The sequence below is a fragment of the Cyprinus carpio genome, chromosome A14, assembly GCF_018340385.1.
Source record: "Cyprinus carpio isolate SPL01 chromosome A14, ASM1834038v1, whole genome shotgun sequence".
NCBI classification, from domain to species: Eukaryota; Metazoa; Chordata; class Actinopteri; order Cypriniformes; family Cyprinidae; genus Cyprinus; species Cyprinus carpio.
In genome coordinates this window covers 28,573,667-28,645,755 of record NC_056585.1, presented here as the reverse complement: position 1 = coordinate 28,645,755, position 72,089 = coordinate 28,573,667, and the positions used below count along the sequence as shown (strand labels likewise).

Sequence of the window (72,089 nt, the reverse complement as noted above, 5' to 3'; positions counted from 1 at the left end):
TTTGCAACACTGTGTTGGAAGTGTGTGTCATTGGTTAAAAGTACTTCACATACAAACACTTGTGGTTTTCACACCAACTTGAACACTTCGGCCAAATACAGGAAATACGTCACGCAAGTAGACAAGAGGTAAAGTGCAAAGACTGCATGTATGGGTATTGTGACTGACCATATGCATATTTATATATGGCTTAAATGGTGACAGGATGCATGTAACTAACTCAACACAGTGTCTGTTTAAGATGCATTTGTGATGAACTTGTTGTCCCAAACCTTGTCTACTATTTATATTACACACTCTAAATTATGTTGATACTTTTTTCATCACAAAATGTGCACATACTTTAGGTCGTAGTTAAGTAGACTTGGGATGCAGCATCTTTGAGAAGCGCAGATTGCTTTACATCAGCAACAAAATGCACATGTACAACTATCCACTGAAACTGGACTAAAGAGACTACATAAAGATTATAGAAACTATCATTTTGATTTCATGGGGTCTCTGTTTTACTGTGACTTAAACACTGAAATATTATAATAATCCACTAACACACACATTCAAGAAGATCTCTTGCTAGATCACTGCAGACTCTTAATGTAATATTACGTTCATCAGAGTGCTAGTTCATTAAAGTATAAAGACAAATTAATAAAACTGATGCAAAAACAAATGTACAACAAATAATTTTAAAAAGTCCTTCATAACTCGAACTGTAGTCAATCTAGTTTAAGTCATTCATCACAAGTCTGTAATTCTGCATCTAAATGAGTTTAACTAGTGATTTCATGAGTAGTCGGTTCAGACCTGACATAAATAATGCTTAAATAACAAAGTCCAGAAATACATCAACATACTCTACAAGAAATAAACACATGTAAAGATCAATGTCTATCATGAAAGCTTCTTCTGTCTCCTGGTTTTATTCAGCAGGTGAAAGATGGACTGATGTGAGATTCTGAAGTCATTTCTCACAGATGTGAAGATCTGCTGCTGCTCTCATGAATCTTCTGCTGTGTGTTCATGTCACTCTCTAAATCTTCTCATTTTCTGATCTTCCTGTTTCTTTCCCTAAAAGCATCACATCATCATCTTAATATTTGCATGTCAAATCCATAATGATGATGATAATGTCTCTCACCTGACGTGTGTGTCTCATGTAGATGTGAAAGCTCCTAACAGACCGAACAGAACCATCATCTGGGAGACACCAGACCAGAACAAACACCACAGACACTGAACACACTGAACAACACAAACACATCAATCAATCAATCAATCAATCAATCAATCAATCAATCAATCAATCAATCAATCAATACCACAGATACTGAACACACTGAAACAAATCCATTCTTCATGTTTCCAGTAGTGTGTTTGTTAAACTCGTACCACATTCTGATGTCTGTGTGATGCAGAGAGAGGTCAAACTAGAGGTCAAACTAGAGGTCACAGCTGCAGTAGTTTGTTCTGAAATAAAACATCAGAACAGAATCAGTTGCTTTCTCTCTGAACCACATCAACACCATTCACTGCTGAGATCAAGCTGAAACAAACTCATGACACTTTTCAAGAATCAAGAGAACTGACTGTTTTACATGATCAGTGTTGCTTTAGTTCTTATACATATATGCAGTGATGGGCAGTAGTGCGTGTTCCAGATGTATAGTTGTATTGTGTTATTGGTTACTAATGGTTGTGATGTTGTGATGTTAACTGCTTTTCTAAAATTCTAGATGTATAGTCGCTAAGCTCTTTTTTGATCAAGTAGCGCGGTAGCAAAAGCTAACGTTACATTATCCAAAGCATTTCTGAAACTCAAGCTCAAATCGGAAATATTAACTGCTAAGGATCACTGATCCTGGACCAGTAAAAGGGACGCCACCGCCACTAAACCTCATAACATCACTGGCTCCTCAAACTGTCAGTTAAACCTCATTATTCCTCCCGCCTCTCTCGTGAATGAAGTGTGGCGAGCAGTTTGGAACATCTCAGCTCAGGCCCGGTTTCAGAACGAAATCACTGAGAGTGCTTCTGAAAATTGTGAGGGTGCTCACAAAAAATATTAATCCTAATTTTCAACTGTATGAAAAATAGTATCAACAAATAGGGCTTAATTTCAACGTGTGCAATCTAACATATGGAGTATGTCCATCACTTTGCAAAAAAAGGCCACACACACTGTGATAGGTTTGACTACTGTATGCGCATTTAGACTACACGTTTTGCTGCATGATAGCAAGATATCGGGGTAAAATTCCTCTCCCCTGTATGATTTTTTCTTTTATATACCATATAGTTTAGCAATATCACACGAAGCGTGCTGGTTTTTCCTCAAATATCAACACGACTGCAAATGTAATGGTGATTTTACACTGCATTTGAATAAACAAGAAGTTAATATTAAGTAACTTACTATGGTGCCCCTAAGGTGACATGGTCGGTTCACTAAAGCGGTGTCCGAAACCGCTCCCTATCCACTATATAGTGCACTATATTGGGGTGTCAGCCATTTTGTAGTGCTGTCCGAATTCTGAGTGAACGACTTCATTCCCTACATTCGTCCACTACTTTTTACCCACAATTCATTCTGCTTTCAAGTGTACAACAGATGTACACTGGCTGAAGCACTATTTCCCACAATCCAATGCAGAGCAACCGGTTGGGGAGAATGGATGCGGAGAGCGAGCGAGTTTGAATGAGAGATGGCGTTTACATGATTATTATTTCTGTTTTAAAGTTTTTTCATACATTCATTATATTAAAATATGTTATGTAGGCAATAACTCAGTTTAATTTTTTTACTTATTTACTGAGGTGGAATCGTTGTTAACTTACAAAAATGATGATAATTTGGTGGATAATTTAAAAGTGTTTGTTAATCACAGTAGGTAGCGTATTCATTCTGATGTAAAATTAAGGGTTGCCTGAGGACGCTCTATGACCATTATCTTATCTGAGCTCAAGACACTGCTCGGGAGAGTGTCAAGATACTAAAAATAATAAATACATAAAATTATGAACATGTTAGTGTGGTGTTAATTTTTTGTTCTCAGTATTTTTAATGGCATTTAATGATTTTGAACATAAAAGCATTACAAACAAATTAATAATATTCCTTCGATGAAACCACAAACTGACGCGGCGGTATGTATAATTACAATCAGAGGTGGGTAGTAACGAGTTACATTTACTTCGTTACATTTACTTGAGTACATTTTTTTTGGGTAACTAATACTTTTGGAGTATATTTAAAGATGGGTACTTTTACTCTTACTTAAGTACATTTTTAGTGAAAAAAACTGTAGCCTACTTTTACTTCGTTACTGTGGGCCATGCTCCTCTCGTTACTTTATCTTACAAGTTATAAATGCTTCAGTTTATTCCAAACACGCCGTCTACTTTTCGCTGAGCAATGATTGATGCCCATTCCCAAATGATTCATGTTTTTTGAGTCAATTCGTTCAAAAGCTTGATCAAACCAGTGAATTGGTTCTTGAATCAGTTTGAATGATTCATTCAGTTCCCGCAGCGGGCGCTGAGCCGTCTGAAGCGGTTCACTCAGAGTTGTAACAGAAAGTTTAAGAACATCAAGAGCGTTGACTACGTGCTCTGGATCTACAGTCAATTGAAAGCAAACCTGCAAACGCTATTGTTTGCTAACGATGAAGATCTTTATTAGATGAACACAGCGTGTGGCTGTCTATGGTTCAACAGGCATAACTTAGGCTACATTCGATTACAGTACACGGTACCACTATGACATTACCAGTTTGTTGTATGTATAACTTATAAATTAAATACAATGTATATATATATTTTTTACTTTTAATAAGCTGTCATAGAGTATGAAATGAATACCTTCCTCAAACCTGCGTTAGCTCTGTTCCAGGAGGAATGTCTTCGCCTAAACACAATTAATATTGATATTTTCACAATATTTACGCTTGCAGAAATATACATTTGTTTACATTTGCAGAACACACGGAAGAAGATCCGTCAATGTGCATTTGGTTCGTTATGTTCAGATGTTGGGTGTCATTGGAGGAGTTTCACTCTTCTCCATGTCAGAGGTTATTTATACATATATAATACATAATTAATATAGGCTACTTTAAAATATAATTTAATTAAGTTATGCAAATCAGAATTTTCAGCAGCTGTTACTCCAGTTTTTCAGAATCATTTGATCCTTCAGAAATCATTCTAATATATTGATTTATTACCAGCGCTGGAAACAGTTTGATGCTTAATATTTTTGGAACCTGTGACAGTTTGTTTATGATTCTTGATGAATAGAAAGTTTAAAAAGAACATAATTGATAGTAAAATCAACATATCGGAATGATTTCTGAAAGATTATGTGACACTGAAGACTGGCGTAAAGGCTGATGAAAACATAAAAAATAAATTTTTTATATATGTATATATAAATATATATATATATAATATATATATATATATACCCACACATACACACACACAACACACACACACACATTACATAAATTGTATCTATATATATTTAATAAAAACTGACTATAGATATCAGTGATCCAAAGTAACTAGTAACTAACTACTTAAGTAATTTTTTTAAAAAAATATTTTGCAGAACAGACGGAAGAAGATCCGTCAATGTGCTTTGGTGTCGTTATTTTCAGATGTTGGGTGTCATTGGAGGAGTTTCACTCTTCTCCATGTCAGAGGTTATTTTATACATATATAATACATAATTAATATAGGCTACTTTAAAATATAATTTAATTAGTTATGCAAATCAGGAATTTGTCAGCAGCTGTTTACTCCAGTTTTCAGAGTCATTTTGATCCTTCAGAAATCATTCTAATATATTGATTTATTACCAGCGCTGGAAACAGTTTTGGGATGCTTAATATTTTTGGAACCTGTGACAGGTTTGTTTGATTCTTTGATTGAATAGAAAGTTAAAAAAGAACACTATTGATAGTAAAATCACATATTCGAAATGATTTCTGAAAGATTATGTGACACTGAAGACTGCGTAAAGGCTGATGAAAACATAAAAAATAAATTTATATATATGTAATATATATATATATATCTATCTATAATATATATATATATATATATATACACAACACATACCACACACACACACACATTACATAATTGTATCTATATATATTTAAATAAAAACTGACTATAGATATACAGTGATCCAAAGTAACTAGTAACTAACTACTTAAGTAATTTTTTTTTATCCGATACTTTTTTACATCTTACTCAAGTACAGTTTTTGGGTACTCTACCCACCTCTGATTACAATATAAAGTCATTGTTTAGTATTATTTGCTATTAACCTTATTTTTCTAAAAATATAATATAAAAGTCCATATGGCAATGTTTCTGCAACAGCTTCCAAGTCTCATGCGCAGTGTATACATCCCCGTCCGAATCCGTTCACTTATTTGTTCACATGGTAGAACTCCTTTCTGATATAGTCCACTTCTCAACTGCCATACACTATATAGGGATTAATGAATGAGAGTGAACGATATGTGAGTGAGCGATTTTGGACAGAGCTTTATTTTTGTCACGGCCATGACTAATCGAGGAACTCGTGGGAACGTGATACTATGTTGTGGCAACGAGATATTCATTTGAGCTGGGAACGTCATATTACTCGTGGGAACATGATATCACATCTCTGCTGATCCGGGTCATGGTGATGGTATGGTATGGATTTCTGTTAGTAGATAATTATTATGTTGTGGTGCTGGTGTTTTTAACTTAGTGGCCATGAGTTTAATGTAAACAAACCCTGCGTGACCATAGCAACCGTGATTATCAGGATGGATTCATTAATATTTTATGTTGAATTAAGAAATTATTAGCCTACATTATTTTATAGAAATTATACATAATTGAATATTATGTTAACCATAGGTCTTGGCTACGCTCATTTATCAATCTCACATGGGCATGATACATATCATAAAGTCAAAACTTTATTGGCATAATTGTCATATAAATGATAAATGAGTGTGTGAGTTTTCATTTACAATGAAACTACTTGACATGATTAATTCCTCAACAAAACACTATAGATTTATAATTATGGTCTATTAATTAGTCGAAAATAAAATGAAATATATGTTAATTTTTTTATTATTATTTATTATTTTATTTGAGCAGTAAACCGTTCTCTGCTCAAAAGGAGTTGGACGAAGCAAATGAGCTTATAACCCCACCCCCAAAATTAATGCATAAAAAAAATAAATTCTCATACAGTATAAGGAAACGATATCAACAAAAAACAAAACAAAACCAAACAAAAATGGATTATATACACTTACAATATCTTATCATGTTGAACTACCCCTAGTGACAATATATTTCTTCTTCTCTATACTTTTCAAAAATCTTTTGTTTGTATTTATATTTGAACAGGTTGATATTTGGACGAAACAATACATGGTATTAAACTGCATTTCCAGCAAAATTCCAGTCAGCATAATCAAAGCTATTTTTTGGCATGTTAGCATTTACAGTAGGCTATTATTTACAAAAGTATTTAGAACAGTTAAGTAAGAGATCGAAATGAAGGGAAAAATAAATATAAATGAATATCAAAAATATAACCAATATAATAGTCTATAATAATAATAATAATATACATATCTTATGGGGAAAAGATGATCAGTTAATGGACTTACAAGATAGTATTGATAAAAATGTATTATGCTATGCTCTTTTTATATTCATGCCACTTTATGAAACATTTATTCATGATAAATAAACTTAATTTGAATGCGGACTATTTGCACGCAATGCAGGCCAGTACCAAACACCTATGTTTAATATAATCATTTATAATGTAATCATTTCTAAATAAACTAATAATTTTCTTAATTTCAATATAAAATGTTAATGAATCCTCCTCTGATAATCCCGGTTGCTATGATCACGCAGGTTTGTTTACATAAAACTCGTGGCCCCGATAAGAACTAGTGAACCGACCATGTCATTTTAAACGGGCACCGTAACTTACAGACACAATAGGCTCTAACTCTTTTTTGTTCTATTTCACCTCAACGAAGATAGTCCAAACAAAGCGACAGCATAACTGCTTGCCTCTCTAAGCAAAACTGCCACTACATTGGACAAAAAGGCACCTGCACAACAAATTAATCTATTAAAGTCTGTTGCTAACAAAGGTGTATTACGAAAAGTGTTCTTTTAGGCGCTTTAAACAGTGTTGCTCATTATACAATCACAGGAACACGCTTCTGTTATATGCATTAGCCAACAGGGCTTCCATGAGTCTGAAAACTGAAACTCTACAGCTTGTGAATGCGTGCGCGTTGCCTGACTGAATTCCAACGAATTCTTCTCATCATAAACAACAAATGCATAGATGTACAATGTATTAAGGGGATTCATTCGCATTTAAGACAGCTTCGATGATTATAAACGATAGTTTCGTTTTTTGAAAAGTGCAACGGTCAAAGTTAGTGATATGTCATGTTCTGTACCATAATTTTTTCGCTGTTTGAATAACCGTGGGAAGGAAACGTTAGCGATTTCCTAATGTTTTAATTAAATGGTAATCACATAAATACAAATTCATACCCATTAAACATATTTTACATGACACCCATGTCTGGTCCTTGCCTAAAAAGACGGGTTTATGATGTTTGTATTTGATATTTTTGGGTTTCCCTTTTAGCCTCACCCTGGAGTTGGTTCACCCTCCGTCTATGCATGAAAGCATGATGAAAATAATAACATAATTGAAAGATTGTGTTTATGCACTGTCTGTGTGTTTATTGAGGGTGAAAATTAATACACTTTATTTTTTTATTTTTTAATAAAGAATAGAATTAGAATAGAGAGTGCTAGAGTTTAAAGAATGGATATAGAATAGACAAAAAAAGACGGAAGAGATGTGTTTTTAGTACTTAACTAGAAACCAAAAATATGGTCACATCAGTCCCATTTCATTGCCAATACACTGGCTGCCTGTCAACCTAAAAAGTGACTTTGTGCCTCTTTGGATGGCCAATAAAAGCGACGTTCACTTGCAGAACGCAAGCTTCTAGGGGGCATAAAAAAACATACATTTATATAAATGTATCTGTATACAATAAGCCACAATACCAACAACCAATAGGAGGGTTTCCCGGGTGACAGCAAAAATTTATTTTGCCTGTGTCACAGCCCTGTAGTGAAACTGATTTGTTGCTAAATTGGTTTGGAATAGTTGTTGATAAACAACTAAAACTGAACTATTATGCCTGTCTATCTTTTTGACTGAAGTTTATTGATCACTGGAGAGCATTGACCTTGGTATGATGTTGGTTCAATAGAAAATGAATAAAAAAAAATAGTTTAGATGTATTAACTACTTTTGCCATGTTGCTGAGCTTAGCTGGCTACATTTCACAGGGCTGTACTTTAGTGTAGAGAAACTTCATTTAAAGAAGAGTAACTGTTAGCTTAGCTTACTTACATTTTCCAAGTAGTTTGCCCAACACATATATGTGACATTCATGTATTAGAAGCTCACCCAGTAGGACAGACTATCTAATAGTCTTCTGTGCTTGACGACGTGGTTCTTCAGCTGCAAGCGATCTCTCCATCAGCTTCCCTCATCCGACTCAATTGCTGCTGTTTCCATCCATCCATGTCCCTTCAAGTCCATTGTAGAGTAGCTGATCCCCCTCAGAGGAGCGAACACCCTCATCACCCCACTGGATGAGCAGATTTATTGGCACGTCCCGAGCAATATGAGCTGGAGGTAGGGACACATGCGTCCACTGACAAACCAGGAGAATCTTTTTTTTCCCACTACTCATACTTTTAAAAAAGTTTTTTTTTTTTTAACGGGGTCCCCTGTAGTGGTGTTTACTGTGTGCTACAGGAAATAAAAACCTTTCCCAGAGATTCAACTGATTAATCTGCATGAGAGAGTGAGATCTTTGGAGACATGAGACTGCGATGAGTCTGATGAGAGAGTTTCTGTACCTTCAACAATCACTTGAAGATCCTAGATGTTTCTCTGTGCCGCCTGAACGAGAGACTGGTAAATCTGTAATTTCCCAGAATCTGCTCTGATCACACGGGTTTATTATCAGAAAGCCATTAATGAACTGTCACTTTCAGGTCTGTTTTTATAAAGATCACATTCCCTCATCCTTATCCTGCCATATTTGTTACTCTACAACTGGATCATCTTGTATGTTTGTTGTGTTATTCTCTTTATTATCTTCAGCTCATATTCTTGAGCGTCCCGGCTTCATCGGCAGATTGCAGGTTTAATTTCCCAGAGCTGGCGTAACAGGGTTGCAGACTGATCAAACCACAGAAACTATCCAGACCTTGAGAACAACACACACTACACACGGCACATCATCTATTACAAATGGGAAATATATTACAGACATTTACAGAATTTTCAATGGACCTTGAGATCAATATTTTTTAATCTTTTTTCCAAGAGATTTGAAAATGTGTATATTTGCTTACGCTAATGTTTACAATTTTAATGAGTAACGCCCGAGCATATGGATGAGTGCAATGTATACAGTCCATGACTTACTGATAGAGAAACTGAGAATATGGATGAAACAGGGATGAAAAGAGTGAAAGGGGACAGTTAGACAGAGCGGTAAGAGCAGGAGATCAGCAGAAAAGTTTTTGAACTATGTTATGGAACAGTATAACAGCAAGTCTGGAAATGCTAGTTTAACTTGTCAGTGACAACATCCGGCTTTCAGTTAATTTGGCCAAATTAAGATCATTTAAGGCCTGTTCAATAACCAAGAATAGTAACTACGATAACTATTTTAGCATCCACACCAGCAGACAGTAAGGTTATGTTTATTATTATACAAGCTGCAGTGATGTTCTGCAGATCTTATACACATTCTCATAGCCGGACATCATCTGCGGCGACGCGTCTGTGTGTGTGGGTTACGAACGGAGGTATCACGTTGTGTTCCAAGGCCACACTTAGATAAATAGACCATGTGCACTTCTGTGGAAGATCAAAAACGAGGTGTGAAATACATAGACATGGACAGTTATACTCGACCCCTAAAACTCCCGAGAAGGATTGGGATGAAGAGATGATGTAAAAATCTGACTTTGGCTGAGACAAGTTTTGTGCGATCTCCATTTGCTTGGGTGCACTTTTTTGATCGTAAACCAAATTGTCAAGTGGTGTGACAAGCGTGACGGATACAACCAAATTAAAACACAGCTTTTTTCACCACCGATACTCCCCTCCGGCAGAAGTTCAGTGTGTTGCCGTCCCCGTCCATTTACTACAACCATTCTAAAGAACAGTAAGTACCCACCCCACACTCACATTTCCAACATGTTCTCAATAGAGCCTTCTTTATGAAGCGATTATCACTCCTTTCAACCTCGTTGTTCCTGTGCTAATGCTATCAATGTTAATTACGACCGACGAACACCACGCACCCGACCTGCACAAAGAATGCTTGTGAGAAATTCTGCATGGAGCTTGGATTATCGCAAACCTGAGCTATCCTAAAGGAATCTGTCACTACCTCCTCGCACACGAGGGTCCGATACCACAGAACGGCTGCATTCAGTGGCACTGGGTTCAAATACAAAGCCACGATCGTGCTGCTGCCTACAGTCAGCACATTATCGACAACAAACTGAAGGGAGGAGTGTGAGGGTTGCGCAAACCGTCCATTCCAGAGTCAGGCTGCAACATTTCCTGTCCTGTTTTGAGCCTGCGGGCATACTATTTTGACTCACGTTTCCGATGAGGCTGTCCCGCAAGCTCTTCAAACACCCATCTTTAGAACTAGTATATCGACGTTCACTCTACCCCGCTGTGGTTTAACTGACCAACAACATTCTGAGGATGTCAAGGAACTACGCGGTGTCTATCCCTGCACTCGATTAAGAGACGAACCATTCATCGTCGCAAAACTGCAAGAAATCAGGGAGAAGCTGCTGGAACCAATCCTAACAAGAAAGAATCTTTTACGACGCCATAGATCTCTGGCAAAGTCAGTGGTGTCTCCCCCTGTAACTGTGACAGTGACAACATGGGGTAGTGTGTGTAGCTTGCAAGAATTTTTTCAGAGACGTTGGTGTTTTATCCCCCGTTCATAAATGAGCAGTATGATCGAAATGATACTTACAGCTATCGAACATTGCGTGTGATCCCGAGAAGCTTTACGATGGGACAAACGAGACCATATTAAAGAATCTCAAGAAACAAAATGGATGTTATTGAGAAAGAGTTACCGATACATGGATCCGTTGACCGACGTGCATTAACAGAGGTGATCCACCCAAACTGTAATGCTCAGAAAAATTTTCTCGATGTAGGTATCCGCAGCTGGCCAAGGGATAGGTATTTAGCGAGGTACAAGAATTGTATTCTTGTCAATTGTGTAATCCTATTGTTTGAATTTTATTCTCGTCATTGTGTATTCAAGTTTTGAATTTAGTCGTTGTCACTACTTCTTTTATTATTTTTAAATAAAACCCAAAAACGCCATGCACTTGTACTTGTTACTCTTTTGTAGAGGTTCGAAATGGTCGACCATGGTCCCGAGCTCAGTGAAAAAGGTCTATTACACTCCAGCTAATAATCCGGCTCTTTAGAGGAAGTGTAAAAAAAACGTTTAAAAGATGCGGTGTTAAAGGATATACAGGAGTCCATTCTGAACTGGTACGCAGGTCTCAGACTGGCTGGCCTGGGGAGGGATGCATACACCTTACACAGAACAGCGCCTATAAACTAACAAACGTAAATAAAGTCTTGGTGTATGGTATGGATATGTCTAGTTCCAAGTAGGATCTAGTCGACAGACATGTCGGCATACCTCCCAAGGGAAATGATAATAATAACTATCTGTTTGACCTGTATCGACATCTTTAGTAAGTATGGGCCCGGGCTCAGAGTCGTTGAAGAATAAGAGCGGCGTCGAAGTTACTAAAGCATTCAAATCTATACCTCTAAGCGGAGGACGCGCGTTCCAAAGAATTGTAGACAGACCGTGGAACAGAAGTTTTTAAACATAGCCATTTACAAGGATTTACTTGAACAAAGCACAACCGTTCACTCATTTTGCTACGGCTACTGATTTGATAGCCAGTTGTGTGGAAGACGATTAATAGAACATTAAAAGGTGATTGTGGAGATTTTTATCAGCCACCAATTCACAGAGAATAGCTAGATGGTTTTGGCAAGATATTATGCAAAAGGGTACAACTCCAGTTACCCATAGAAGTATTAGTAAGATGAGACCGTACGGACGTCGGCAAAGAAATGAAGGTACGCGTTATTTTCAAAACTTGTACAGAAGTATGAAGAATAACAAACATGTACTATTTAAATTGTAAAGTAGGGGATGGTGTGGTCAGGATTTCTAAGAGTGCGAGGACAGTTCGCCAAGGGTTATAAACAGAACTACACCGATGAATTGCAAAGGTTCAGCTAAAAATTAACCCCCAAGCCCTATATTTTGCTCAAGTCAAAACGTCAGTCTCGGTGACACACCTTATATCTCAGAGTTTCGAGCACATATCCTTATACCGATGTATCATCGGAGAGTCTTCTCACCACAGCCAAGATACACTGGAAATCGCTTTTCTCGGCGGGTCTGTTTTACAAAGACACACCGGGTCGCAGATGAATGAGAACGACCCCTCTGTGACGAACTCAGGGTCTGAACCAAGAGATTGGATCTACACAGCCGGGAGTATAAGGTGTGGAACTGTTGTTGCCTATTCACATTTGATTTTTCTTTCAAGAAAAATTTATGCTAAACTCGTCGACAGAAAATACGGAATGATCAGAGGCAAGACGAAGTCCCTGTCTTGATTACCCGACGAGGCTGTTGCTATTATTAAAATCATGTCGGCTACCTTTGTCAAGAAAGTGACAGTAGTCACCAGCAGAGGATTGGCCATTGGCCCAGAACTGCTCTCGAACTAGGCCAAGTAACCCCATAATAGGGTGTGCTTGAAAAATTTCGCATTTTGGGTCCCGTGTATCAACTCAGGAAATTTGGTTTTTGGGGACCTTACGAAATCATCGTCCTGGCTTATGGTGGATAACGACTCTTTCACTGGTACCTATGATAAAAAAACCATTTTTTTTTATATTAAATCATTACGATTTGGAGTGTTCCTAGCCATTGCACGTAGATGGACCGCATTCCCTGCCAAACCTCTACAACCAGACTTTGCCTCAGCTCTTCTGCGTTTATTAGACTAGCGACCGCGACCGGGAGGCATCTTAAAAAATCAGGCTCTCTCTATCAATAGGGATGATTTTCTTAAAGGCTACTAGCTTTACGCCTTTAACCTTACGCCTGACGAAGATTGGTGCGGTCAGGCACATATCGCTCATCAAGTCCGGGAATATCCGACTTGAAGCGAGCTTCAAACAACCGTTACCGCATACTATCAACGTCATCGTTTATGCAGTGTTTGACAGCATCATTGAAGTGTCTAATCGCAGACGGAAGTCCTGGCCGATTACTACTGAACGGAAAATGAACACGTTGCAACTCACGGCTATCATGGACAAAAATCATGTAGCCACTCATTTTCTAAGGGGTCTTCCCAAGTAATCATCTGACTGAACCCCATTAAGGAGCTTACCGTCGATGACTATTGTTAACACAGACACTTGGAACCAGCCAGGTCAACCTTGGTTAGCCATTTATTTAACTCAAGACGGTAACAGGTGTTTCTTTGATAGCTTTGGAAATGCTCCTGACTGCGAACGCTTCCCCGATCACCATCAAAAAAACCTTTTTAAATCCAATGCCGGCGCCGTTGTGTTATATTCTACCAAAAGGGTTCAGGATTTTACATTGGATACATGCGGACAGCACTGTGTGGTTTTCCTATATACCTAGCCAGGGGGGCGAGACTATAACTATGTTCATGAATTTGTACAGCAACGATTATATTAAAAGATAAAATGGTGTTGTGAAAAGACTAAGATCTAATGCTTGTAATGAAAAAATGCTTCCCGTGTATTCAGTTTGTGCATACGTGTAATGCTTCTATGTCACATGGTTGAATTATCCATGTATGTGATTTCTTATAAATAAAACACCTAACAACCGACTTCTCTGTTTTACCGTCTTTTATTTAAAAAAAATATTAAAACAGTAGGTATACACAGCATTTTCACAGAGAGATACATTTAAAAAATATTAAAACAGTAGGTATACATAGCATTTTCACAGAGACATACCATTAAAGAAAAATACGTCGTTAAAATTCTAGCCATTGTCTTCGATCGAGAGATGTGATTTGAACACTGGTTCATCCAACCCTCGGAGCCGTTAGTATGTGAAATTCTTTTTTTGACTGCCTTTTTAGAAGGTCGGTTGCAGCGCTCGGGAGTGTGAGAGATCACTCCAGGCTTGGTTTTTAAAGAATGGAGCTGCGGAGCTGTGACATTTTTTTTAACAAAATCGAGCATGTTGAGAGCCATGGGTAGGGGTTTACCTTTACACAACCACAAATTCACCGACTCATTCCAAGTACAAAGGTCCTTTAGCTTAGACATTTTGTCTAATATGTATTGACTGTTTTTTACACTTATCTCGACAGAATGTGTTCTTTAAGAACTTCAGCCACAACATCTTTCGATCCCTCATTAACTTGGGTTCTAGTATCGATGTGAGTGTCTTTATGATCGGAGTCAGGATTTGCTAACGAGAGCGTTAAAAACAGAGCTCTCACGATTGCCTTGTTTAACGATCATCAAAACCTTGTTAGGATGCTTGGAGTAAAGTTTGGCTTTTTCACTTTGATCCAAATCGGGTCCTGAGTAAAAATATTTCTTATGGACGCTATACAAATCGTTCTCTACGACCTGTTTGAATGTTTTCTCAGCGAGCCGTTCCGGATTAAAAATCTCCAACTGGTTCTTGGGGGACGAGATTACATCTTCTCGGCATATTCCTATTCAACCTGTCTAGACGATATTAAACTGGAAATAAAGGGGTACAGCGACGCTTAGGAGTGGTAAAAGAAAACCTCCGTTCTGGTTAAAAACTTGTTTCTTGGCGGTTATACCGATTTGCTCATTGCAAGAAATTTTAATTTCTGATTTCCTTCTTTTAAGTTTTTGTTACTGCTGTCGGCTGATTGTACCGTAAAGGATGTTTAGTGCTAATTCGCAGAGTGCTAAAATGATTTCGTCGGGACGATGGACTGGTAAATAAGATGACGCTGTTTAGGAGTAGCTTTATGTAGCATCTTGTTAGACAGAGGTAAATGCTTACAAAGCTTGGCAGGACATGATGAATGATCAGATTTCTTCTTTTTTACTGGAGGTAGACCACTTTGTCGATCGGAAAGCAATCCGGTCTGAGCCAATATTGTTCCGTGTTTTTTTGCTTTATAGTCTATCATAAGGTAACATAAGGACTCGTACCATCTTGATAACACTCCATAAAGTATGTTTGCATTGGCGGATACATCTGCTTCGCTAATACCATCACCTGAGATTAGCGTCGCCGTGGATTGTTAAACAAAATAAAATAATTTGTGTTCAAGCTGATGGTTGTACTTGATTTACCGTGAGCGACATAAATTTTGCACTTTAATAAATAAAGCGCTAAGATATACGGTGATGTACAAACTGTGTGAAAACTTTTTCAACCTGACCATTTTTCGCTAGCTTCGCTCATCATATCGTCCAAAATCAGAAGATTAGCTTTGTTAGGTGGTAATAAATGATCACCATCAGAGATGTTGGTATTCCTTCAACAATTTAATGTTGTACAATTTAAGCAGGGTCATGGCGTACAGTGGACTGCCAGTAGTTGTTAAATATAAACAATGTTTTAAATTTTTTTTAGAAATCATATTTAGACCATTTTCCCCATCAGTCGTTTACAAAAATAGGTCTTGCCGCTATTGGATGGAACCCATTGATCACGTATGAGAGCGGATGGATAAGTCTAAAGTCAAACTCAGAAGCGTCCCGAGCCCCTCTATGCTTCATATAATTAGTAGCCATGAGGGAGGGTGTTGAAATCGGATAAAGTCTGCGCTTATTATACACCACTTTGAACCTTTTCTTGACTGACTTGTTGTGCAGTGTGAGGTGCTTTTTATCTCTCACAATGTTTTCAGTGTGAGCCAGGATGTATTGTGTATTGTCATGAGACGTCACATAGCCGTTAACCAGACCAATCAGGGAGTCTAAGCGAATAGCTTGGGAATTTCTAGCGTTCAGCGTTATACCCTTAGCCTTCATGCACACTTTTCCTTTAGCAGTACGATAGCTGTACGATTTCGGACCGCTAGAACAGAACTCTGTGATGTAATCGCCGCCCCCTATTTCATCCGTCAGCTCCCCCAAATGATCCCCGAGAGGAGGCATCCACCCACCGTCCCTAAAAAAAAAAAATGACGCTGTCGGTGTCCGAGTATAATGCTCGGTGCCAAGTTTGTCCATCAGGTCGTACAGCGTCCAGTCGGCGTGAAGCATTCATAATGCGCTATAAACACATTAATGTTGTGTGTCTGATGAACATCCCCTTTGAGGGGACGGTGTTGCACAAGCACGACATCATCTGAGACGAATGTAAAATATTTCAGGTATCGGTTTTTACCAAAAAAACGATACTGGTGAATTCTTCAGGGTCTTCTCACAAGGATGGTTTGTGCTAAATCCTCTCTCATAGAGAATCTCCCCCATAAACTATTAAAGCATAGCTTCCTTTATAGTACCTCTGAGCGGGGTTGTGGATGATCTTTTCGGGGTCTAGTGAATTCCCTCCTTTTCATAAATATCGTTGAAATGTAAGATGCTTTGTCAGCATCCGTGATCACATTGGATGGATAGCCGGATGCTTGCTGTTGCAAAACGCAAAAACTTTTTTACGTAATCGCAAAAACAGCGTATCCGTCCTTTGGGGAAATGCCAAACCTCATTAAAAGAAATCCACAATACATACAAAAAATAAGAAGCATTCAAAAATTTAAAAGCACAAAACGTAAACAGATCGAAACAGTATTCATATAGAAAAATTACAAAAGCATTCAAAAGTGTGAAGGCATAGAGTATAACAGACCTACAGAGTATTCACATCGAGAGAGAAAAAAATGACAAAAGAATTCAAAATACTACAGGCAAGGAGACTACAATGAGGGGGTTGCCTCATACAGGAAGACCTACAAGCAAAATGCAGATATAAAAGAATCACAATACACAAAAATAAGAAGCATTCAAAATGTTAAAAGCACAGAACATAAACAGATCGAAACAGGATTTCATATAGAAAAATTACAAAAGCATTCAAAAGTGTGAAGGCACAGAACATAAACAGACCTACAGTAGTATTCACATCAAGAAAAAAAAAAAAAAAACATTCAAAATACTACAGGCAAGAGACTACAAACGAGATGGTCGCCTCATACAAGAAGACGACAAGCAAAATGCAGATATAAAAGAAATCACAATACATACCAAAATAAGACGCATTCAAAAATGTAAAAGCAAAGAAACGTATACAGATCGTCCACAGTAGTCATAAAGAAAAATTACAACACGCATCAATAGTTGAAGGAACAGAGCATAAAACAAACTACAGAAATTTATACTGGTTATAAACTCATTACAAAGCATCATCTATCGTGGTGAAGACGTCCATTAATCTGCACAAAGTAATTGAACGATCAGTGTTCTCTCTCTTAGCTGCGATTGTAGTACCTCATTAACCGTCGTGTAATTTTCAGACATTTGTGTTTGCATGCATCACAGACGAGTCTCTATCGTCTGTTGTATATTACTTGAAGTTCATGAAACCTAGCGTCCATGCGGTTATTTAATTCGGTGAAGAAAGCATCCGGCCTATAGAAAGAGCTTGTTGTATAAAGAGTCCTGTCTTTCAAACCAGCTCATTGAACAAAGGTTACAATTATTTATTATTTCATCATATCTGAGGATCATTACGACGGAGCTCTGGATGCATTCAGGCTTCCTCCTCGACACGTGTCAAAAGCGAGTGGTGTGTCTCCTATCCGTCTGTGATGAATCTTCACTGCGGCCACTCGACCAACCAGCCCTTTGCCAGGCATTTATTGCGTATAGGTCCGTCAGCAGCGTTGTCCACAACGCTGGTTTCCGCGCGCTGAAAAGAAAAGTAGTTGCAAATTTGAAAATAAATAATACTAAATTGTGACAAAACTGATTCATGTAATATCGATTACCGCTTTTAAATATTTATAGTTATAACAACCAATTTTCTTTGTTATATTAAAGTATGAAAAAAATATAATTTAAAAAACTATGAAAAGAAACACCTTGAATAGCTCAGGTCCGGTATCACGTTTTCTCTGTCCAACCTCTGACGTTCTATCTGTGAGAATAAACAGAGGTTTAAAACAGTAACTACTTTAAGACACAAGAAGGTCGCCAGAGTAGCCTACGGATAAGTAAAAAAAAAAAACAAAAAAAACGCAATGACAAGACTGTAGCCACAAGCGGGCGCGCAGAGTTAGCCTACGGTTAAGTAAAAAAAAAAAAAAAAAAAACATGACCAGACCTGTACCACAAGAGGTCACCAGAGTTAGCTAAGGATCAGTTAAAAAAAATAAAGAAAAGAAAAGAAAAATAAATATAATAAATAAAATAAAACTTACTATTATGTGATTCCGCTCTGGCGGTTGCGGGACTGACTGTAGCGATCGCTCCGTTTCTCTTCTCAAGGGGCTGTGGTGCTGGATTTCTGGTATGGATAGTGTTGCTTGGAAGCAGCTTGGACATCACATTCACAGGTCCCTCCATGGGTCCAGTCCACAAAATTGCGCTGGGTTATTAGCTGTAGCAAATCTAGAAAAAAATAAAATAAAATAAAAAATCATTTCTGGCATAATTATTTATGACCTCAACCGTACGTAACCATTTACCATTTTGTGAGACTTGCTTCCTCATATCATCTGCACATCAGTCTAGACAAAATAAAGACAAAAATAATTTCTCGTGTAATTATTTTAGGGCTTCGGCATTCAAAACACAGTAATTAGCCGTAGCTTAGCAACAGCAAACAAAAGTGGGTACCATGTGGACTCACACTCATCACAATGGGGTACAAAAGAAAAAATAAATAAATAAAAAAATGTATAAAAGTATAAATAATCATTTACCATTTTGCGAAGCAGTTTCCCAGGATGAGTCGCGCATTCTGCTAGAAATAAAGACAAAATCATTTTCTGTTTGTACTTAATGTATTTAAAGCAGAGACAGATTATAAAGTTAATAAACAGCCCCCAGCTGGGGAAAAAAAGCAAGTTAGGGTAGTGGCGCACATGTGGCAATGCCTCTGTGCAACAATGAATGTAGCAAAAGTTAAAGACGTTTAATTTAAAGTTATAAAACATTTTACCGTACGCATTTTGTGAGACGTTGCTCTTCAATTAGTTGTACATCCTCTATAAATAAAACACAAGATAATTTTCTGATATATGACATTTAAAACGTTCAATGGATAAATAGCATTACGAAGCCAAAATATACAGTCCCAAACACGTTGGCATCGCGTTAATGCAGCCGCCTTCTGGCAAGACAATAGAGGAACGAATCCCAAGAAGAGTTGAAGTTTTTAAATTATAAAAATTAGGTCTTTACACATCTTGTCCGTCCATCCAGTTGGGCTGCCACTACAAAAATAAAATCAATTAAATGAAAAAATCATTTTTCTTTTGTAAATGAACCATGTATAAACATTGATAAGAAATTAGAGGACTTACACTTATTTATATCTGGCTAAAAGCGTTTTTCCTTCTCCGTGTATCCCTATAAGATTAAATCTCTTAAAATAGAAAGCAATTGAAAAACGGCACATGATCACCTATTTAATCCTGGAAAATAAAAGCATAGTATTGCTGTTTTCTAAGTATAATAATTTCCGCTTACCTTGGCGTGTCCATCATATTGTTTCGCAGAAAAAAAGAGATTGTTCAAAACCACGAAGAGAATATGAATGTACCCCCCCCCCCAAAAAAACAAACAAAAAAAAAGAGCCCTCACGACTTTTTAAACGAACCGGTGGGGGTGGGTCTAGTTTTATCGCACCTATGAGTCCGTCCGTTTCAGAACCGGGTCATACACGTCTTCTTTTATAAATAAATGGTTTGATAACTTTTAGATTTTTAGGATAAAATAAACACATTAAAGGTAGCGAGAATAATCAACAAATATTTGTTTTCATATTGAATATTATACTTCAAACCACGAATATCCCGATTCTCATGAAGGATGTAATTTTTATAAAATAAACCAGCAGATGGCATCCGAGCTCTATGGTATAGCACCTCGCTCTGCAGGCTGTGAAAACATTGGCTTCACCAGTTACCTTTGTCCTGCCAAAAGAAGACATATGACCGGTCCTAATTTGTTTTTGTGATAGAAACATTTTCCTGGACTAAACAGTGATATTGCCTTAAACATATAGTATAAAAGTCTCAAATTTGATAAATAACCGGCATCGTTTTAACTAATGACAGAGAAACTATCTGAGAAATATAGTAGCATTACCCATGACTAATGAGAAATATTCATGCTTGTCTCTCTATACATATGTGAAAACATGTTGTGTTTATGTTTGTCTCTATACACATGTGAAAACATGTTGGTTTTCATAGGCTTTTTGAAACAGTGCCCAGGGTCATGTGAAAATAGGTTTAAGAATGCCCAACATAATAACCGTGTGACAGAGACACAATATTTTTCATCGTCACGGATAGATCAGCCTTAGTGTTTACATAAACATCTTAAAAGCATTAGTTTAAGCTGCGGCAGCAAAAGGCCTGTCTCTCGGCATCCAGTTGAATAAACATTTTAAATAGGGGCATATGCGTTTTCAGCAGCACCCCTGCTGATTCAGAACCCCCTGCAGCTTAGTGTGAGAAACGCTGACAGTGAGAACGAAAGTGAGATACAGAGCATACTGATTAAAGTTTAAGACGTGTTTTCTCAGATCCTGAAGGCTATTTATTGACACACCCCGAATTTCATTATTACTCGTGATGCATTTTTGTTTAAATTATTTTATACTGACGTCAGATTAAATGCAAACACACACACACACACACACACACACACACATCTGCGTCACTGATAGAATAGCAAAGTGTTTACATAAACATCTTAAAGGAAATAGTTTGCGCTGCTCAGCAAAAGGTTTGTCTCTCGCATGCCACTGAAATAAACATTTTGAATAGGGTTTTTTAGCTAAAAAATTTAAAAACGTTTTGAACCACATTGAGACGGAATTAGATACGATGAACTAAAACTATCTATTATTATAGAATCTAGATCATGTAAGAATACCATGATTAAAAAATAAGAAACTTAGTTAAACATATAAACAAGAACCGCCGGACAACAGCTGTAAAGGGAGTGAGGTATGTTTATTTAAGCATTAAAGTAATATCGCTCTTTGAGTTAGAAACAAATTGTGTAGGCATTTAAAATGTTTTTGCCAACTTACCCGCATTCTCTCTCGCAGGGACCGAGTGACGGGAGAGCTCTCTCATGCAGGTGGAGAGAGAGAGAGGGAGAGAACGCACGGCGAGTTAAGCACAACAGATTTTTGTAAACCTCTCATTTGAAGAATCGTGACAACCTGTGTTGAGGAAGACTTTCGCGGGAAAAATAATGTAAGGGGAATTTATATTTTTTACGTGATTTATTCTAAGTTTATAAATATGTTGAGATTCTTTTTATACCGTAGTCATATTAAATGCAAACACACACGTATACACACACACACACACACACACACACACACAGACACACACGATCTCACGATCTGTTAAAATTATTTATTCTGTTTATTCTTCATCGACATGTTCCAGTTTTTATCACAGCACCCATAATGTATGTGTTAATATTTTTATTGAACTATTCTCAGTTTATTAATATGTTGAGAATCTTTTTTATACCGTAGTCATACTTAAATGCAAACACATACACACAAACACACACAGTCTGTTAAAATTGTTTATTAATTATTGACCTTTAAAGCCAATATCTTTTCTCACACACCCCCCCCCCATAGAGAGAGAGAGACTGAGAGAGAGAGGGGAGAGACAGAGGAGCGAGAGAGAGCGAGCACGGCGGGAGGCATTACAGAACGCAACCTGATACCTCGGTCACGTACCACACACACAGACGCCGTCCGCAGATGAGAATGTGTATAAGATATTTACCAAACACATTCTTCAGGGATCTCATTTTTATCACTTTGTCACTGGAACAAACAACACATTTCACCCTCACGGAGCTCAAAGGATGACGGAATGGATTTCAACGCACGCAGGGTTCCGCATATGGAAATTATTATAATGTTCAAAGTGCCATCTGGACATAATTAATATGTCAAAGGTCAAACTCATCAATCAATATTGATGTTTGCTGGTGTTATTCAACTACTGACGGTGTATTCCAATGGTCACCAAGTGCAGCACTGCAGCCTGAAACTGTGACGACTACATTCCCAAACAGCTCTGTGACAGCACAGATGTTATGGCCCATAAAAGAAACTTCACAATTGAGAGCTAGTTGTGGAGGGATTTTTTAGCCCATACCTCCAACAACCTTCAACAGGAATCAATGGTATGGCCATTACAACAATTCTAAATAATAATATTAGATAGTGGTTATTGATTTACAACACCCCAAATGGATTTGGTCTCTCTCCCAGGACATCTATGGAAGGTGTTGTTTTTTTTTTTTTTTTTTTTGAGGAAAGCACGGGGGACCTTCAGAGACTCCAACCAACAAGCCATGGATTGCTCTCACCATTACCATCAGGGCAGATGTTTTTCACAGAACCCTCACCAGCAGACTGCATGACAAGTTCCATGTTCCACAGGCAATCAGGACTGAACTAAACTCGTACACCACACAAACACCAGCAGCCTCTATATGCACGTTTGCACTCTTATTCAGTTACACCACTGTGGACTCTGACTCACTATTATTCTGCACCCTGACATTCTGTTTGCACTAATTCCATACCGTATTGCACTGCAAAAGGTACAAGTAGTATCCAGTGATTGTTGTTTATTAATGTTTTCATTTTGTGCTCTCTGTACAGTATAATATTGCACTATATATTATTTTCTACCTGTATTAAGCCCTTATGTATACTGTGTTTATTTTTGTTTTTTGTTTTTATGTATACTATGTATATTTTTAATACTGTATATGTGTTGCAGATATGTTCAATACTTGTCATTCTGTCATGCTGCAGAGTTTGCACAAAAGCATTTCACCATCCAGTTGTACTATTGTGCTGGATAACAACTGCAAATGTTATGACATTGAAGAAGATTATGATAGGGGACATGGATAGAAAACCAGGAGAGCTCTGATGATGAGAAGGAAACTGGATGTGATTCTTTGGTGCTCCAGACATTTCACCATGCGTGCATCTGGGTTTCTTCATCTGATTAAAATAATATGCTTTTAACATAACCCATTTTTATTTCACTTGAATATCATTGTCTTAATCCCCGTTATGCTACTTTTATCTGTCTTTACGCTTCATCCTAGTAAAATATTGGGTATGGTGTTGGATAATAAAATATGGTGAATATTCTGTATTAGGGATGGTTTTTAGTAAATACACCATTTAATTTTGTAAACAGTACATATAATTACCATGGTTGTTTTAATTAAGACATGAACATTTAGTCATATTAATGAAATTCAGTTAGATGAAGAAGCAGGCAGAAAGCTGCATTAGAAGAGACTGGCATGGACTATATTGCTGCAGGAAACTTCATGCACAAATGAAAGTGGATGAATCAAGGAAAAGAATGACATGCACATTCAAGGAATCAAGGAAATGTATTATAATGAAGATGATCATGCACATTATTGATGTCTAGCACCTGAGGAGGACAAAGATGAGACATTCTTTACAGAGATTTATGAATTAGGTCTTTTATAGTATGATTCTTTGCATTGCATGAATTGTATGGCTTTTGCACCATAAACTGCACACTCTCACACATTGTCTTACTGAATGACACATTGGCCTTGTGTGATAGTACAATGAAGTGTCACAATATATATTTGTTGTCTTTGTTTACTGTCGATATCTTGCTCTTGATCTAATGAAATAAATTGAGCCCTTTCCAAATGGGCATTTATGTAGATGTTCTGGTGTCTTAATTCTAAGATAAGTATGACTTCCAACTTACATAATGGTATGCTTTTGAAAAGACAATCTAAAAAATGTGACTCAACAGTTTGTTGCCCATGTATGAGAATAGATCTGTGCATTTTTTACCGCTCTCCCCATCCTCAGGGCCCCCCCAGTACCCGTCCCATCCAGTGGAAGAGCAAAACAAATTAACATTTCAAAATGGCGCTGTAACTCAAAACTCTGATTATAGGTTTCAAAAAAGAAAATTGGCAGGACAACTACTTATGCTATGTTTGTACTAAAATAATTGGGGAACGCAGCTTTAAAACATTCATAGAAAAGTGCTATCAAAAGGTGTTTAAAAAAGTGCTCTTAGTAAAATACCAAATTTCAGCCTGCTCTCAAATATGTCATAGACGTTTACACAATCAAAATGCTTAGATATCCCTTTGTTAAAAAAGGTAGCATTTTTTCACCATTTCATTATTAAACATTTTAAACTACATCGATATATCAACATGCTTAGATATCCCTTTGTTTAAAAAAAGATAGCATTTTTCACCATTTGGTTAGGATCTCGGTAAAGAAGGTCAATTTCTCACAATATAGCAATACATCATTGTTAACTGAGGGTATTTACGACGTAATAATAACAGCAAACTTACTTTGCAACATTAAACCGTTTTTTTAATTTGTGGTAAAAGAAAGTCCCAATCACCAGCGAGTCCTGCGAGTGTCAAGTGGACTTCAAAGCCAATGGCAACCTAGTTGGGCAGAAGCGTCACACTTACTTGTCCATGTATGGTCATTCATGACAGGATCTTCCAGGTTCTTGTGGTGCATGGAAAGATTCAGTTCATTTTCCCCCACTAAATATAAAACTAAAACGACAGATTTGCATTGTGGGGTAAACCTAATTCAGTAATAGATTTGTTGATTACAGTTATTTATTTATTTATTTATTTTCAAACAAGGGCCTAATATTTCCCATTGTAGACATTCTTTACAACTAATATTAATTAATGTACAATATTTAAGCTCAACATTTTTGCAATACTGTATAAAAAAAATTATTTATAGTGTATTAAATGTATCCATGTAATCACTTCTGTGTTTCTTGGAGAATATGTCCAACTGTGTCATTCTTAGCTCTACACAGTTGAAAACTAACAAGGAATAAAAAGAAAAATAATCATAAAAAATAAAAATAAATAAAATTTTAAAAACACAGGCATAAATTATTTGCACACTGTTGTAGTAAATTCCATATCAGTGGTGTTTAGTGATAGTCAAACTTTGTCAGACAAAACATAATGCCCATAACAGTCATTATCTCTCTCTTAGAGTGCACACTGTGTGAAGAAATAAAAAAACACAAAAGTAGTTATTATAAAAAACTACTAAGATTATAGTGGAAAATATAACAACTTTTAAAAAATTACCTGATGATAAAAGTAACTAATAGGTACAGACAGAAATATGTAAAATAACATTGGCTAGTATTCAAAAAATTAAAGAAATAAAAATGGTTAATTTGTTTTTTCGAGCGATGTTATAAGATGCCACATAATATTTTATAATATTTTGAGTTGAAGGGGTTGAGAGGATAAAGTATTATTTCTTCCATTTAAAGAACTAATTAGCAAGACCAAATTTTCACATTATTACCTCTAAAACTCTATCTCCTGTAATCACTGATCGCTTCTGTTGTGAATAAATGCAAGACAAAATAAAACTGTTAACAATTATTAATTTATAAATCGCTTTTCAGCGGGGGGGGGCACCCAAATGCATTTCTAGTCATTAAAAATGAACCTTAAAGGTTTCAAACAACCACACACACACACACACACACACACACACATATATATATATTATTATATAATAGATATATATATATATATAGCATATATATGCAATTCAATAACAATTGTTGATGGCAATTAAGAAACAAAAACAAATTATAAGTTTTACATTAGCATTTGAATTAGTTGGCATGTAGATAGAATTAAGTAGGTGTGGATGGTGGCATAGTGCCACAGGAGTGTTCCACAGTAGCGATGGAAAGTGTGGACTAGAGGATAAATAATACACAGCCTAGACATGCTAAGGACTGAAGAGCAGACGGTGCCACACAAGAGAGAGGAGATGTGGATGCTTTTGGCTATTATGGAGAGGCTGTGGAGAAGGACTAAGTAATCTGGTGAGAATCCTGCAAGACAGGAAAACATAGACTAGAATTTATCAACATGATGAACAATTAAAACATTTGACAACAAATGAAAAGTGGCGCAAAAAAGTTGAAGTGAAAATCCAGCCAAGTATGGTGACCAATACTCAGAAAATTTTTGTGACTCTACATTAACCCCATCCAAAGTGCACACACACAGCAGTGAACACACACACCCGGGAGAGCAGTGGGCCACCAGGTCGTGGTATTGCCGGCCCAAGACTCAAACCCACAACCTTAGGGTTAGGAGTCAAACTCTACAACCACTAGGCCACGACTTCCCCCTGGCAGTGGCCTAGTGGTTAGAGACAACATAACTGCAGTGTGTATAACAATAAACAGAACTTTATAATTTGTTGGTACCGATGCTAACATAGATATTATAGTTATTGTTCTTGTTGTGCAATATTGAATTAAAAGACCTGGGGGTCCGGTTGTGACAGTAAAAACTGCTTAGTGACTAGTCTTAAAAAGTGTAGCCATTCGAAATCTTTTTTCCTCTTAGGACTGGTCATAAACTCGTTTAAAGGTCCAGTTACAACAACATAGGAATTGGACCCAATTTCGTAATAGAAAATGAGGTGACCGATTATCTCTTGGCTGAAGGCTAGTGGGATCAAATAGTTGCTTAAGGGAACACTTTGTCGTAACCAATAATAGCTATTGTTTACACAACCAGCCCCTGATGTGTCACATTGACGAGTTAAACTAGATTTCACAGACTTGCCTTTGTTATGAACACAGATGTGTTCAAATTCAAATGTCAAACATGAGAATAACAACGGCAGACTGGTGAGGTACTGTGGACAGATATCCGTTTACTGTTATAGAAGGAGAACGAAGACGACGGCTAATAAAGAATACCAGTTCGAGTCTCAAATATAAAAAACTTTAAGAGATATAAACGCTCTGACTTACTTTACAGTGGGCACCCAGTCGGACTGAGAGATTGAAGCAATGGTCAATGAACAGCAGGAGGGAAAAAGCTAGCTAGAGTACGCTTGTTACCAAAACTTCATATGAATTTGCTGCGAAAATGGTATGCGAGTATGTACTACTTGGACGTAGCACAGGGGCACATATGTGGGGGGTGTGGTCGGTATGTAAAAAAAGTGTTTTAAAAAAACTCAAATGCGGGTTGCAACAAGGTAGACTGCCAGTAAAGGTTTGTCAAGGTGCGTCAGACCCAAACAACAGATCGTACAATTGGAAAAAGGTTGCGCTTTGCAGCTGTTGGGTCTGTCTTACGTAAACGACACAAGATGGTCAAATTCAATCCCTCTCCCCAAACCAAAAGCGGTGTTTGACAAGAGGATTTGACCAGGCCTTCCGTTGGTATTCCTTCTTCAACTGAATAGAAAGAATAAGGGAAAATGGTTGTGTTAGTTGTAAATTACATACATGTTGAGACAGTGTGTTAGGAACTGAAGCTGGATGAACAAAAATATTTCAAAGGAAGGGGCGCTATAGAGGGAAGGGTATAACACAAGAAGTGAAGGATACCATTAATTAAAGAGTAAATCAGTTATAACTAAATGGGTCCTCACATACCCATTACTCGAAACAATAGGTGTTGAACCTATTGACGGGACTTCAGCTTCCACTGGAAACTCCTTCAGTTGCAGCATTGAGCTTCGAGATTCAAGCTGTCCATGTAAATACTGAGCAGCTATTCAGACAGAGAATCTGATTATGAAGCTATGTCGACATAGGCCATGCTGAACAGAGGGAAAGGCAAGAAAGAAAAATATGTGTAACTGAATTATGAATTACAGTTCAGATGAATAGGAAAGGAAAATCAAAGAGAGTAAGAGAAGAGATTGCGATAGAGAGAGCTTCATAAAAGAGCTGCACTGGACCACAAAATGCTGGCTGTAGGATGATGGAGATTGGTGTTATGTGATATGAAGAAACTGCCAAAACGAAAAGAAAAAAAAGCACTGAAATTATATTACTTTATAAAAACAGCGTATTTAATGCATGGCATTGTGGAGTGTAATTTGCTTTAACTTAACAAATACAACAGTACAGACAGCTAATATGGTTGGTAAAAAAAACAAAAAAGAAGAAGTAGGGTAAGTGTTGATGGATAAGCTAGACGGGCAAGGTTAGTCTTCACATGTCATTCAAGTATGTTTGGAATTTATCGACAACCAGATTGCAGTAAGAAAACACGCTGCAAACTGCACTTATCTTCCACATTAATTGCAGAGGAATAAGAACAGTTACCTTAAAAAAACACAACCATAAAATTAAAATAGTTCACACACCCTACACACCTGGACAACGACCTTGGTGAACTGTTGGGTCACTCTACACACCTGGACAACGACACACCGACAAACAGACTGTCATAATAAGGCCGCTTAGAGGGCGCTGTGATTTTAAAACGCTAATAATAAAGGTCGTAATACGCTGCTTTGCAACAAAGACATATGTTTGGGGGTGTTTTTAGAAGAGGACACTCTCCTCCAGCAATAATAAGCTAACTTTCGGATATATTGCCAATTGAAAAAAAAAAAAAAAACGATTTAATTTAATAAAATATCAACTTAGTGCCCAAGTTGTATTGAAGTACCTTAGTCACGCTGCTGGGAAATGTTTGAAACGACAGTATTGATGGAAAAAAGGAAAAAAAAAATAATAATAATAATAATAATAATTAATTATAGAAGATGAATTGTGTCATGTACATATACATGTTTTGGCTACAGCTTTGACAGATTTAAAGCAGTTTATGTTGTGAGGTTTTTTTTAAATAGCATAATTAATATGGACAAAGATTTTAAAGAAATTCATAAAACAGTTAGGTATTGTTGGGTAATGGTAACTGTGTTCTATAATTACTATTTTTACCCAAAATCACATAAACACTGGATTGTACTGGTATCCAAAAAGCTGTCATCGAAATGTCAAGAGATAACAGAGGAATGAGAGTGTTATAAAGGAGGAGACACATGATGGTCAAAAAACAGTTCTTTTTAAGTAATCTTGGTTAGGTTGCTTGTCTGCTCTGTGTCAAGACTGAATAACAAGCACAAATTCAACAAAAGTTATGATGCCAAATGAATGCAGTGAAATTGCTGCTTACAAGCACTCAAGAGAATGCGAACAGTAAATAATGAATTAATACAAATGAATAATGGTTTTAGGATGCATAATAAATGATATATGCTTAACAGGTAATAATTAAAGAGATTAAAAAGACAAATGATTATAAATGAACAAACTGATAACAAAATGTATAAACAACATACCATTATAAACAAAATGTTTTTTGACGTAAGGTTAATAACATGTTATCTCACATTTTCACAAGACTGTGATCAGAAAACAAACTGGAATATTAAACAATCTTTAAAATAATAAATTTGATGCTTAAAAACATAAAATCTGTCTAACTTTTGCTAAAGATAACTGATAATCATATACATGTGCCCAAGTATATTGTCTTTGCGTATAATGAAAAATTTCTCCAGATGTCAAAAAATATCATGGGATTGCATCAAACTTGAACTAACCTTTTACGTGACGCAAGGGGGCCTCATATGTTTCTATCTAGCACCTGTTCAGTACAGTTTAAAATCTCACCCAACAATAAAAATCTTCAGGATCACAAGAACGTAACACTTACACAGAGTGTTTAAAAATAGCATTCTATCAACAGGCAGTATTCGGTATATAAACACAATCCAATACAAAAGGTAAAAATTGTTCTCATAAGAGGCTTAATGTTGCAATCTACCTTTTAATTATTCCGTCAAATGTAAATGTATAGGTATGAAACCCTTTGAAAACAAAATGGCAACACCACCACTAACTGAAGTAGAATGACCTGTCAAAACCACTGCCCACTCCACAGCATTTTCTGAATTACTGTGCATCTCTTGCAAAAATAAAACATCTATTTTTTTCTGTTTCATTATTTCAAAAATCTGCGCTCTTTTCCTACTCGCTCTGAACCATTAGAAGGAAAAGAGACACCCCCCAAAACAGAAAAAAAAAAAAAAAAACCCCAGAAAAGAATAATAACCTTTAACCATTTTGACTGCTTTCACTTTGTTCTGACTGAGCATTTAATATGGTGAGAATTGTTTTCAATCGAAAAACTTCTGGGTCAAAAAACTGATTCTCACTTCTAAACAATTTAACTTTCTCGATAAATTGTGGGATGTCTAGAAAAAAAAATCCTCAATTTTGACTCTTCTCATGTTTTTTGTAACCTTTAAAAAATGTTTAATGTCATGACATTATATAATGACTAGAAAATCACTCCCAGGCAAACTACACGTGAAGCTGCATCTGACCCCTCGCTGTCTTATCAGTCTGAATGACTTCCGCAATGTCAGCTTTTTCATCGGCTTACTAGCCCTCAAAATCTGTCTCCAGATCTTCGATGACACCATAGGACAATCTATATTCAGATCACCCTCTATGGGATTTTTACCAACAACCAACACTTTCTTCTCACCTGTAACTAGTTTTGTCGGTATCACCTCATTATTTTGCTCAGCATCTACAGCGCGATCTACACTAGGCCCCGGTACCTCCGCTATCAACAGTAATTTCATTCTGCACGACTCCAACACGTTGTATCTAGCGGCATTCAGCTCAATCCACCTTTATCCGTCGAGCCACGTCCTTGGACAAATCACTTACAAGATGTCCATTTTCTTGCACCCGAAAACATCATTGAATTGGGTTGTGGACAGTAAACACGTAATTGAAACTTTCGTGGACTAAAATTTAAAGCCGACAATCCAATCTTCAGTGTGTCTTTTAAAATCTATCGACAAACGACGGATAAGACACCACATGTTTCAGCAGGGAAGACTTGCTCCCAATTGCAATCATTTTTATTGCCGAAACTAATTTGCCATATTGTGACAACATTTCCGCTAAAACCTCATTTGTTATAAATGGAGGCACATTCGGATAACTACACGTTGACGGGGGCTGAAAGGCGGAAAGCAACTGATCGTGAAAAATTCCATTAATCTCTACACCTGTCTTCTACCAGCTGATTGCGTCAATTCAATCATCTTAACAAATATAACAACAGCACTATTCATCCTTGAGGCGGACAAAGTATTCTCGCAATCAATTAACATGCCTACGGCCAAACTACAATCTCAAACTCCAAATACACTGATCAGTTTTTGAAACGCATGCGTCTAGTAAGTGGCTAAAGTCTCCTTTCCCTGGAGACGCCATGCTCCAGTTTAAATACTGGGAGCAAGGTCCAGCACTTCAACTACTTCACACTCATTACAAAAACTACTTAAAGCACAAAAAACACAAAAACCAATATCTATATTATATATATATATATTATAATATATATTATATTAGATATATATATATATATATATAAAGAAAAAAGAAAGAAAGAATAAACATTGTACCTCTACACTCCTGCTCATACAACTCCGCAATCAACACTCCGCCACTCACATGCGGAGAAGAGAGAGAGAGAGAGAGAGGCGAGATAGATAGATAGATAATAGATAGATAGATGCTAGATAGATAGATAGATAGAAGATAGATTAAGATAGATAATCATTAAATTTGAAACACCATCGGCTCCCAAAAACCTCGTAAAAAATAGAAGAATAGAAGCGCCAACATTTAAAAAAAAAACAAATATTTATAAAGCTATTTTAGTTTGCAGCTCTTTAAAAGGTAAGTTAATATGTTAATCAATCAGGGAGTCTATGTGTATTTCTAGCTGTTATTTTGGCAGAAAGGAAGGATTCTAAAGTGCTCTGGAAGCTATGAGAAATTAGACTCCTTCACCAGTCAACAGTTCGAAAATTGGCATGATTCAAATGTGATCTGGTCAGGTCTCTAGTAAAACAACTCACTGATTCAAATGCATCAGTCAGAAGAAACATTGGCCTCTCAATGTTCATACTATCCCATTCTACAATAGTAGTGAGATAGGAAAAAGTATGTCACAAAGAATAGTATGTATTGAAAAGAGTATGCCAGAAATCGCCCGGATGGTCTACTATTAAGGTCGATTTTTAAAGTGTGGATCTGCACACGCTAAATGAAGGGATCCTCAATCTGGCCCACAGATACCACTTTCCTGCAGAGTTAGCTGTAACCCTAATCAAAACACCTGAGCAGCCTACAGTGTCTTCAGGATCATTAGAGAATCACAGGTCGTTGAGTTTGATCAGGGTTGGAGCTAAACACTGCAGGGCAATTGGCCCTCCAGGACAAAGATTTGGAGGAATCCCTGCCTTAATGGCTAAAACTGGCCACAATCCATTGCGCTTTGGCGAAGGATTCGGTCCAGAACTACAAACACGAATATAAAAAGCGTTAGAAAAACGACAATCGTGGCGGCATGCCGCGCGATCAACGGTTGCGTAGAGAGGTTTCCAAAAGGTGTTTGAGTTATAATCACTCAAACATTTAACCTGGTAAAAAAAAAAAATTAAAAAATGTATTTAATAGTTATCCATGTGTTATATTTAATCTGCAACAGCAATGTGAACTGTTATAAACATCCATTGTCGTTAACTTTTAAGCTTAAATGCATCAATATGCAGAAAATATGAGCAGCGTTCTCTGCCTGAAAGACCGGCGACTGGCAGATCAACGAGCTACTTCTTTTCTCTCCAGATGGTGAGGAAGTTAAATTAAATGAAATGTGGAGGATGTTAGTGTGAGAAGATGATTGACAGGTCGTTACGGCAGGTGCGACAGAGACGCTCTTTAAAGACAGCACTGTGTGAGTGAAGTTATGCCCCAAAGCTTGCCTATTTATATAAACACCAGCCCAGTGGGTACTTTTTATTCACCAAAAGGAGTATACTTTAAGAGCGTAGAACTTAGTAGACACATTGAGACTCAGAGCGATGTGTCCAGTAAACAATTCAGTAAAATTCACTGATGGAAGTCTTGATTCAAAAGTGAGTCAAGACACGAGATCATCAGAGCTTGAGCTCGAGCGGACTGATGGCGTGTTACTAATGTCGAATTAGGATTATTATTGTTAAGAAAACACATAGTTAAGTTCAAGACTGTCAGTTGTTGGTAAACAAACTGCTGTAAAGCGAGTTTTTCAAGCCCACCTTATGAAATGAAGGCTGGAACATGTCCACAACCCTCTCAACGGTTTTAGGTTAAATATATTGCGCAGTAGAGGGCATATAAAACATATAATACAAAAATCTATAAAATAATACAGTATATTAGTTTGTATTTCTTGATTTACATATGTTAATAATGAAACATGTCATTCAGGTCTGTAAAAAAGTCCTATTGTTTTGTTCCTAATGGGTGGCGACAAAGTAGAGGAAAAGGACAGACAGGGTCAACAGCAAAACAAAAGTGTATGTAATTGAAATAGTATGTAACGAAAGATCTTACAGCCCGAGTGGAAGCGCTTTTCATTGCACTAAACTAAACAGCGAATGTTTTCCCCGTTAGCGCGAAATTCCCAACAAGCGCCTCAATCATCCTCGTTGGGAATGAAATGGGAGGCAACGTTTGACACGGTTACTTTTGTGGTTGGAGCAACAAGCGGTGAAACAATAATAAATTCCCTCCACTTACCACAATACCCGTTTGAATCAACCGGCCTTACGTGCACCTCCTCCTTCACAAACACCACACTCGCTTTATTCATACGAGACGCAGATGTAATATTCTCGTTTCCCCGATCTCCTCTCCTACCGCGACCAACACCTCCGCCACCGCCACACCTGACGCAGGAAACACACACTGACGCCATGACGGAGGGAAAACAGGGTGGCGTCACCCTCATGGAGAGGGGACGCCATCCCGATCCCAAACGCAAAACACAAATACACTCAAAAAATAAACTATAATCTCCTTTTACAAAAAAAATATTTTAGTTTTAGTAGAAAAACGAAAGAATAGTAATAGAAAAAACCAAAAAGTCGCCCTCTCCACGTGGGAACCCTCGGACACCCAACCCTCTCAGACTCAGAGAGAGAGAGAGAGAGAGAGAGAGAGAGAGAGAGAGAGAGAGAGAGGAGAGAGAGAGAGAGAGCTGCTGGACACTAAATGTTGTTGTAGGAGCTGGAGATGTAAGTGATATGAAGAAACTGCAAAACAGAAAAGAAAAAAAAACACTGAATTACAATTACATTACAAGAAGGTATTTAATGCATGGCATTGTGGTTAATTTGCTTTAACTACAAATACCACAGTAAAACAGTTATCATGGTAAAAAATATGGTAAGTGTTGTGGTCACTGGGCATTTCACATTCGTTGACTGGCATTCAGAACAGATTTGTAAAGAAAACGTCAAACTGCACTTACTTCCACATTAATTGAAGAGAATCAGAACAGTACCTTAAAAAACAAACCATAAAATAAAATAGTTTACACACCCGGACAACGACGCTCGGTGAACTGTTGGGTCACTCCTCCTTTTTGTGAGTGGTAATGACACCCGACAAATGAGACTGTCATAATAAGGCCGCTAGAGGGCGCTTGATTTTAAAACGTAATAATAGTTCGTAATACACTGCTTGCACAAACAACCTATGTGGTGTTTTTAGGAGGAGGACAGTCTCCTCCAGCCAATTAATAAGCTAACTTTCGGATATTATTGACCAAAAAAAAACTATTTAATAAAATATCAACTTGTGCCAAGTTGTATTGAAGTACCTTTAGTAACGCTGCTGGAAATGTTTTTGAAACTGACAGATATTGATGGAAAATATGAAAAAGAAAAAAATAATAATAAAATAATATAGCAGATGAATGTGTCATTTACATATACATGTTTTGGCTACAGCTTTGACAGATATTAAAGTCAGTTTTTGTTGTGAGGTTTTTATTTAATAGCATAATTAATCTGGACAAAGATTTTAAAGAGATTCATACAACAGTTAGTTATTGTTGGGTAATTGTACCTTGTGTTCTATCAATACTATTTTTACCCAAAATCACATAAAACTGGATTGTATCTGGTATCCAAAAGTGTCGTCGAAGTGTCAAGAGACTAACAGAGGAATGAGAGTGTATAAAGGAGGAGACAACATGATGGTCAAAATAAGCAGTTTTTTTAGTAATCTTGGTTAGGTCTGCTTTTAATGCTCTGTGTCAGACTGCATACAAGCACAAATTCAACAAAAGTTATGATGCCAAAATGAATGCAGTGGAAATTGCTGCTTCACAAGCACTACAAGAGCAAGCGAAAAGTAAAATAATGAGTAATACAAATGAATAAATGGTTTTATGATGCATAATAAATGTTATATGATTACATTTAATAATTAAATGATTAAAAGACAAATGATTATAAGTGAACAAATGAATAACAAAATGTATAACCCACATACCATTATAAACAAAATGTATGTTTGACTTAAAGGTTCATAAAATATTGCAAAAGGCAACAACAAAACGTTATGCATAAAAAACATATTTGGAAATAAAGATTAAACCAGGAAAATGCCAATAAGTTGTTGTCTGAAAAATCTCAGTGTAACTTTTACCCATAAACATAATAAGTACAAACAAAAATTTTAAAATGTTTGTAGATTCCCAAAGAGTTTATCCATTAGTGTTACACGTTTAGCAGGGACTTGTGCTCTTGGGGAACTGGACCTGAGTGGAAAACAGAGACAGCAATACATCAGTTTAGCTCAAGAAAACACACACACTTAGCTATCTAAATGGGGACATTCCATAGACACAATGGTTTTTATACTGTACAGACTGTATCGCCCTACACCAACCCTACACCTAAACCTACCCCATACAGGAAACATTTTTACTATTTTTGTTTACTTTATTTTTATACCAGTTTTACAAATAAGGACAGCCCCAAAGGGAGGTTTTTGGAGATTTTGTCAGGTTTAGCTCACTTTTGGGTACAAATTTGTCACCAAAATATGGTTAAGTAGGTACACACACACACACACACACACACACACACCACATGAGTGTACAGTACATTGTGAGAGGAACTTACCTTTGCTGGACTTCCTGCATTTACCATAGAGGCAATATGCCAATGCACACATCACACCAATCCCAACAAGCAGTCCAAGCAGTCCAAGCAGTCCAAGCAGTCCAAGGCCAAAAGGGACCCATTCATGCCAGTTGAGTGTGGCAGAATCTGCAAGCACACAATTCAGAAGAAAGTGTTTTCTTATTATTTTACTGAGTTTAGTACACATCCTAAATGACACAAAGAAAATGCTGCTAAAATGCAACCCAGAGTCCGTACAATTATTCTATGGACAGTGCAACAGTCAGGGAGACATGTGTCAAGTTCAGATGTGGTCAGAAGTGTATAGATTTTGCTATCTTTTGTTATTCCTGTTACACTAGGTAGACTTCATTTTTTGTTTTGTTTTCATTGTAGTGTTTGAGTTTATGTCTATGTCTATTTTCTTATTTCCTTGTTACTTTTGACTTTTGCTCAGAACAGGATGGAAAGTAAGAAAGACTAATATTCAATGTAAGAAACATTTAAACTTACCAGTATTACATTTGAGATCCGCTTTCTCCCTGTGTTTCCAACTGCCGTAAGGTGTGTTCACCTCACAGTAATACTTGTTCCATTTCCACTCGTCTGGAGTCACTCTTAAGGTGCTGCTCATTTGGAAAGTTCCGTCTTCATTAAGCTGGAGTTCTCCAGGGTCCACGGTATTAGTGTAAGCACGACTATTTCTTGTCCAGGTAATTGTCAGATTTGCTGGGTAGAAACCTGTGGCTTGACACACCACTGGAGAGGAAGGGTCTTTCTGGATCAGAAATACTTCAGGTGGAACTAGACAGAGAAAGAAAAGGACAGATTGTGAACCAGAGAGCAAAAACAAATAAATAAATAAATATAATACAGAAAAAGACGAGTATTCTAAACATTTTAAAAGCTAAATTGGCATGTAACACAAATGCTGTCAGCTGCCTTTTTCAAAATGATGTTAATGTTGAATGTTTGTCTCCCCACCATGTTCTTCAAATGATGTTCACAAAAGATACATTACCTATTCTCTCAACATGGCTTTTTCCAAAAGTCAAGAAATCTTTCAGCCATGAAACACAATCTCTTTCTAGAAAACCCTCTGCAATGTCTTCCTTCCACTTGTCCCTTGCTTGCTTTGAAGGTATGTATTTGTTCTCTTCCAGTGTAATGAAATCCTCTCCATTATATCCAAATGCATCCAATTTATTAGAATATTTGGTTTCATTATCCCAGGTACAACCATATCGTCTCTGATAAATGTATACACCTGAAAGAGAGACAGGATTCAGCATTTCTCTGTAAAGTTTTGTTATATGTTCCCACTGGCATTTCTATTCACATTTATTTTGTGCTTTGTGTGCAGTAAACTATGACAAACCTCCAGTTTGGCTGAAAGTATTCTTTACATAGTCAGTATATTTTGTGAAGAGCGTGCACGTTTGGTTATTTCTCTTAGCAACTTCATTCACAAAGACTTCAGATTCAGTTTTCTTCATCCACTCTTGCTTGGGAAACAGCTTCTGAATGTTACAGTCATAGTAACAAACCTCCTGATCATCCACTTCTGTTACAGCAGTAAACTCAACGCCTGGAATACCCTGTACTTTGGTGTAGGTGATGATGTAGGAATGGAGAACTGAAAAATATATATATTTTTTTATAAAGAGACATACAGCATCCTGGTCATTTTTAGTTTAAAAAGTTCAAATAGCTTTTGTAACATGAAAATGTTCTGCAAAATCTAAACTAGCAAGACCGTAAATAAGCATTGCTACTGACTTCAACTCTGTGTCAAAAGAATGAGCTGACAAAACATATGTTATGTATTTATGTTTATTATTATTTTATATATTTTACATATTTATCACAATATTGTCTTACAGAGAAAAAAAAAGTATTTTTTGCAGAAAAGCATTGCTGTATCTTTATGGATGCATACTGTATACATTTTCACACTGACTAAAAAGTAAAAACAATTTTTCTTATTTTTTTTAATTGACATGAAATCAGCAGAAAATAAATTTTCACATTTCAATTTTCAACTAAAAGTGACTCCATTGAACAAACTAAATAGTGCAGAGTATTGTTTAATCAGTTCAAAATCGTTCTGACTATGTAAGACATGAAGGAAATACGGGAAGTTAAAATGTATATTCTAATATTAATAATATTAAGACATATGAATATTGCTGTTTATCAGGGGTTTATTTTGGGATTTGTTATGTGGGAGGGGGACTCTATGGTATGGAGCTTATGTGTGTGTGTGTTTTTTTTTTTTTTTTTTTTTTTTTTTTGCAAATATGATTTATTCTGAAGCAATATTCTCATAGTTTTTCTATCAGCTGTGACATATAAATCTGCATGTTTTTTTTTTACATTTTATCATAGGGAGTTTTTTTTTTTTTTTTATTTGTGGGGGTTTTTTTACTAATATTATTATTAAGTTCATTTCAAATTCTTACATTTGATCTATAAATTCAATTATAATAATGCAATTATCTATACGTTATCAAATTAAATCATTTACACTGAGAAAAATACAACTGGTGGTGTGGTGGTTGAGGAGGGACCCATGATGTTGGAAATGATACTTTTCAACGAGATGATACTTGAAACGCCAGTAGGTGCCAGTATTGAGCGTTTAATGAGTGAGTCATTGAGTCGTTCATTCAAACGATTCGTTCAAACGGCAGGTTCATCAGATGTTTATGCATGGGCTAATGAAACTTTGACTCAACCGATTCGTTCAGAACATGGAATTAATCAGCAATGAATCGTCTGGTTGCTGTGAGATGCGCTGTGTTTCCGCTTAAAATGTAAGTGACCTAATATTATATAATGTATTTGCTTATTGAACTGTTTATAGAACTATTAAACAGTCGTAAAGGTGAGACGTTGTGTGATGTTGCCTAACTAACTGTATTTGAAATATAAAAACTTGTAGTGTTAATGTCGAGCCTTGGACTCTATGTGCCCAATTAAAACCCTGCTATTTATACACTGAGTATGTGCACACTCAAGTCAGGTTCTTCCTCAGTGATTGACAAAACCAGTGCTTCCCAAACCTGTCCTGGAGGCCCCCCTGCCCTGCACTTTTTGTAGGCTATGTCTCCCTTATCTAACACACCTGATTCCACTCATGGACTGGTAATCGGATACCGGGCATTTTCCCGGTGGGCCGACACACTTAAGGGGCCGACAGAAGTTTTGTTTTTTTGTTTTTTTGCCAAGGACCATCATGCACGGACAGTGAGCAGCCAGTGGCCCATTGGTTTGTCTCCTGTATTGACAGTGTAAACATCCAACCACAATGCGGTATAGACAGAGCGATGAAGTATTTTGCTCCACCTAGGCCTATATAAAGATCACTTCACCCCAACTTCTTCCTCGTCTGCTTTTCCCACGTTTTCACAGCAGCTTTATCAAGAACAGGCTTGCTCTGCGGTGAGGGATGTGGGCCAAAAAGCCAAGAAGGAAGAGAGGAGAGTAGTTGAATAGGTAAAGTGCTTGATAGGGACTCGCAACGGAGGCAGGCATCTAACCTATCCTAATGTGTGCGTGCACCATGAGTGTAGAATACTTAAACACTTTTTAATAAAAACGTAAATTCGTCCCCCGCGATTTTTGGCCAAGTCAAGTCAAGTGTGTTCATAGAGGTTTCCATGGGCCAATGCGAATAAAGCTAGATTTAAATTTGAAAGACACAATATTGTCGGACCTGACGTTTTATTCTTATCCAAAACAAAATGTGATATGACTGTGATGCATAGGCTACATACACACACTACCAGTCAACATTTTTTTGAACAGTAAGAAAGACCTAAAGATCAGCATTTATCTAAATAAAAATCTTTTGAAACATTATACATATTGCATTCAAAGCTTGGAGTCAGGTTATAATTTTTTTTTTTTTTTTTGGGGGGGGGGGGGGGGGGGGTGGTGATGAGAGAAATTAATAATTTTATTTAGCAAGGATGCTTTAAATTGATCAAAAGTGACAATAAAGACATTTATAATGTTACAAAAAATATATATATTTCATATAAATGCTGCTCTTCTGAACTTTCTATTCATCAAAGAAACCTGAAAAAAAATCTACTCAGCTGTTTTCAACATAATAATAATAATAATAATAATAATAATAATAATAATAATAATAATAATAATAATAATTAATGTTTTTTGAGCAGCAAATCAGAATATTTGAATGATTTCTGAAGGATCATGTGACTGGAGTAATGATGCTAAAAATTCAGCTTTGAAATCACAGGAATAAATTTCATTTTAAAAAATATTCAAATAGAAAGCAGTTAATTTAAATAGTAAAAATATTACACAGTATTACTGCTTTTGCTGTATTTTGGATCAAATAAATGCAAATAAATGAGCAAAAGAGAATTCTTTAAAAACATTAAAAATCTTACCGTTCAAAAACTTTTGACGGATATGTGTGTGTTTGTGTATATATATATATCGAAGTGGTGGGCCGCCTGGACCAACAAATGCGAGGGCCAATTTTTTTGTCCCATTCCAGCCCTGTCTGATACAAAATGTGCAGGGCAGGGGACAGGTTTGGAAAGCACTGGTCTAAACCATTAATTTAACTTGTTAACCCAGTAGATAGAAAAACAATACTAACATAATTATAGATTTCCATCATGAAACATAGATGGATTGAACTCAAGTTTGTATTACTTTTAATTAATTGCATTTTTCCCCCAAAACAACATTATAGTATAAAGTACAATATAATACAGTATAATACATACCAGTGTGCTTGATAATAAATCCAAAAAGAACTAGTTCAGTGGAAAAGATCCTACAGGAACAAGATTATCAACTTTTTACAGTTCGGGCCTAATTTTGCTTTCAGAATAATAATAATATACTAATAATTCTAATAAGTGATACATTATGAAATTATATGTAATAAAAGAATACATAAGATTAAGAACATTTCTTTGCTGTTATGGTTTCATTATTATTAGCCTATAACTTAATCTTATAACAGTAACATCTTAAAATCAAATAAAGATCATCGCCAAATGCTAACTAGTTTGTGATCAAATTTTACAAGCATTTTAGATGAAAAAAGCTAAACAATTCATAACTAAGCTAAGTTACATGAATCACTGAATTAATTTATACGGGAGAAAGGAAATTGTTTAAAGAGCAATAGAAGAACAGGCTTTGCCTATATCAAAAACTTTACGTTGTGTTATGATTACCAAAGCTACCTATAAATCAATCTTATAATTATTCCTACCTGCATCAACGAAGAGAGGCAAAAAGCAAAGAGCAAGGGGCAAAAAAATGCCCATGTCTGAGAGGATTAGTTGATTTATTAAATTACCCTGGACCAAATTTCAGCTATCAACTATACTCTCCCAAGTACGGGGACTTTCACCTGTAAATCGGTAAATTACCTGTAAGCGAAAGGTAGATGAACCAATCAGTGTTTAAAACAACAGCTGTCTCACTAAATACTAGGCAGAAGACCGATATCCATCTTGAAAACAGAAACTGAAAGTTAAGCACAAGGACTGTTTTCCTGAATGTCTTTAAAGGCATACACTGGTGGAGAAACAATACAAAAACAAAACTTTATTGTATTTAAAAATATATTTCCTTTTTCAATAGGACATTGTAAATATACTGACAAAGAATTGTACTGTTTTGAATATGAAAAGTATATTAACATCATGCTTTTACATATTTTCACAATAAAAAATTTCACACACACACACACACACACACACACACACACACACACACACACACACACACACACACATATAGATAGATAGATAGATAGATAGATAGATAGATAGATAGATAGATAGATAGATAGATAGATAGATAGATAGAAGGTAATCATTAAATTGAAACACTATCAGGCTCCCAAAAACCTCTAAAATGGAAGAATAAAAGCCCAACATTTAAAAAAAAAAATATTTATTTATAAATGCTATCTTAGTTTGCAAGCTCCTTAAAATGTAAAGTAATATGTTTAATCAATCAGTGAGTGCTATTTGTATTTCTAGCTGTTATTTTTTGCAGAAGGAGATTTCTAAAGTGCTATATCAGCTATGGGGGAAATTCAGACTCCTGCACCAGTCAAAATGTCTGAAAATGGGCATGATTCAAATGATCTGGTCAGAGTCTCTAGTAAACAACTCACTGATTCAAATGTTCCAGTCAGAGCGACCCTGCGTCTCAATGTTCATACTATCCATCCTAAATAGTATGTGAGATTAGAAAAAGTATGTCCCAAAGCATAGTATGTTGAAAAGAGGATGCCAAAACTACCCGGATGGTCTAATATTTTAGGTACATTTTTAAAGTGTGGATCCGTGCACACTTTAATAGTTAAAATAGCCCACAATCCATTGCGCTTTGGCGAAGGATACGGTCCAGAACTACAAACACGAATAAAACGCGTTAGAAAAACTACAAACGTGGCGGATGCATGCGATCGATGGTTAGGTAGAGAGGTTTACAAAAAGGGGTTTGAGTTACTAATAATCAACATTTAACCTGGTAAAAAAAAAATATTTATTTATCGTTATCCATGTTATATTTAATCTGCAACAGCAATGTGAACTTTTATAAACATCCATTTGGTCGTTAACTTTTAAATGCATCATTATGCAGAAAATATGAGCAGAGTTCTCCACATGATAGACCTGATACTGCAGATCAACGAGCTCCTTCTTTTCTCTCCAGTACAGTAGGAAGTGAAATTAAATGAAATGCGGAGGATGTTAACTGTGACAAGATGATTGACAGACCAGTTTACAGTGACAGGTGCGACAGAGCGCTCCTTTAAAGATGCAATTGTGTGACGTGATAGTATGTCCCAAAGCTTGACTACTCTTCTACTACACACTCAAAAGTTTTTTTTTTTTTTTCTTAACCAAAAGAGTACATACTTAAAGAGCGTAGTATAAGCAGACACATTGAGACGCAGAGCGAGTCTCCAGTAAACAACTCACTGATTCAAATGATCCGAATGCATATTTATTCAATGTTATCTGTGTTATATTTCATCTGCAACAGCAATGTAAACTTTTATAAACATCCGTTTGGTCGTTAACTTTTAAATGCATCATTATGCAGAAAATATGAGCAGATTAGGCCTACTACGCATGAAGATCTGCGGCTCGCAGATCATTGTGCTACTTCTTTTCTCTCCGATATGGTAGGAAGGTACAGTAAATGAAATGAAAAGTGGAGGATATAAACTGTGACAAGATGATTGACAGGTCAGTTTACAGTAACAGGGTGCGTGTAACTATGCGACAGAGCAGACCGTTAAAGACACAACTGTATGATGTGTATGTCCCAAAGCTTGTCTCTTCTACTACACACTCAGAAGTGTGTACTTTTTCTTCACCAAAAAAGTACATACTTTAAGGGCGTAGTATAAGTAGGCACATTGGGATGCAGCACGAGTCTCCAGTAAACAACTCACTGATTCAAATGATCCAGTCAGTGAGTCTCCAGTAAACAATTCAGTGAATTCACTGATGGCAAGTCTGATTCAAAATGAGTCAAGAACACGAGCTCCTCAGAGCTTGAGCTCGAGCGACTGATGGCGCGTTACTAATGCCGAATTTTAGGATTTATTATTGTAAATGAAAACCATATTTAGGTCCAGACTGTCAGTTGTTTGTAAACTAAATCTGCTGTAAAAGGCGAGTTTTTCAAGCCCACCTTATGAAATGAATGCAAACATGTCCACACCATCTCAACGGTTTTAGGTAAATAATATTGTGTGGTAGGTTGAGTACTGTATATTATATTTATAATAAATTATTATATATTTAATTTTATTAGTATTTTTTATTTACTTGATTTACAATGTTAATAACTGGAAACACGTCATCAGTCTGTAAAAAGTTTCCTATTTGTTTTGTTGTTCACTGGGTGGCGACAAAGTAGAGGAAAAGGCAGCACAAGGGTACAGAAAACAAAAGTGTATTTTAATTGCGTAGTATGTCACAGAAAGACATTAAATAAAGCACACATTATCTATTTATTCAGCACAAGTTGTTCACAGAAGTAATGATTCCCTTCAGTCGGCCAGTGTCCGTCCTTTTATATTTCTGTTCTGCATCAGACACTGTGTTTTTCTGTTACCACACAGGAAAGAAATGTGCAATAAAACCAGTGTTTCTTCATAAGCGGCCAAACACTGGCCTGTTGTGTTTTCACGACAGTAAAGTATGAACACACACTAGTCCACTGACTGTATGAGTTTCTGTGGTGGTCTTGATAGTTTTTTATGTGCATGTGAGTGTACACATTTTTCTTGTGTTTTACTCGGCTGCTGTTTAACGTTTGAGCTGCTGAACGTAATCTCTCCATAATGAAGCTCTTGCTCCTTCTCATTCCTGTTTGTCTGAGCGTCCGTCGAGGTGTTTTCCACATCTATAGACAGAGAGGAAGAACGATGAACAGATGAGATTATAAACAAGATTATTTCTGTTGTGTAAATGCTGAAAGTACATTAAGTATCTTGTGTTTGCAGATTTAAAGATGGTCAGCAGTCATCTGAGACCTGGGTTCAAAATCACATTGAACTAGGGATGAATTTATTTATCATGATAAATATTTCTTATATAAAGAATAAAACTTATTGTGAATTATTATTTCATTAAGTATATTTTGTCCCTTTTGTCTTTATTTTCATATTTATACACTTTATACTGTATACTTGTGCTTTTGTTTTATTTATACTACTTGTTTTAAATGCAATATTTATGTATTTACATTCTTTTTTATTTGCATATATTTTTAACAAAAACGTTGAGACTCATGGTGACTGTCATGTTGTCATCTTCGTGACTCAGTGTCAGGACTGTGGTGACACAAGATGTTACAACACTAAACAGAAAAAAAAACTTGCTAGACTTACTGTACTTGAGCAGGGTGTTTTTATCACTTTTTCTCTCACCACTGTCTCAAGCTTCTATAATTCAGACTAAATGTCATGAGTCAGACTGTGACTTCCTGCCAAAGCCAGTAAGTTTTGTGAGTTAAAAAGACCATAACCTCCCAAAAGGGTTGAATTCTCATTACAGTTTTTATATTTTTTAACTAAAAGTTGATAGAAATCATGACAGTCACTGTTTTTTTTTTTTTTTTTTTTTTTTTCTATGGCAGAGCATTTGCATCTTGGATTTAATTAATTGAGATCAATTAGTCTACACTCTCAGAAAAAAAGGTACAAAGGTTGTCACTGGGGTGGAACCTTTTCAAAAGGCACACCTTTGTACCTAAACAGTCCATATTGGTACCATAAAGGTACATATGAGTACCTAAAGTGTACATATTAGTACCTAAAAAGTATAAAAGTGTCCCTTTTAAAAAGGCACCGCCCCAGTGACAGCATTTGTACCTTTTTTTCTGAGAGTGTATGTACATCAGGGCAGGATTTTCATTTTATGTATGAAAAAAAAACAACAACTTTATTTTATGTTACTATTATATGTTACTTTATTTTAAGGTGTCCTTATTACACAGGCTACATGTACTTACTATTATAATAACATTTAACTATGCATAATTACATGCAAGTAAGACAAACCCTAATCCTAACTCTAACCATGTAGTAAGTACATGTAGTAAATTAATATTACTCAGTACTTAAATGTATAATTGCACTATAATAAGGACACTTTAAAATAAAGTGTTACCAAAACTTTTAGCGGCTGCTAAATTATTCCCTGGGCAACAGCGACAGTTTGTGTATGATCTGCAGATTAGTTAACATTATATTTATATTAATTTATCAGAAGCTTGATTCACAAATGAGGACAAATATAAGTGAGTATATATAGAAATAGACAATAATGCAGCAGTGCTCTGATGCTAAATTTCAGGACAGAAATACTGTAGGTTCATGAATTCAAGACTGACTTGCTGTCGTTTCGAGCCGATTCTTCTTCTTGTAAATGTAATATGAGATGGCAACCAGAATAATAAGAATTACAGTGAAACATCCTAGAACGATCAGAGCGACTGAAGGACCTGTGGAAGGAAAAGCACACAACATTATTAAACGTTGAACATAAAACAGCCTATAAATATTTAATTATGACAACAGCAACAACAATAACAGAAACGATTATTTTAAACATGAAATTATGTAAATATATTTAAATCTAAATAATCTGATGAGAGTTTCTGTGATGTCTTTTTATCATTCATTATGATTCTTTTTAAGTTTGTTTTTAGAATTCATTAGCACGAGAGTGAGATCTTTGGAGAACATGAGACTGGAATGAGTCTGATGAGAGAGTTTCTGTACCTTCAACAATCACTTGAAGATCTCTAGTTGTGTCTGTGCCGTCTGAGTCAGTGAGTGTTAATCTGTAATTCCCAGAATCTGCTCTGATCACACGGTTTATTATCACAGTCCCATTAATGATGTTCACTTCAGGTCTGTTATTATAAAGATCACATTCCTTCTTGCTGCCATTCTTTACTCTACAAACTGGATCATATTGTGTGTTGTATATCCTCTTTTGTATCCTCAGGTCATATTTACTAGCGTCCCGCTCCATCAGCAGATTGAGTTTGTCTCCCAGAGCTGCGTAACAGGGATCAGATTGACCAAAACTGCAGTTCAACTCCAGACCTGAAGAACAAAACACACACACACACACACACACACACACACACACCGTGAAATCTACCAACATTAACTCTTAAAGCACTTAGTTTTATCTGTAAAATAAGCACCTTTTATGGGATGTTCAAAAGAATGCCAAAATTATACTCTAATAATGTACCATTTCAGTATATACACTTTCACTCACATATTAATATTCCAATAAAAAACTGATGAGACAGAAAATGTTAGGTGCATCTTAATTCATATACTGATGCACTACTCCGAGCTATTTTATAATATTAATAATGTTTGTAGTGTGTTCACACTGAAGATAATAAGAAGTGCACTTTAAATACCCTGATGATGCAATATCACCACTGTTGAACTAAACTCAATTAACAGTGAATTGAATCAATCTAAATAATGATAATATTGTCTTTTTAAAGCCACTTTAAAGTTGAATTTGAATTTTTCTCATATTTGATGAAGTTTTTATAACCGATTCTGATATTTTCTGGTTCATTACTGAAGTTGCTTTGACAATCTGTGAAGCGCTATACTGTAGAAATAAAGGTGACTTGATTTGGGACACAGCTAGATCACTAAGAACTAAAATTGCTTTTGAAAAACGTAATGTTACAACACAAAAGGGTTTATTTGTCAGCTCTGGGCACTTTTAGCTTTTTTAAATTCTCTTAAATGACCATTTTCACACCATCTATATTATTTAGTTTGTCTAAATGCCAAACAGTCAACGTACATGCATCACAGGAGAATTCTGTAATTTTTGCATTTTTTTTCTCAATACTTTAGGAACATTTACACCACATTTCACTCTTGGTTTAGATCAGGGTTCCACAATTAGTTTTCGCAGAGGGCCAAATTCTGCCAACAATACCAAGCCAAGGGCCACTGACCTATATGTATATATTATTATTATTATTATTATTACAATTATTTATATTTTTTTTGTTGCGTTTGTTAAAATAATCAAAAGATGGTCACAAGATAAATATTCAGACTTCCCCCCCCCCAGTAGTCTGTTTTATTCAAACAATTATGAACATTGTTCCATGTAGTTTTTGTCCTAACCACCCCCGTCAGCGACACGTGACAATAAGCGAAACTGAATTCTATTTTAGAAATGTTTTTTATTTTCTGCTACGTCGAGGCAAGAACAACATACAAAATGTGACAGTGATAATCTCAGGTAATGATTATGTGCTTTATTCAGTGTTAAAAGTGTCTAATGTGAGTTTGAATATTATTTTGCGTGATCTTTATCGCCACAGTGAAAGCAACAATAGATATTTTACCTCAGATCTTGAAAATAAATTAGGCTAAAGCACACTTTATGTTAAAACTGTGAACTCACTGCGAACCAACATCCATAACAAAGATGGTATCCCTCACTCACTCAAAACTGTTCAGTCCATTCACATTTGAATCATCTATTTTCAGTGTCCACTTTTCTCTACTTCACAATTGTCATGTTTTTGCTGTCACATCGTATATCTACACTGGACGCGACAAAGCATTGCAAATCATTTGAACTGTGTGTCAGCGCGTCACAATGTAAGTTAATGTCGCTTTCTGATGCTGCGTTTGAATTTTCATGCCACATTATTTGAAATTAGCGCGGGCCAAAGATTTTTCTCTCGCGGGTCTGATGTGGCCTGGGGCTGCCTATTGAGGAACCCTGGTTTAGATCATCATGGCTTTCAAAGGTAATAATTAACATTTACTGTACCTCTTCTGTAATCACTAACTGATCCACAACCTTAAACCAATACTAAAAATATTTCTGATTTTCCCCTCTGCTTTAGCTTTTTTCCTAATCTATAGCCACAATAAACCTGACCATGTAAACTATGAACATGGTTGGCTGTGTGATGTTGTTTGTGATATTAATCATCTGTAAGCTGCTTTTTTTATATACAAGTGACTCACATGCAGCAGTTTGCAGCAGCAGCATCAGTCCAAAGATCAGCATCATTTCTCTAAAATCCAGTTTTCAGAAGAGTCCAATCCCAGCAGAAGAGAGTCAGATCGAGTCTCACACAGACAGCAGCTCTACTGACACACCAGGAAACTACACCACTTTAACAAAGAAAGAAGAAAGAGGAAGCTTTTCTCATAGGAGGTGAAAACAGACACTGTTGGGCAACAGTTTCCACTTATAAACTTTTCAGCAATATGACTAAAAAAAGAATAAACACATAAAGATCATAGAATTAATTCATCTAAAATGCATGAAAGTAATTTTTTTTTTTTTTTCCAGAGATTAGTCTGAATCAAATAAACTTTATTTTCCTTATCTGGTGAATCAGTTGGACATTTGCAGGTTTACAGAAAAGACCAACTAATTTCAGATAAAGTAGAAAAGCAGAAGTGCAGAGCAGCAGAAGCATTAACCATAAAACAGATCATCTATTAAAAACTTGCATGTTACCAGAGTTTACTGTAGTTTAAAACCGCAGAACCCAAACTACAAGACTTCAAATAAGACAGATGAAGCAACAGACCAAAAATATTACATCAGGTGCCTTGTGTATAAAAAGATGCATACAAATAAAATTGCCATCAAATTTTTTCCCACCCGCACCACAAGCAGAAACTTTCTATTTCTGTTGCAGTTAGGGTGCATTGAAAATGTACTGTAATAGAAAAATACCATCTTGTGAACATCAACATTGAAGAAGATAACATCAATGGCTGAAACTCATCTGTGACAGAAGTGGTTTTCAGACTGAAAGTGAGCAGCAGAAAATGTGAGAAGGGTGATGTGTTCATGACATGAAAGAAGTTCACAAATTCATTCACTTAACAACTTTATTGGTAGGCATACATTGCATCCCAGATAGCACAGGTACGTCTGCAAGAGGTCTGTTAAAGATCGCTTCACCTGCTGTGTACAAACGTCTGACAGTCGTCAGAATTACATGCATTCTAAATCATATAGACATATTAAAGACATCTTCTAAATGTCTATTTGACATCTGACAGGAAACGTCCTATAGACGTATTGAAGTTCTAAAAAAATAAGTCTTGCAGACGTCAAACAGACACCTCCGTGATGTACATTTGATATACATCTCTCTCACACCACAAATGTGTGGACAAGTGTTTCCCGTACTGCTCACATCAAGTAAAAAACAAACCTACAAGCATATGGAGATATTCACGAACAAATGACTCGTGTGAGTCGGTTCTTTAAATGAATAATCAGAAGATTCACCAGCTCACCAGTGACAGAAACTGTCCCTTAAATAATGTTCTCAGAATGTTATTTATACATCACAAAGCTTTTTTCTGAAACATTTTAGTTGGATGCTCTTCTAATATATTTAAATACCCCTTGTTTCGGAATGTCTCAGAAACATAATAATTTAAAAAAAACGAAACATTCCTCTAACATTTTCGGAATGTCTCAGAAACAGAAAAACGTTTTTTTTTAAAACATTTATAAACTGCACATTTTGAAAGTTAAGAGAACATTTAGAAATAATGTTTTCATAACTTAATGAGTATTGGCAAAACGTTCTTACAACATATTTGTTATATGAACTTTTTTTTTTTTAATACTTGCAGTAAAATATTACATAATATGACGAAATTTCATTGTATTTACCATTTGATTGAAATCCACCATTTGAATGACTCTACTAAAACATAATATTTGATTGCTAAAGTATCGAATTCGCATTGCACCGGCGTGAATTCGTTTCCAACACTGTTTACACTTAGTTACGAATTAATAACTCGTTTTCAGTATTTTTAAGTGTGGGGCTCCGTTTCTTAATGTTTTTGATTATCTGTGAAGTCACTGAGATGTTACAGGAACAGACTGATGTCTGCTGTTCTTCGGGTTTGAAAATAAACTTTTATTCTGAAAGCATCAGACGGAAGTGGAACCTCGACGATCGTTCCGGTGTTGTTCATCGTCAGAATATCGGAAGGGTTCTGTTTTTGATCTGACGCCGGTTACCGGGAGCAGATGTCCGCGCAGATTTCAACATACAGGTAAAAACATCAACATCATGCATAATTATTTCATGCGACTAAAGTCCTAATGCTTTTGAGTCTAGTACAGTGGGTTTAATTCTTTCAGGTGCCTCAGATCCCCAAATATGATCATTCAAAATGAAAAAGACTTCTATATATTTGCATGTGTAAAATTCTTGATTATTAAATTGTAACATTTACGTAAATATTATAATGCTTCTGTGAGGGACCCATCCTAAAATGTAAAATACTATATATTTAGTAGAAAATTTATTATAAATATTATTTGGAAAATATTTGCTTTCTATGTCGTTACATTATTACGTTTTTTTTCCCTAGTTACATTGAACTGTACTGTTAGATGAGCTATTTATTTAAATCTCTGTTTTTATTATTTTTATATTTTTTTATTTTTGCTATTTCACTTTTTCCACATTTCTATGTATTTATTTTAATCAAATTTAATTAGTTATATTGGTATTATTTTATTTATTTATTTATTTTTTTACATTTTTTTATTTTTATTTAAACGTTTATATTATTTTATTTCATTCAATGTTTGTTTATTTTAACCAAATTTAATATGTTTCATCATATTTTTTTTTTTTTTTAAAGTGCATGTTGCTTTAGAAAAAAAAAGCATCCACTTATGTGTGCACTGGAAGCTTCATTTAGCAAGTAAAATTCCTTGTGTTTGCAAGCAATAAAACTCTTTATGATGATGACAAATGTGCATATTTATCAAAGTGCATATGCATATCTGAGTGTCTGCATCTGTTTATTAGATCTTTGCATGTGTGCATCATGTGCAGTGAGTTTAGTGTCTGATGCATGTGTTATGTTCATGTGTGCAGTATGAGATGTACAGTATCGAGGGTAACGCTGAGAGGACGGCCTCCACCGGAAGACTCCTGTATGACATGTGAGTATTTTACTTGATTTAATTCAAGCTTTATTTCAATGAACAGAAAATGTTTTTAGTAGTTTTAGTTTTTATTCATTTACAGTTAATTTTACTGGTTCAACTTAATCATATTTCAGTTAGTTGCCAAGACAATATTTCTAAAGTTCATTTAGTTAGTTTTTCATTATTTGATATTAATACTATATTTTATTTCAGCCTTATTTTAATTAACACATTTTTTAAATAGTTATAGTTCAGTTTAAATAAATAGATAATAAATAAAATAAAATTTGAACATATTTCAGTTAATTGCCAAGGCAAGACTTCTAATTTCTAGTTTAAGAATGTTATGATTATTTTATTATTCTTTTAAAATCCTTTTTATATAAAGCACTTTAAATTTGCATTCTATGAAATGTACATAAAACATTTTTTATATGTGTATATCGTATGAAATCTACACAAATAAGCATGCCTTTACACAATTAAAGTGTGTAGTGCACTAATACTAAGAATTTAGATTTTATTTATGGGCCGATGCACAATCTTTTGAGAAATAATCAGATGTTTTTTATGAAACAAATGCAAACCCAGCTTGACCTCTGACCCTTGACCTCTCTCTCAGGTCAGTTTAGGAGAGTCGTTATTGGAGGCGGAGACTGTAGAGAACCTGGACACTCCTGTCAACTGCTTCAGGAAGCTGTTTGGTACAAATTAATCATCTCTTTATTGTTTCATATCTTTTTTATGTGCTTTTCCTTGAGCAAAGTATGAGAATCCTGCTGTTGTTTATCAGATTTTGTGTTCTCATCTCTTCAGTGTGTGATGTTCTGCCGCTGATTCTCAATAATCCAGAGCTATGTCTCCCTGTCAGTCTGCTGTTTAAGTACATACACAAATCAGCAGAGTTTTATATATGTTACGTCACGTGGGAGCCATCAGCGGACTCACAGATGCAGGGTAAAAGCACACTTTTTACTCTTAATCTATGCAGTTTTTGTGAATTCTGCTGGCAATAGGTCATTTGGTGATTTCATGCTTAATGAAAATTACATTAACATTTACATTTATGCACAGCATGCCAAGTATACACACTGCATACTGGAAAAAATAATGTGTTTTGTAGTGCACCGTTTTTCTTTTCTTTTTTTTTCTCCTTTTTATAAAATACTGTGAAAGCTTGTTTCCAACAAGTATTTAAAATATTTCCAAAAAAATTAAAAAAATTTATTTTATTTTTTTCTCACAAGCCAGATTTTTTTTTATTTTTTTTATTTTTTTTTTATTTTGAGGTAACTTTTTTTTTTGGATTTTTTTTTTTTTCTGGGAAGAGAAGTCAGAGTTTTGAGAGTTATAATAATTTTGGGAAGAGAAGTCAGAATTGTGAGAGTTTTTATTTTTAGTCTGTTTCTGAAAACAAGAACAGAATTGCGAAATGCAAATTCGGAGAAATTGCAATTGCAAAAACTTTTAATAAAGACGTTTTTTCAGAATTTCATAAAATGTATAAAAAAAAAAAAACAAAAAAAAATGCAAAAAAAAGAAAAAAAAAAAAAAAATTCATAATTTGTAGATAAAAAAAAGGTCGCAATTCCTTTTTATATATATATATATATATATATATATATATATATATATATATATATATATTGTTTTTTTTTTTTATCACATGATGGAAACAACTTCCATGCAATACAGATTTTTTTGAAGCAGCTTTATGAAAATAAACGAAACATAAGTGTTAATTTATGAAACTAATTCAGTTTCAGCTCTACAGAAGACGGCAGTGTTGTTATTCTGATGGTAATTGTTTATAATTTCCCAGGGTCTCAGGAAGTGGGCGGTCTGAAGTCTCCGGGCCGGGGGCGGAGTCAGCGGTATGTGATTGACAGGCTGTCAGAGAAGGCGTCCATGGTGACGGAGCCGTGGGAGCGGCTGCTGGAGGTGGTGGGCGTGGTCAGCTCGCTCTGTGATTGGCAGAGAGAGAAAGCAAGCCGGTGAGGATCTGAGAAACGCTGTCATGCTGACTGATGCGTACGATCAGCTCTCACTCTGTGTGTGTGTGTGTGTGTGCGTGTGTGTGTGTGTGTGTGTGTGTGTGTGTGTGTCTCTCTGTGTGAGTGTTGTAGGTCATACTCGGAGCTCCTGCAGCATGTTTCAGAGTTGTGTCGGTTCATGTCTGCTGCGGACGCTGAAGGTTTCTCCCGCTGCTGTGTGCAGATAGTCACCTGCTGCACGCTGGTCCTGTTTCACAGCGCGTTTCACTACGTCTCCGCCGTGCAGCCTTCGCTGTTCCAGGGTCAGTTCACACATGTGTGTGTGTGTTTGTACCTACTGAACTATATTGTGAACTAAATCGGACAAAATCTCCCCAAACATCCTTTTAGTGACATCCTCATTTGTAAAAACAGGAAAATCCAAAGCGACTTACAAATGAGAACAATAGAAGCAATCAGACCAACGAGAGAACAACAACAGTATACAAGTGCCATGACAAGTCTCAGTTAGTCTAGCACAGAACTCATAGCAAGGTTTTTTTTTTTCCTTCAAGAATAGGATAGACAAGAAAAGGTAAGTGCTAGTATTAGTTGGTCAAGTGATGGCAAAAAAGATGAGTCTTTAGATGTTTTCTGAGAATGAGTAAAGACTCGGATTATTGTTACATTGAATGCAGAATGTTTTCTGTTGGAGTATGTTAGAGTATTTATACCTAGCTGTATATAAAAACAATAGAAATCTATGTAAGAAGTCTCCATTTACAACAAAGTCGAACACCAAGTGATTGGCAGGTATCTTTTTATTTTGTTACAATATCATTATTATTTAATATTCCACATTATCTAAAAAAGTAGATGTACTTATTAAAAACATTCAGAATTTTATAAAGTACATAAACATGTAATTTCCCCACAATTTTTTTTTTGCTGTTTTTTTACTGTATTGCAATAGCAGAGACATGTATGATATCTCGGGATGCTATTTTAGTAATATTTTCAATAATCTATATTTGAAATTTGAAATACAACGACATTAGGAGCACTGCTCCTGACTGGTGTTAGAAAAACAAACATATAACCACAGACAATAAATTAGACTATAAGACTGTACAGTACAATTTTACAAATAAATAGTCGTGATATTCACATTGAGCAATCTGAGTAAAGTGACCATTTATAGTAATGCACGTTGGCCTTCACATTGATATGCACAGTATGTTTATACAAAAGTACAACTTAAATGGAATGAGTAGAGATTTAGTGACTAGATATATTATTGCACAATTGACATATAGTGTATATTATTGCACATGTATTATTGCACCTTACTGGAGATATAGTTTTTCACATTTAGTAACCAGATATGGTAATTCCACCTGACATATTATTTAGTGCATTTCAAGATTCAAGATTCAAGATTCAAGATTTTTTATTTGTCACATACACAATTATATAGAGCATATATAACCAGCAGTGAAATGTGAGTCAGGTACGCTCCATGGACAGTGCAATTATTAAAGAATACAACACAGATGAAAATATACATAAATATTGCTATGAAACAATGAAATAAAAGTAAACAATAAAAATATAAGAATAAAATATAAAATATATAAAAGAGATGTATACTGTAGAATTAAATATATAGTGGAAAATAATGTGCATGAAAGTAAACTGTAGTCTTAAATATTAAGATACACAGGAATGTACAAGAGGCAAATGTGCGAACAGGTTGACACTTTCAGTATGTCAATGTGAGGTAGTGAATGATGTATTATCTTACTGATAAAGTGAATATTAAGTGGAGACATGAAGATGTTAAGAGGCTGGTTTTGAGTTTAGGATCCTGATGGCCTGGGGGAAGAAACTCCTCCTAAGTCTCTCAGTTTTTGCCATCAGGCTACGGAAACGCTTACCAGATGGCAGCAAAGTGAAAAGATGGTTACTGGGGTGAATGGAGTCCTTGATTATTTTAACAGCTCTGCTTTTGCAGCGTTTGAGGTAGATGTCCTGCAGAGAGAGAGCAGACCCTGAGATGCGCTCAGCTAAGCGCACAACTCTCTGCAGGGCTTTGCAATCATGACTGGAGCTGTTCCCATACCACACTGATATACACTGAGTCAATACGCTTTCTATGGCCCCTGAATAGAAAGTTTTCAGGATTGCAGGTGAAACCCTGAATTTTCTCAGCTGTCTCAGATGGTACAGTCTTTGCCTGGCTTTATTAACCTGAGTTTGAATGTGTGTAGTCCAAGTCAGGTCCTCGGAGATGTTTACACCGAGGTACTTGAAGCTGCTCACCCTCTCCACAGGGGTCCCACTGATCATAAGAGGAGTATAGGGCTGCTGCTGTCTCTTCCTGAAGTCAACAATCAGCTCTTTGGTTTTGCTCACATCAGAGAGAGACAATTGTCCTGGCACCATGATGTTAATTTCTCTACCTCATCCAAGTATGCGGTCTCATTATTGTTGGAAATGAGGCCCAGAACCACAGTATCATCAGCAATATTAATATAGATGTGGAGCTGTGGGGAAGACAACGCAGTCATGGGGTAGAGAGAGTAGAGCAGGGGACTCAGGACACAGCCCTGTGGGGCTCCTACGTTTTCAGGGTGATGGAGTTAGAGGTGAAACTGGCCTACTTTCACCACTTGAGGTCTGCCGTGAGGAAATCAAGAATCCAGTTGCATAGTGAAGAATTCAGGCCGAGGTCCATGAATTTAGAAGCTAGCGTGATGGGGACTATAGTATTGAAAGCTGAGCTATAGTCGATAAAATAGCAGCCTTACATAGTTCTGTTATTGCTGTCAATGTGTGTAAGGAGAAGAGTGCAGGATGTGAGAGATGGCATCATCAGTGGATCTGTTGGGGCGATAAGCAAACTGAAGAGGGTCCAAAGTATCCGGGATTGAGGAGCAGATGAAGTTTTTAACCGGACCCTCAAAGACCTTCATGACTATTGATGTGAGGGCAACTGGACGATAGTCATTCAGGCAAGAGGGGTTATTGTTCTTAGGCACAGGGATGATGACAGATTTTTTGAAGGAGGTGGGAACCACCGATGTAGCAAGAGACTCATTAAAAATGGATGTAAAGAAACCAGCGAGCTGATCAGCACAGGACCGCAGAATACGGCCAGAAATCCCATCAGGTCCGGCTGCTTTCCTGACATTCACACTCGCTTTAGAGCCCTCCGAACCTCGTCCTCAGACACGGTGATCACATGATTATCGCTGCTCTGACTGCTGTTTCCTGACGCGCTGATCGGCAGACTCGCGCTGCTCAGATTGCTTTCAAAGCGGCCGTAGAAAGTGTTCAGCTCGTCAGCCAGCGACGGATCTGCTCTCACCTCTGCAGAGGATTTATTTCCAAAGGCACAGATGGTTCTTAGTCCTTGCCACATGCGTCGGGAGTCATTGAGCTGGAAATGTGACTCTATTCGTTCCCTGTATCGGAGTTTGGCGGCTCTTAATGCGCGTCGGAGAGCATAGCACGATGCTTTGTACTCACTCATGTTTCCCGACAAAAGACCGGCGTTGTAAGCAGCAGTGCGTTTGTTTACTGCTGCACGGATTGTACTGTCCACCCAAGGTTTCTGATTAGAGAAGGTCCTTATAGATATTGTATCCGTAGCTACTGCATAATATTGTATATATTGTATGTTGCATGTTGTATAGCAGCAGTATAGACAGAAGAGATTTAAATGAAATAAATGACTGTAGTTAAAAGAATAACGTGGTTGGAATAGTATTTGGCATTCGTGCATTTATAAGTTTAAAGTCCTGATAGCAACCGGGAAGAAACTGTTCTGTAAGCAAGTGGTTTTTGCTCTTAAGGATCTGTACCGCCTGCCTGAGGGCAGAAGATTAAACAGGCGGTGTCCTGGATGGGATGTGTCTTTGATGATGTTTTTGGCCCTTGAGAGGTAATGGGAGTGAGCAATGCTTTCCAGGGAGGGTAGTGAACAGCGAGTGATTTTTTTGGGCTGTGTTGATTATTCTTTGGAGGGCTTTCTTGTCTGCTGGAGTACCTCACTGAAATGCAGTACACTAACACACTCTCTATGGTAGAGCGGTAAAAGGACACCAGCAGCTTACACTCTCGGTTGTTCTTCCTGAGCACTCTGAGGAAGTGCAGCCGTTGCTGTGCCTTTTTGATGGTTGCTGAGGTGTTAGCAGACCAAGACAAGTCGTTTTTTTATTTAACTTTTATTTTTATATTAATGTTCTCAATTAGCTTTTAATTTTTTATTATTGTTTATTTTTATTTTTTAGTTTTTGTTGTGTAATTTATATATATATATATATATATATTATATATATATATATATATATATATATATATATATATATATATATATATATATATATAGATAGATAGATAGATAGATAGATAGATAGATAGATAGATAGATTTTTTTATATAGATAGATAGATAGATAGATAGATTCTCTTCCTATTTCAAGTACAAGAACTTCTTCAACTACGTCACCAGTATCCTTCAAAATAAAGATCATCAGGAAGATCGGCTCGTTGTCCAGTGTTGTGTTTCATCTAAAATCTGTTTTTAAACAATTATTATAATTCTCGCATTATTGGGGTTCCTATGCGGTTTGGAAAAGTATGGAAAAAAGAAAGCGGAGAATGGAAACATATTTGCATTTCCAGACTTCTGCCCTGGTTTAGTTTTTGTTTTTGTTTTTTTCCAATAGAAAATGAAAAGTTTAATGAAAATACATTTATCATAGAAGTGTGTTTTCAAGGCAGCGATTTAGTGCTTGCCAAACATGACCGAATGAATCAAGGTTTTCATTTTGCAATTATAAGCATTTTGGGTTTCTTCTTAGCATTGTATTACAAATTCTCATGGTGCTTTGCAAAAATAAAAAAATATATAGGCTTTTATGTGTGCACGAGAAACCATTAAACTTAGCATATCAAGGTTTTCGCCGCACTGAGCTATCTATTGCACCATCAGCCCATTTCATCCTGTGGTTTCTGGGCCTCCACAGAGTAAACTTTAAAGAAAAACGACATACTGTGGCTAATGAAGGCCACATCTAGAACAGAACCAGTCTTTTTATAGACTTGAACATGGCAAATACAGTTGAGGTCAAAAGTTCACATACGCCTTGCAGAATCTGCAAAATGTTAACTTTACCAAAATACGAGGGAGCGTACAACATGCATGTTATTTTTTTTATTTAGCACTGACCTAAATAAGATATTTCACATAAAAGATGTTTACGTATAGTCCACAAGAGAAAATAATAGTTGCATTTATAAAAATGACCCTGTTCAAAAGTTTGCATACCCTTAAATCTCAATACTGTTTTGTTACATGGATGATCCACAGGTTTTCAGCATTTTTTTTAAGCCTTTCCAGCAGTGACTATATGATTTTGAGACCTATCTTTCACACTGAGGACTATTGAGGAACACTACTATTAAAAAAAGGTTCAAACGCTCACTGATGCTCCAGAAGAAAACACGATGCATTAAGAGGCGGGGGGTGAAAACTTTTTGAATTTGAAGATCAGGGTAAACATGCAAGTATCTTATGTAGCTTCTGAAGGGCAGAATAAATGTAAAAAAAAAAAAAACATTTAATGCAGGATAAGAAAAATGTACACATCTTCATTCGGTTCAAAAGTTTTCACCCCCCGGCTCTTATTGCATCGTGTTTCCTTCTGGAGCATCAGTGAATGTTTGAAGTTTTTTTAATAGTTGCGTTTGAGTCCCTCAGTTGTCTAAAAATTTATCCTCTAAAGCCTGACATATGGAATAATAGCCAGAAAAAAACTATTTTATAAGTTCATTGAACAAAATGTGTTTTGTTTCGTCATATTTGATCCATCAGGATTTTTATGGCTGATATAGTGAGAATATGGAAGAAAAAAGCCCAAACTGAGTAAAAAGGTGACATTGATATTTTTATGGACAGAAATCTCTATCATATATGGTGCAATAGCTTTATAGGGTTAATTTATCACACTGCAGGACTCTAATTCCAATCACAATTTAAAATGAATGTATTTGTCCTTGACCAGCTTTCTCTCTTAGACATTGACCTGTTAGAGGAGTTCGCTTACCTTCGCACGACAGAAGGAGGGCGGGTCTTCAGATTCTTCTTCAAATATGAGTATCGGCTGAATGCAAAGTGACCCAAATTTGGTTTTTGACCACTGAATATGGGTAAACAATTCACCATTTGGACATTGAGGCACATTGGCTTCTCCATATCTCTGGGATTGAACTATATAGGGCTGTATAAATTAAGATTTCAAAAGAAAAGTTTATCAAAAACCAGAATCTAAAAGGATATTTAGATATCTTTAATATCTCTTGAGTTACAGGCACGCAAACTTTGGAAAAACAGTATTTTCAGCACTTAGACAGGTATGTTCTACGGTACATTGAGATCCCCATATCTCTGGGATTGAACCATATAGAGCCTTAAAAAAAAGAAGATACTGAAAGAAAAGTTTGTTAAAAACTAAAATCTGAAAGGATATTAAGATATCTTTAATACTTCTTGAGTTACAGGCACTCAAACTTTGGAGAAAAGCTTGAAAAGTGTCTTTTCCCCATTTTTGAATGGTCACCATTGGCATATAGTGCAACAAAGATTGATAAAGTAAACAGATTTGACTAATAGAGCTACCAATCTCTGTGTAAAGATAAAAATGATGGTGCTTCAATCTTTCTTAAGTCTGTAAATTTGGGCTCCAAATCTTCAATGAAAATTGTCATTTTGACCCCCCTCTACAAAATAGTGGGTTACTCTGTAAATACACATCCACTGCGTTTAGTATTTTGGCTTTCATCACGATTTATTGGTGTCTTCCTTCAGAAAACTTTTTAGCCGGGAAATTTTTGTTGATTTGACACGGAATGACATCACTGCAAAAACCTCTTTCAGAAGCCTTTTTTTTTTAAGAGTACGTACGAATATAAATGATAAAAAAAAAAAAAATTAAAAAATACTTTGTTCATGTACAACTTGAAATGAAGCAAGAGCTTTTACTCTGTAAATCAGGTGCAAATGGTATTTTAGTTGAAAAATAGGCTGTAAAAAAGTTATTTTAAGCTTTTAAAATCATAGTTTTTGGCAGTGCCACTAGTTCTTGATAAGCCGTTTGTTGGGTTGTGACAGTAAATCAGCTCTGATCATCGTTTATGAGTGTTTGCTGTCCATAGGAACCGTAGTTAAACACCCTGCTGCTTCCAGGGGCTCAGAAGGCTGACAGGTACCCCACCCCCATCATCAAAACCCCGCCCCCATCCCTCCCAGACTCCTCCCAGCTTGCTCATGTGTTTACTTTCTCCTCCTATTATTTCTCTTCATTCTGCTTAAGCATTTTCATTTGGCAAGATCTTTCCCGTTCCCGCAACCGCTGACCTTTAACCTCATAGAAAACATAGTTTCAGATGTATGTATCAGTCCAGGTTTGTTACCTTTCTGACATTTTTGAAATGTGATAAACATTTTTATAGTGAATTGAATTGCATCATACATGAAGCTTCAGACATGTTTAGAGTCACGGTGCACCAGTCATCCAGATCTCATTTAAAGCATGGTTTTATTTCAGGTATTAATTAACAAACATTAAATATAATTGTCTGTAAAATGCCAAATTCACTGTTAAAGCAAGTGCAAAATTTTATTCACATTGCATTGTTGTAAAATACTTCATGAACTAGTCTGTTATTGTGTAATATAATGTTTTGCTGGCAGCTCATAATAAATAATACATTGGTTCTCAAGTTGAATACTGAGTTTCATTTTCATACTTTGACCTCTTTCAGTCCATCCATCACTAGACACACTTGTGGTCATCCTTAGGTCTTCCTCTATATTGTCTTTTTGTCTCTTTTATGGTTATTAATTTCAAATATTGGCACTTTTGTATTGTTTACGTACCAGTCTTTGTAATTAATAGCTTTAAATCAGTGGCACTCAACCTTTTTGACTCTTAACTTTCTGAATGTTCAAGGTTTCCAGGCTTTCTAAACAATGAATTTGCAAGTCATTTTTTGTGTGTTTGTGATTAATTGCATAAAGATTTTTAAAAATATATTTTTTACTCACAAACTCCCTACCAATAAAATGTTTTAGAGCTTGGAAAATATTTTCAGAATATATATATATATAATATTATATATATATATATAGATTATACTATATATATATATATATATATAAATCCCCATTCATTTTTGTTGACCTACATAACTTTTCCAGTATGTAGTTATTTAACAGAATAAATTAAATATATAATAAAATTATTATGTGTCATGGAATGTTGCAGTAAATAGATAAACACAAAATGGAATGTAAGCATAAATAAAATGAAAAGTGTTTTTATTTATGCTTACATTTCATTTAACTTTTATTTCATTTTTGCAATGTTCCATAATGTGTTTATTTATTAATTTGTTTGTTTATTTTAGTTTATTCGGTTGGTTGATGATAATCTTGTTTTTTTTTGTTTTTAATATTTTTTTGTGTCTTTTTGGGGCTCTGTGGAAGTTTGCTGAGGCCCCCTGCTTGAGAATAACTGCTTTAAATGAATATACGCTTGACATTCTCAATTAAATTATTTGTAAAATTCTTCTAATCACTCTTCTCTCCCTGATGGACCAAGAAGGTTGACTGCAGAGCTGCTGTGAGATTTGCCCAGAAGAGTTTCTGCTTGGCTCCCTCCGGTGGCCACTCTAGGTAGGTGCATCTGGACATCATAGAATTGAGCTGGTAGTACTTTGAGGAAATGAGATACAATGGCAGAGGTTCCAGCAGAATGAGAATGATGCTGTCCATCCCTCGCGTCACCTTCTGGTGGTTGTTGGGGTAGTGTTGTTAGTGGTGGCATTATTTGTTGTGGAAGTGAGTGGAGAGCACGAAGACCCACCTTCGGTTCTTCTTGATGCTTCGGAGGATGTTCTGAATGATCGTCTTTCCCGGGATGAAGTCCCGCTCGTGGTGACACACTCGCAACCCGTAGTTGCCTTTGAGCTTGGGAAGAAATTGAGATTTGACCCAGTCTGCGTTCTTTTGTCTGTACGATACGAATGAATGGAAGCACAACCCCTCCATCTCTTCCGTTTTCGTTTGGCAGGTTATTGCGTGGTGCTTGGTGCGCGTCCATTTTCACATCATCTTGAGGTCCCACGGCACATCCAGACGATGGCAAATAAGGCTAATGGTTACTACCAGAGTGATTGTCGGGATCAGAATAGTGATAGCCAGTATCCAGGCATTGCAGGAGATCTCAGAAAGGTAGAAGTCTTCTAGTAAGAAGTTGCTTCAGGATTCTGGGTAACTGCATCGGTATCCTTCCGGCCAGTGGCCGAGAGTTAAACCAGGAGTTTTTCCTCTCGGCTGAATTCACACAAAGCACACGTGCAGATGAAGGAGTTACGGCTCAAGTCGAGATCTTCCAGATGCGGACAAGTCTTGAGGGATCCCGGTAAAGGCGATTGAAGGGAGTTGGATCTTACCGAGAGCTTCTGCAGGTTTGGGAACACTTGGCAGGTGGAAAGGTCTAGAAGACAGTTATCAATAAGGTCAAGTCGTCCAAAACCCTAGGATCTGAAGGAACTCTTTGAACGAGAGAGAACCAAGATAGAGCCAGCGTGTTTCAGGGCAAGCCATCTCTCTCTGTTTGTGTTACCTGTTGTTTGTCTCCTCATTCTGTTGCCTTGTTTGCTGTTACAGCAAGTTGCTGCAGTTCTCATCTATGATCGACAAACTTTACTGGACTTTCATGACTGGATGGTCAATTATGTATCAGTAACTCTGGTGAAGGGAGGTTTTATAATCCTCCCCCTAATTTGCTGTTGCGGATGGATGTCTGCTGCCTACCGGATTGTACTTTTAATAAAAAGAAGCAATATAAAAAGCGAGGCAAGCGTGGTGGAGTGGCAGTTCGTTAGAGGAGGAGCTTCAGTAATATCCTGAAGACTGGAAGTCTATGGAGTACAGAGTCTTCTAACTTCAGCCTAAATGCGCAGCCTCGTCATCGATGCATTCTTCACCCTAGGCAGTCATGGCTTCTTCCAGTTTTGCAGAATTTGCCAAGTTCTCTTGCCATTTGGGGATCGAGGAGACCAAGCTCCTCCGGGAGAGGAGTAATTTTAACTTGATAACAGCGGTTCACCTAACATGATCAAAAGACTAAATCATCCGATCAGACAATGCAGAGCCAGCCTTCTGACTTGGTTATGGTAATGATGGCTTTAATCAAACACAATTTTTTTTATGACGGAGACTTGTCTTAATATTGGTGAACTTGACCCCCTTATTGAAACATCTCCATGTGACTGTAACATTTTTAGTTCACTGAACACTGGGTGCAGGAGTGTGGGAGAAAATTTTAATTGCAGAATCTTACCTGTGGAGTGCTTTGCTAGCTTTGAGGTGCAGTTGTGCCGGGTGGATTTGATGTACCGTATCTTTTGTGCACTTATCTACAGACCTCTCAGCTATAATACACTTTTCTTGAAGGAGTTTTCAGATTTTTTAACTACAATTGTGCCTAATGTGGATAGACTTTTGATTTTCTGTGATTTTAATATATATGTGTGCTGCCCTGATAAGCCGTTAGTCTCAGAATTTTTTACTAACTATTGATTCTTTTAACCTTTTCCAATTTGTCTTAGGTGCTACACATAAAAAAGGCCACACACTTGACCTGATACTGTCTTATGGATTCAAGATTGTTCTTTTTCTGACCACAAGCCAATATGTTTTAATACTTTTTTATCCCACCTTGTGAAACAATCCCCTCCTGGTTATTACATCCGCCCTTTTAACCCAGATGTATCTGTACAATTCTTGGGATCCTTTTTTTCTCAATTTGCTGTTTCTTTTAAATCATCTTCTTCTGATATGGGCCCTGAAGAGTTAATTTCTTATTTTAATTATACTTGTGTTAATATTTTGGATTATATTGCTCCCTCTAAACTGAAATACCCCAAAATAAGAAATCAGCCTTGGCTAATTAGTGAAACTTGAGTTTTAAGACAAAAATGCAGGCAGGCAGAGAGAAAATGGAAACAAGATAAAATGCAAGTATCCTATGAAATTTTAAGAGACTGTCTGAGGACTTATCAGACATTTGTTAAAACTGCTAGATCAACATATTTTTCCAATTTGATTAATAGCGATGTTGGTAGACCAAACATTTTATTTAGTACTATTAATAAGGTTTTAAAACCTATTGCTACTACATTTCCAGAGGCATTTTTACTGCAGTTTACGATGAGGTTTTTTTTTAAGAGGTTTTTTTTTTTTTTTTTTTTACTAAAATTCAAAATATTCACTCTAATATCACAAATTCTGGAAATGTCTAATTTGCTGATCACTGTAATTTAGCTACTTTGACTAGCTTCGAGCATGTGTCTCTATCCAACCTAATAGATACGATCTGTCATATGAAACCTGCATCTTGTTCATTGGATCCGATTCCCTCATTTTTTTTATTGTGGAAGTACTGGACACTATTGGCCCATGCATCCAGTCTATAATTGCAGTAGCCTCATTAGTGGCTGTGTCCCATCATGTTTTAAACACGCAGTGATACAGCCTTGCTTGAAAAGGCTACTCAAGATTCTCTGGTCTTAACTAACTATCGACCAGTTGGATGGCGGTAATTTAATTCAATTAAATGACTCTAAGACTCAAGTGTTGGTTTTTGGACGTCCAGATTTCGCAAATACCCTCTCAAAGACCTTGGCTCCTACAACTAACACCATAGGTTCTCATGCAAGAAATTTGGTAGTTATTTTTGACTCTGCACTTAAATTTGACAAACAAATAACCTCAGTTGTCAAATCTGCATTTTTTGAGCTTAGGATGGTTGCCAAAATCAAATCTTTTTTTTTTTTTCATTTAAAGATTTAGAAACTGTTATCCATGCATTCATTTCATCCAGACTTGATTATTGTAACTCATTGTATTTAGGGGTCACTCAATCTTGTCTGTCTCGCCTTCAGTTGATCCAAAATGCTGATTTTTTAAGACCAGGAAGAAGGAAAATATCACCCCTGTTTTGGTTGATTTGCATTGGCTCCCCATTGAATATAGAATCAAGTTCAAGGTATTACTATTCGTTTACAAGTCCTTCACAGGCTTGGCACCAAACTATTTATCTGATCTTCTCCCCCATTATCAGACCAACATGCCATTAAGGTCATCAAACACTTTGTTGTTGTCTGTTCCTAAGACACGTTTAAAACTTAAGGATAAAGAAGTTTTGAAGTTCTTTGAATATCCTGTTTTGAAGTTTTGTCTTACATGGCTCTAACGTTTATGTGTATGTAAATATATGAATATCTCAAAATGGGATGTTTAACATATAAGTCATTATTTAATAATTGTGCAACTATGTTTAACTTGTTTTGCCAGATTTCGCAGTACCATATTTGACCAGCAGATGATTTGGTTGTTCTCTCAGCTGCTCTTTCCAACATGTTTATCACTTTATTTGACATCTTTAATAAGAGATATCCATCACTGAACAAACTTTAGCATACAGTCTGTATTTTTCTGATAATGTTGCAGTGAGGATCTGTAATATGAAGTGCTTTATTTACCTCAGACGCAGTTAATGCTGTTAACCAAACACCATCGAAGGCTGTCTCTATTAAACATATGTGTGGTTAAGCAACCATAATATTTTATTTTAACTTTAGGTCTTTTATCAAAGAATTGTAAGCATTTTAAAGCACCAGGCAACGACGTGCTCCGGACGCGAAGGATGAAGGTAATTATGTGTAATTAGAGCCACAGTTTTTGGCAGATTAAAGCAGTAATCCCATATAAAAATTTAATATATTGTATATATTGCCCTATATCAAGGCTGATATTGCAATATATGTTACCTACAATTACATATATAGCCTAACTTTCACATACGAACATTATGTGCGTGTATAGCTATGTAAGCATAAAAAATATATACAGTAAAACCCACATAAATTTGTAGTCTATTCATATGTAAATATGTAAATTATTTTTATGTAGTAACCATGTCAAAATATATATTTTATTTATATATGCAACTTTGTTAAAACAACAAATATACAAAAAAGTGTGTTTTTGTTGTTCATATATATATATATATATATATATATATATATATATATATATATATATATATATATATATATATCAACTTGTATTGACAAGTTTAGGATGGATGTACACAACATGTTAAAAAATGTATTACACATACCAAAACATACATGTTTTTCTATATGTTTTTACTTCATATGACAATATATTTCATATATGTCCTTGTATTGCATATGGGTTGTATGGATCCTGTGCAGTGAATGCAATCCCAATTATTAATTAGGCAAATTAAACTAATACTATTTTATCTGATATTTGTGATTTTTAATAACGTTCCCTAAACATTACCTCAATAATATTATTTATACATGCCTATGGAAACATTTTAGTTAGATGGTTCAGAGGAAATTCAAAAGTAATATTCCCATAATGTTGCAAAATGATATAAAATGTAACATTCCTTAAAGTTGTCTGTAACATTCACATAACCAAGAAAAAAAAGAAAGATCTGGACGATTTAGAGAACATTCAGAAGTAATGTTTTCATAAATATTAAAACCGTTTTTAGAACATATTTTGTAAGATGGATGTGAGTGGAGTTGTTTGTTAAGTTCACTCACTAAAGCTGTTGTATTTCAGACAGGATGCTGTCGTTGAAGGGCTCTGAAGACAGAAAATCAGGTTTTGTGTGTTTGTGTCTCTTGTTTTGCTGTTACACGTGTTGTTTTCCACTGTTCGAGCTGATTTCCGTTCAGCATCCCCTTTGAACAGTCTTCTGATCTAATCAGACGCTCCCAAATGATGTCTCCAAACACAATCGCACGCACCGCTGAGCCTATAAAACTACAATCACATGTCCTGGAGCTGGCATCCACTTCAATTGAGTTTGATCTTCAACCCTGAATGTAAAGCAAAGGTTTATTGTTGTTTTCATTGCAGTTGTTTGCTGGTCTTCCGGTTTGATGCTGGAGGTTCGTGGCATAAAACAGCAGCGTAACGTCTTTAGAGAGATATTGAAGCTGTTCTTCAGAAATGACAGCTTGAAATGAAAGCGAGGTCAGATGTACGTGTTGCAGAGACAGAGTTATTCTCAGCAAATAATACATGTTCATATCTAGGTGTTTCTTTAAACATATTAACTTGTATGTCACGTTTTATTATGATTTTTATTAAAACTTCCAGATTTCCACCTTTTTCTTTGTTATATAGTCACATTAAAAGAGTTTTGGATTACTTTATTTTCAAATGTCTTGTATGTAAAAATTTATTTATTTATTTATTTATTCATTCACAATCCCAGACTTAAACTTAATCTTAAATAATAAATAAAAACAATTATAATATAACATTTTTCTTTATATTATTTTATTTGTATTATTTTTTTTATATTTTATTATATTATTATTATCACTTATTTTTAAACTAAAATAATTCAGACAATAAGTGAAATAAATTAGCTATCTGAATGTTTATTGTTTGAAAATGATTTGTCAATATTGTCAAAATTATTAAAGATTATTATACAAGAAGATACTACTTTTCTACTTCGCAATTTCAGATTTAATTCAGTATATTGCTGTTCCTTTTTAATTATATGTGAAGTTTACTAGCAATTTCTGAATCTTAAGTTTTTTTTATGAAATATTGGAATGAAAAATGTTATATAATGTTTGTTATATTGCGAGAGTTGGTTGTCAGTTATTGTTACTGCTATTTGTCTCTTTTAAAATACATTGATCTTGCCATGAAAATAGACATAGATGCTGGTTTGGCAATAAAAACAAACAAACAAATAAATAAATAATAAACCAATTTGGTGCAAAGTTTTTATGTAGCAGTAATTACTGATTCGTTTAAAATCTCTACATTAAGAAATCGTTAGGGATGATTCAGAAAAAAAAGCATTTTATAATTTATTTTGAATTTATTTTTATTTGTCATATAGTCACATTAAGAAATCGTTAGGGTGTTGTCTTATTATTATTTGTAGTCACATAGTCATATAGTTTGTTTCTGTTTATTGATTTGTTTATTATTATTATTATTATTAGATAAATAATATTTTGCATCTTATAGAAAACCAAGCCTGTTTTGAGGTTATGTATTAAGTTTAATTGTAATGCACCTATTTAGACTGATGAATATTGTATATTATGGATATTGATATCTAAATTAAATAGAGTATGAAAGGTGTGATCTAAGATAGTTTACAGGGCCCATAGAGACATCCATCAGAGTGTTTCAGAAAAAGCCAAATTAAATTTACTCCATTGATCTGCCAGATAAAACATCCTTCATTCTCTCTGCTCCTTTCCTTTCTTTCTCTCTCTCTCCGTCCATCATCAGTCTCTCTCTCTCTCTCTCTCTCTCTCTCTCTCGTTCTCAGGCGCTGTAAGTCATGAGAGGATCAGAGTTCATGTTAATCATTGATCAGAGCTTCGTCTTCCTGCACTCTCAGATCTTCAGTGTTTATGTGCGTCACTCTCTCTCCCTTTTATTAGTAATGCTTTGGTTTTCCAGTGGAGGACGATGAGCGGATCTGTGCTCCTGTAGGTCGCTTACGATGTTTCATGTCTCGTTTGTGTGTGTGTCTTTAGTTCCAGTGTTGATTTTATATGGAAAGATTGAGATAGTCCAGGGAAAAGCATCTAAACTGTGGCTGCAGCCGCTCAACGAGACGTTCCTGCAGACTGGTCTGTTTCCCAGCGGGTTTCTGTGGGGTGTTGGGTCCGCGGCGTTCCCGACCGAAGGATCCTGGGATGTGGATGGGAAGGGCGAGTCGGTTTGGGATCGCTTTACCCATCACACGGATCCATCCAGTGATAGCTACATCCAATGGGAGGAGGATCTGAAGTCAGTTCAGTATCTAGGTGTGAACTTCTATGCTTTTTCTTTATCCTGGACACGGATTTTCCCGGATGGCGACGCCACGGGGAAACCCAACCCAGCCGGAGTGCAGCATTACCGCCGTTTGATCAGGAAGCTGAAGGAGCTTCAGGTGGAGCCGGTCGTGACTCTGTTTCACTGGGATTTCCCGCAGGTCCTGCAAGAGCGATTCGGAGGCTGGCTGAACCAAAGTACAGCCGATGTTTTCGCAGATTATGCTGCGTTTTGCTTCCGAACGTTCGGTGCCGAGGTCCGCTACTGGATCACGATGCATAACCCGTTTCTCCTGGCCGTCCAGGGCTATGGGACCGGTGCTCACGCTCCCGGAGTGACCGGAGACCCCGCTGACCCTTTCATCGCCGCACACAACCTCCTCAAGGTGAGTCTGGGGTCAGAGGTCAAAGGTCGGGTGTGAAAAGAGTAGATGCAGAAATAATGCAGCACGCCAGACTGTGTGTCAGGAGATATTATGGGATTCATGAGCCTCCAATAACCACAAATATGAGAGAAATTAAAATACAACTACAAATGTTTAAATAGTTTTGTTAAAAATATCCTGGTCACCTTTTACACCAAAATTATTATTATTATTTTTATTTTTATTTATTTATTTTTTTTTTACATAAAGAAGATAAAGCATATATTTAAAGACATTTATTTTTGAATTGACATTATTTTCATGAAAATTAAGTAAATTTTACATCCTTTCTAAAACAAAAATCTTTTTTTTTATTATTATTTTTTTGATCTATTGTGGGAGGGATTTAAATAATTATTTATTTTTATATAATTAATTATATTTGTAAATCGCAGTGTATTGCAATTATTGTTATGCAATTTTTTCTTTATAAATATAAATTAGATTTTCTTTTTTTTTTTGATTTTATTTTGATTTTTTTTTTTTTTATTAGTATTGTGCTTTTATTAGTACTATTTTTTTTAGTACTATTAGTACTTTATTTTTTTTTTTATTTATTTTTTTTTTACTACTTTTGTTATTTATATAAATACCACAGAGGCCATGCATTATTTTATGTCTTTTACTTTTATCTGATAATTCTGACATTAATAAAGGTAATTGGCAAAATCAAAACAAGACAGCAATACCAGTTATTCATGTTTTATCTTAAAAAACAAGACCATAAAAATTTACAGTAATGCTTCTATAAAATTATATGAATGGTACAGTTATTACATACAGGGTGATTCTGCTCAGATCTGACCAATAGAAATAAGTTTTACTCCACAAGATTAATAAATAATAATAATAATAATAAACTGAAGAACACAAAGAAGAATTAGCCTGTTTTTAAAGCCATTAGGATTCATTATTTTATTTATTTATTTTTTAGATTAGATATAAGTTTTAAGAATTAGCCTGTTTTTAAAGCCATTAGGATTCATGCAGTTAGCATCTTACCAGAAGGCAATAAGCAGTAAGTACAGAATTAACAAGGTCTACAATATTACATTACTATACAGGATATTGTTATGGACAAAATTTACAGATTTTAAATAGTCATTTTATACAATAGGTGTACTATGAAAATATATATACAGATGAATAGGTGAAGTGTATGTACACTATAGGCAGAACTATGAAATATGAACAATTCTAAACTATTGCAAGGGAAATAAGTTTAGAAAATATTTCAGTGTGCAATGGATTATTCAGTGTTCCTGGATGAACAGACAGTAGTGCAAGTAATAGCAAGTTTGTTGTTTTTGCATTGACTTTGATGACAATATGCACATTTTACGGAAAAATCTTATTTTCATTACTTATATTTGTTTTTATTTTAATTGCATTTAAAATTGTCGAAAAACACTACAGTAATGTGTCTACTGTATATGTTTTTTATTATTATTTATTCTTAAACATAATTTTAATTACATGAAAAAAAGATTCAGTGTAATACAATTACTTTAATACAAGTATTTAATAAATTAGATTTATCATTTTTTACTGTAATATATATGAATTATTATTATTTAAATCCCACAGTGGCTATGCATTATTTTCTGTCTTTTTATTTTTATTTTATTATTTTTCTGTTTATTTTGAGATTAACAAAAGTGAATGGCAAAAATCTCAAGAAAACTTGTCAGCAATACAGGTTTTTCTTGTGTTGTCTGAAAAAAAAAAACAAGAAAGAAAATAATAGTAATGCTTCTGGAGAAATTATAATACATATGACTTTATTTCCATGTTTTTACATGTCTTCAAAATGAAACTA

The 72,089-nt window shown here is 35.8% G+C and overlaps 4 protein-coding genes, 1 long non-coding RNA gene and 1 pseudogene across 5 annotated transcripts in view; 3 read left to right on the top strand and 3 right to left on the bottom strand.

Annotated features, from left to right (window-relative positions):
• Positions 1–35,453: 35,453 nt before the first annotated feature.
• LOC122147493 (class I histocompatibility antigen, Non-RT1.A alpha-1 chain-like) lies at positions 35,454–41,778 on the bottom strand. The gene is made up of 6 exons (XM_042770467.1): positions 41,629–41,778; positions 37,741–37,998; positions 37,384–37,629; positions 36,876–37,166; positions 36,363–36,509; positions 35,454–35,995 (listed from the first exon to the last, which is right to left on the bottom strand). Exons 1-6 carry the CDS (start codon positions 41,681–41,683, stop codon positions 35,955–35,957), a joined length of 1,038 nt encoding a protein of 345 aa, XP_042626401.1. The 5' UTR covers positions 41,684–41,778; the 3' UTR covers positions 35,454–35,954.
• A 477-nt stretch (positions 41,779–42,255) lies between these two features.
• On the bottom strand, positions 42,256–49,084 carry si:zfos-741a10.3. Its single transcript, XM_042770565.1, has 5 exons — positions 48,934–49,084; positions 46,678–47,007; positions 46,287–46,397; positions 44,668–44,795; positions 42,256–42,273 (listed from the first exon to the last, which is right to left on the bottom strand). Exons 1-5 carry the CDS (start codon positions 48,977–48,979, stop codon positions 42,256–42,258), a joined length of 633 nt encoding a protein of 210 aa, XP_042626499.1. The 5' UTR covers positions 48,980–49,084.
• A 1,722-nt stretch (positions 49,085–50,806) lies between these two features.
• On the top strand, positions 50,807–53,052 carry LOC122147498. The gene is made up of 4 exons (XR_006161661.1): positions 50,807–51,006; positions 51,843–51,910; positions 52,518–52,599; positions 52,712–53,052. It is a non-coding gene; the product is annotated as an uncharacterized LOC122147498 (long non-coding RNA).
• Positions 53,053–53,708: 656 nt separating this feature from the next.
• On the top strand, positions 53,709–54,362 carry LOC122147496 (integrator complex subunit 10-like). The gene is made up of 3 exons (XM_042770473.1): positions 53,709–53,889; positions 54,022–54,191; positions 54,304–54,362. The coding sequence occupies exons 1-3, from the start codon at positions 53,804–53,806 to the stop codon at positions 54,327–54,329; spliced, it is 282 nt and encodes a 93-aa protein (XP_042626407.1). The 5' UTR covers positions 53,709–53,803; the 3' UTR covers positions 54,330–54,362.
• An 8,386-nt stretch (positions 54,363–62,748) lies between these two features.
• On the bottom strand, positions 62,749–65,645 carry LOC122147550 (annotated as a pseudogene).
• Positions 65,646–69,413: 3,768 nt separating this feature from the next.
• The window catches only part of LOC122147549 (beta-klotho-like), an 11,064-nt gene continuing 8,388 nt past the window's right edge, over positions 69,414–72,089 (top strand). Inside the window, 1 exon segment of the mRNA XM_042770564.1 lies at positions 69,414–70,231. Coding sequence (XP_042626498.1) covers positions 69,530–70,231 — 702 coding nt within the window. The 5' untranslated portion in view covers positions 69,414–69,529.

Coding starts and splice junctions, on each gene's coding strand:
- LOC122147493 (XM_042770467.1), bottom strand. CDS start 41,683: ATGGGCATTTTTTTGCCCCTTGCTCTTTGCTTTTTGCCTCTCTTCGTT. Junction 37,999..41,628: donor GCCTCTCTTCGTTGATGCAG/GTAGGAATAATT, acceptor TATATTTTTCAG/TTCTCCATTCCTACATCATC. Junction 36,510..36,875: donor GGATCTCAAATGTAATACTG/GTAAGTTTAAAT, acceptor GTGTGCTTGCAG/ATTCTGCCACACTCAACTGG.
- si:zfos-741a10.3 (XM_042770565.1), bottom strand. CDS start 48,979: ATGATGCTGATCTTTGGACTGATGCTGCTGCTGCAAACTGCTGCAT. Junction 47,008..48,933: donor GCTGCTGCAAACTGCTGCAT/GTGAGTCACTTG, acceptor TTTGTTCTTCAG/GTCTGGAGTTGAACTGCAGT. Junction 46,398..46,677: donor TCTTCAAGTGATTGTTGAAG/GTACAGAAACTC, acceptor TTCCTTCCACAG/GTCCTTCAGTCGCTCTGATC.
- LOC122147496 (XM_042770473.1), top strand. CDS start 53,804: ATGGTGACGGAGCCGTGGGAGCGGCTGCTGGAGGTGGTGGGCGTGGTC. Junction 53,890..54,021: donor CAGAGAGAGAAAGCAAGCCG/GTGAGGATCTGA, acceptor TGAGTGTTGTAG/GTCATACTCGGAGCTCCTGC. Junction 54,192..54,303: donor GCAGCCTTCGCTGTTCCAGG/GTCAGTTCACAC, acceptor TTGTAAAAACAG/GAAAATCCAAAGCGACTTAC.